Source organism: Rhinopithecus roxellana, chromosome 16 (assembly GCF_007565055.1).
Source record: "Rhinopithecus roxellana isolate Shanxi Qingling chromosome 16, ASM756505v1, whole genome shotgun sequence".
Lineage (NCBI taxonomy): Eukaryota > Metazoa > Chordata > Mammalia > Primates > Cercopithecidae > Rhinopithecus > Rhinopithecus roxellana.
This window is the reverse complement of record NC_044564.1, coordinates 85745524-85810193: the sequence shown is the minus strand read 5'-3', so window position 1 is coordinate 85810193 and position 64670 is coordinate 85745524. Positions and strand designations below refer to the sequence as shown.

At 50.1% G+C, this 64670-nt stretch overlaps 1 protein-coding gene across 1 annotated transcript; it reads right to left on the bottom strand.

Annotated features, from left to right (window-relative positions):
• Positions 1-7562: 7562 nt before the first annotated feature.
• On the bottom strand, positions 7563-40873 carry FBP1 (fructose-bisphosphatase 1). Its single transcript, XM_010372001.2, has 7 exons — positions 40403-40873; positions 20654-20816; positions 18159-18251; positions 14273-14413; positions 11207-11344; positions 9852-9971; positions 7563-7994 (listed from the first exon to the last, which is right to left on the bottom strand). The coding sequence occupies exons 1-7, from the start codon at positions 40570-40572 to the stop codon at positions 7803-7805; spliced, it is 1017 nt and encodes a 338-aa protein (XP_010370303.2). The 5' UTR covers positions 40573-40873; the 3' UTR covers positions 7563-7802.
• Between the last annotated feature and the right edge of the window lie 23797 nt (positions 40874-64670).

Below are 64670 nucleotides of genomic sequence, written 5' to 3'. Positions count from 1 at the left end.
ATCCGCCCACCTCGGCCTCCCACAGTGCTGGGATGACAGGCGTGAGCCCCCGCGCCCGGCCCCCTTAGGTGATCCTTTCTCCCATTCTGGGACGCTCCTCCCCCAGATGACTGAGCACCACACATGGCGATGCACGTGTGCCCGTTAACACAATTAGAACGTAGAATAAGACAGGAGCTTAGAATCGAGTTCTGACAAGAGAGATCACTATGTATAATAAAAAAGAAAGTCTGCCTGGGTCAGACCAGAGTGTTGCTCAATCTGTGCCCGAAGGAAAGAAGGCTGGGCTGGAATCACAGCCCCCTGGGACTCAGATGCCTCAGTTTAAAAATGAGATCCAGCCGGGCGCGGAGGCTCACGCCTGTCATCCCAGCACTTTGGGAGGCGGAGGCCAGGGATCGCTTGCACCCAAGACTTCAAGACCAGCCTGGCCAACATGGCGAAACCCCATCTCCATAAAACATACAAAAATTAGCCGGTGCGGTGGCGTGCACCTGTGGTCCCAGCTACTCAGGAGGCTGAGGTGGCAGGATCACTTGAACCTGGGAGGCGGAGGTTGGGGTGAGCCGAGATGGCACCACTGCACTGAAGCCTGGGTGACACTGAGAGTCTGTCTCAAAAAAAAAAAAAAATGGGATTAGACTTCGTGATCCCTAACTGTATTATTTTCACTTAGTTTTAAAAACACACATTATTGGCCGTGCGCAGTGGCTCACGCCTGTCATCCCAGCACTTTGGGAGGCCGAGGTGGGCAGATCACGAGGTCAGGAGATCGAGACCATCCTGGCGAACACGGTGAAACCCCGTCTCTACTAAAAATACAAAAACCTAGCTGGGCGAGGTGTTGTGCGCCTGTAGTCCTAGCTGCTTGGGAGGCTGAGGCAGGAGATTCACTTGAACCTGGGAGGTGGAGGTTGCAGTGAGCCGAGATCACGCCCCTGCACTCCAGCCTGGGCGACAGAGCGAGACTCCGTCTCAAAAAAAAAGAAGAAGAAGAAAAGAAAACACACATTATCACTGCTTCCAAGTGTTTCTGAATCCAAATGAAAAGTGGTTGTCTTAATCATTCCGAACAACGCCGTCACATTGAGAAATACGCTAGAAAAAAGTTATTAGCAAGACAGCTTTCTGCAGTGGCTTCTTCTGTCAGTTGCTAAGGGTAAGGTAAAGACATGGGTGTCGTTTCTAGATCGTTTCTTCTGGCAGGTGCTACACTGCTGACATAATAATCAATCCAGCTTCCCTAATGGAAGCTGGAGAAAGGGCCATTCCAGTGTGTTTTACTCTGTTTGTTCCTGTTTAATGAAAGACTCATCTAAATAGAGATGCCACTTTGTATTAATCTGTTCACCCCTGACACTCAGTATCAGTTTAATAATAATAATAATAAGCTAATAACGGGAGCTATCATCTTTTGGGTAAGAACATTTTAATTTTGATATCATGAGAATCAAACTTGGAAAACTCCTCCTTTCCCAAGAGCTCTGGGAATTGGGAAAACTGCAGAATGAACCTTTCCTTGATCCTAACACGTCATGTTGCCATTAACAAACAAGCTTTGCCTTTCACATGGGGAGACCAATGATAATTCCTCTGACATTATTACAGAAACAGAGTGGCTGGAGCTCCCAAGTTCTGGTCATTCCTGGAAATGACTGCAGGGTGAAGACGGAGGCCTGGTTGGTTGGTTTTCAGGTTTCCTTTGGAGCTAACTTTGTTGTCTGATTAAGGAGGTTTCCCCTCTGATGGTGCAAAACAATGCTGAAAATGTATATTCACACAAAACCCACGCACAGGTATTTATAGCAGCTCCAGTTAAATAGAAACTGCAAACACCCAAAAGCTCCTCAACAGTGAATGGGTCCACACACTGGGAGAGCCACGCCATGGAATACTACTTTTTTTTTTTTTTTTTTTTTGAGACGGAGTCTGGCTCTGTCGCCCAGGCTGGAGTGCAGTGGCACGATCTGGGCTCACTGCAAGCTCTGCCTCCCGGGTTCACGCCATTCTCCTGCCTCAGCCTCCCGAGTAGCTGGAACTACAGATGCCTGCCACCAGGCCGGGCTAATTTTGTTTTTGTATTTTTAGTAGAGACGGGGTTTCACCATGTTAACCAGGATGGTCTCGATCTCCTGACCTCATGATGTGCCTGCCTCAGCCTCCCAAAGTGCTGGGATTACAGGCGTGAGCCACCACGCCCGGCCACAATGGAATACTATTACCCAACAACACAAATACTAGTGTTCTGTGTGGCACTTAGGCAAGTCTCAGAGGCACCGCGCTGAGTGACAGCAGCAGTCTCCAGCGAGTATCTACATTCCATTTGTACGGCACTCTCCAGAATGTAAACCTGTGGGGACAGAGAACTCTCATGGCTGCCAGGGGTAGGGGTGTGGAGAGGGGACAGAACAAGGGGGTTTCGCATGATAGAACAGTCCTAGACTCCAATTATGGTCATAATCCCAATCTCAAATTGTGCGAACCGAAACTCTGTACCCATGAAACAAGAAATCCGCCTTCCCCTCCCAACACCTGGTCCCTGGCATCCACCATTTCTGCTTTCTGCCTCTATGAATCTGGCTACTGTAGGTCCCTCGTAGAAATGAACCATAGGGATCTGTCCTGCTGCGACGGGCTTATTTCACTCCGCACGATGTCCTCGGCATCCCCGCATGCTGTGGCGTGGGTCAGAGTCCCCTCCACTCTGAAGCTCAATGGCGTTCCCTGGTATGGATGCACCACAATCTGCTTACCCATTCACCCTCCATGGCCGCTTGGGGTGCCTCCACCTCTGGGCTAGCGTGGGTAGTGCTGCCACGAACACGGCGTGCCAACATCTGTTCAAGGCCCTGCTTTTGGTTCTCTTGGGGATGTGCCCAGAAGGGGACCTGCAGTATCATATGGTAATTCTATGTCTAATTTCTGGAGGAACTGCTCTCCATTTTCCACAGTGGCTGCCCCATTTCGCATTCCCCAGCAGTGAGCAAGGGTCCCAGGGTCTCCACCTTATTGCCAGCACTTGTTATTTTCTGTTTGTTTTTTTTCACAGTGGCCATCCTAATGGGTGTGAGGAGGTATCTCACTGTGGCTTAGAGTAGTTGCATCTTCCTAATGATTAGTGATGTTGAACAGGTGCTTACTGGCCATTCTTGTAATTCTTTTTGTTATGTTTTTGTTTGGTTTGGTTTTTTGAGACAGAGTCTCGCTGTGTTGCCCAGACTGGAGTGCAGTGGCACGATCTCGCCTCATTGCAAGCTCCATCCTCCAGGTTCAAGTGATTCTCCCGCCTCAGCCTCCCGAGTAGCTGGGACTACAGGCACCCACCACCACACCCGGCTACCTTTTGTATTTTCAGTAGGGACGGGATTTCACCATATTGGCCAGGCTGGTCTCGAACTCCTGACCCCAGGTGATCCACCCGTCTCAGCCTCCCAAAGTGCTGGGATTACAGGCGTGAGCCACTGTGCATGGCTTATTATGTTTTATTAACGTATCTGTTCACAACAGATTGGAAGTGAAACCAAAAAGCCAGTGCTTTGCGCAGACCTCTGGAGAGGCGCCGGTTGTCCGGCACTGTGGGTGTCAAGACTGAGCAGAAGCCTGGATAATTTGGGGATCAGGAGGGAGGCGGATTGGCCAGTGCCGTTTATAAGTCAGTTCACCCCGTAAAGGCATCCAAGGGAGGGCCTGCTATTTCTGCCACCCTCCAGCCCAGCCTGGCACCTGTGCAGCTGTCATGCCCCTTTCAGCTACATTTAAATGTTGGAAGTTCGAGTTACCTACATGATCTGAAATTGCAGCTGGTGACCTTTCAGCAAATGCCAAAGTTCTTTCAGGGCACACAACAGCGTGGACACGCGGGGCGTCTGGAAGGCAAGGCCCAGAGGAAGCGGGGGTGCAGCGTCCAGCTCACAGCTCTTTCAGCACCACTGATGCCTCGGTGACCACAAAGCTATTTATGGGCTTGCTCTGCTTGGCGAAAGGTTCTCACAGTCCTGGGTGGGAGTAGTAAGGACAGACAGAGTCTCTGAACAGTGAGGCAGTCTTAGGGCAGTTCACAGGGCGGGGCCCCCAGAAAGGCAAGGATCTGGGCTGCGGCTCTAGAGCACTGGCTGAGGGCATATTCTCTGTTAGCCAAACTCTGCTGGAATGCTTTCTGTGCCTTCTCTCCAGTGATCCCAACAAAGGCTCTTTGATGAAACCTCACCATTTCTGCTTCCAGCACGGCAGACCCTTTGGGGTATCTGCTCAGCCCATGATCCCCATCTTAGAGAGAAGTGTGCCCTGCGCATAAAAAGAAAACCCAGGCCAAGTTTGTCTTATGTGACCCGGGTCTATGTCTGCAGCTAACTGGACACCAGCTATGACAGTCAGGTTTTTTTCTCCGGGGAACTTGGTGTGAGACATGGAGACACAGTGGATTGGCTGACAATGCCGGGACAAAGGGTGTGTCCTCGGGGTTAGGAAGGCAGTGGGTGCTGGGTTTCATGAGAGTCCCCTGAAGCTTTCCAACAAATTGCCTTTCTGCTTTAGCAGAGTAAGTGGGTTTCTGTTACCTGTGATGAAAATGGCCTTGACTACAATAGATACTACAATTAACATTTTGCAAATGAAGAAAGGGAGACTCAGAGAGGTTAAAAATGTTGTCAGCCTATGTTATGGTGCAGCAACGAATAAACCTGAAATCCCCACGGCTTAGCACAGCAAAGTTTGTTTCTCCTTCCGGTCGCAGGCTGACATGGGCAGGGCAGTGGCTCAGGCTTCCAGGCTCCTGCCATGTCATGCACCTGTACAAAAACGCATGGCTTCAGAGGGGACCCACCCTAATGTAGGTAATCTAGGCTCATCTCATCTTAATCCTTACTTTAATTAGATCTGCAAAGACCCTCATTCTTTTTTTTTTTTTTCCTGAGACAGAGTCTCGCTCTGTCGCCCAGGCTGGAGTGCAGTGGCGCAATCTTGGCTCACTGCAAGCTCCGCCTCCCAGGTTCACGCCATTCTCCTGCCTCAGCCTCCCAAGTAGCTGGGACTGCAGGCGCCGCCACCACACCCGGCTCATTTTTTGTATTTTTAGTAGAGACGGGGTTTCACCGTGTTAGCCAGGATGGTCTCGATCTCCTGACCTCGTGATCCGCCCGCCTCCGCCTCCTGAAGTGCCGGGATTACAGGCGTGACCCACTGCACCCGGCCTGCAAAGACCCTCATTCTAAATCGGGTCACTTTCACAGGTCCCAGGGCTTTCACATGAACGTGTGTTTTTGGGGGACACCATTCCGCCCACCACAGGCATCATGAAACTCTTTCCGATTCTGGACACGCGGACCGGGCCACAGTCACTCCAGGAAACAGTGACGCTCAGGTGGAGCTTCCACCTCCCTCCTGGCCACAGGGAGTTCCATCAAATGCCTGGTGGCACACGCTGTTGCCAGCCTGCCGTGGTGGTGAGGCCAGAGGTCAGGCACCTCCAGTCAAGCTGGATGCTTGCTTTCCTAGCCTTTGGCAAGGGACGCCAAGAGCAGCTCCTCTGCAGATTTGCTTAGAAGACTTAGAATGTGGCTTTCAGGTCGAGTATGGCCCTAACTGGGAAGCGAGGCTATGGAACCTCTAAGAGGGCTGTAAGGAAACAGCACTGGGGTGTGGGGTGCCATATCAACAGCAGAAAAAGGGTCGGGCACAGTGGCTCAGGCTGTAATCCCAGCACTGTGGGAGGCCGAGGCAGGTGGATCACTTGAGGTCAGGAGTTTGAGACCAGCCTGGCCAACATGGTGGTTTAATCTCTATTAAAAATATAAAAATTGGCCGGGCGCGGTGGCTCAAGCCTGTAATCCCAGCACTTTGGGAGGCCGAGACGGGCGGATCACGAGGTCAGGAGATCGAGACCGTCCTGGCTAACCCGGTGAAACCCCGTCTCTACTAAAAAATACAAAAAGCTAGCCAGGTGAGGTGGCGGGTGCCTGTAATCCCAGCACTTTGGGAGGCCGAGACGGGTGGATCGCGAGGTCAGGAGATCGAGACCGTCCTGGCTAATACGGTGAAACCCCGTCTCTACTAAAAAATACAAAAAGCTAGCCAGGTAAGGTGGCAGGCGCCTGTAGTCCCAGCTACTCGGGAGGCTGAGGCAGGAGAATGGCGGGAACCCGGGAGGCGGAGCTTGCAGTGAGCCGAGATTGCGCCACTGTACTCCAGCCTGGGCGACAGAGCGAGACTCCGTCTCAAAAAAAAAAAAAAAAAAAACGAAAAAATATAAAAATTTTTTATATTTTTATAAAATATAAAATATAAAATTTTATAATTTATACCTGGTTTAGGCATGGTGGTGCATGCCTGTAATCCCAGCTACTCTGGAGGCTGGGCCAGGAGAATCACTTGAACCTGGGAGGTAGAGGTTGCAGCCATTGCATTCTAGCCTGGGCGACAGAGCGAGACTCTGTCTCAAAAATATATCTATATCTATATCTCTTATATATATATATATGATATATATATATTTCAGGAAAAATATACATATTTTTTCCTGATATATATCAGGAAAAGGCTCCCAGACCACACGTCTCTCCCTTCATCCTTTGAGAACCAGATGCCAGCTGAGCTACAAGAAGTTTAGAACTCAGAAGGTGCTCTGTGCGTCAGGGACCCTCCCCAGAGGCAGCCCCAGCTGGAGTGGGAAGCACCAGCTTTGGGTCTGGCCAGTGGACAGAAGTAGATCCAGTGCTCAAGATCAGTTTCCTGTTGGGAAAATGTGAAATGAACGGGGAGTGTTTGGAGGGGAAGAAACAGGATTCACGCAGACACCTGTTTTCAGTTCCCAAGTGGAATTATATGGATAGATCCATTTTATATCTAGAGCTCAAGGAGGGCCACAGGTGTTACTGAGCGCCTGACAGAGCTTGCCACGATCTGGGACTCTGATCCACTAAGACCAGGGTTAGTGGAGGGAGAAACTGTTTGTGTAGAGTTTAGTGAGAAGCCTGCTTGCTTGGGACAAATTGCATTTCCTTTAACTCAGTTCTTGTAGTGAATAATTTTTCTTATGGTAACTAGACTGTAGGAACTATTAGGCTTTGTGAGTTGAGTAAAGTGCTGGGCTTTTATAGAAAAATCGCCACTGGGTAACAAGTAAACCTTCACGTGCGATTCAGATGGTTACATCCGTGCTCCGGAGGCCAGGGGTCACACGCAGGTACCACCATTAAGCCACTAGCTCCCCCATTTCCAGGAGGGCGTGGGCCGCCATGTTCAGGCTGCCTGGTTCCTCGGCTGCAATCCTGAACAAGGCTGAGGAACGATGGGCCAGGCCGGAATGGGACGACCTGTAGGAGAAGCCGTATGCTGGCCAGGCTGCCTGCATTCAGGTCCCCGCTCTGCCACGCATCGGCTGGAAGCCTTGAGCCAATTACTTCACCTCTCCTCGTCCATTGTGTCAGCTATAAAACAGATTATTCAGAGTATCTGCTTCATTGGGTTCCTGTGAAGATTAAATGAGGTATCTAATGTTATATGCATCAGCAGTTATTATTGTCATCATCATTATTATTTGACACAAAGCAACAGAGGCTTTTTTTTAGGGAGGAATAAGTTTATTTCTCCTCCATCCACTCAAACTGCATCTTGCCACCAGTGGCGTTATGGAGACAGCACTTGGTTAGGGAGTGCCAGGCATTCTACAGCGTTGGACGGTGGAAACAGCCATGCGTTCTATTTCCGCTCTCTAGGAATGTAAGGGGCACAGCAGGTCGGGGGGCTGCTGTGGGAGGCAACAGGCCCAGGCAGAGGCAGTTCTCCGGGACAGGCAGGGTAGGTGCTCACTGGGCAGAGTGCTTCTTAGACACCTCCAGGAACTCCAGCACATCGTCGGGGGACCCCAAGATCACCGGCGCCCTCTGGTGAATGTCTGTGGGAACGACGTCTAACACGGCCTCCTTCCCGGTGGTGGCTATCCCCCCAGCCTTCTCCATGACGTAGGCCATGGGGTTGCATTCGTACAGCAGTCTCAGCTGGAAAACAAGGCCGGGCAGCGGCCTCCTCGCATCGGAAAGTATTGCATGAAAAGAGACTTTTCTGCAGCCAAACTGTGCAGAGCTGGTGGGAGTTTCCAGGGGAAAAACAAATACTGTATTTTTCCTTCCTGTGAGGCTGTGAAAGTGTCCTCCCACCCCAGGTTGCATCTGAGACAAAACGGTTATAACCGTTTGGTTAAACGCAACCGTTCGTCAAGCCAGTGCCAGGAACAGATTACCTGATGCATAGGCGAGACAGACCACCTGCACACTGGACAGAATGACATTTTGGCAGAAGTGATCATTACCTTCTCTTTATAGCATGGAAACGGGACTTAATGAGTGATTCTGTGTGTGTTGGATGAAGCTTCGCCTATTCTAAAAGCATTTAAAAAATCCGCGGTGGTGTCTGGCCGCAGACATCTGGAGAGCAGACCGGCCCCTCCAAACAGTGTGATATTGTTTGCAGCTCTGTGTGCATTCCTTTTACGATTCTCCGAAGGCTACTGGGTTGGAATTCAGTGTATTATACGTCTCGGCATTGACTTTTAAATATTAACTTTTTTATCGTATGCCTTTTCATGCAGTCTGCCTACTGAGCGACAGCTTTCTGCAGGTGTTTCCTGACTCTATTTCCACATAGGTGTCATGGCTAGTTTTGAAAAACCAAAAAAAAGGAGCCTCAGTATTTGTGTTCAGGAACAATTCGGGGGGACTTTAGAGAAAAGTGCTGGAAAGCAGGCTAACCACACAGGTTGAGATGCCCGAGGCAGCTACGGCTGGATGATGGTTTCAGGAAAGAGAAATGCCTTCATTCTGGATGCCACACGCTACAAACAGACCCAAAGACATCCAAATACAGAGGTTTCCAACTAGTTTAAGGGGACTGTTGTTCCTGTTCTCCTCTTGCATTAAAAAAAAAAAAAAAAAAGGCACGGTGGCTCATGCCTGTAATCCCAGCACTTTGGGAGGCCGAGGTGGGTGGATCGCTAGAGGTCAGAAGTTCAGGACCAGCCTGGCCAACATGGTGAAACCCCATCTCTACTAAAAATATAAAAATTAGTCGGGCGTGGTGGCAGGCACCTGTAATCTCAGCTACTCAGAACGCTGAGTCAGGACAATCACTTGAACCCAGGAGGCAGAAGTTGCAGTGGACCGAGATTACGCCACTGTACTCCAGCCTGGGTGACGAGTAAGACTCTGTCTAAAAAGCCATCTGTCCACTGGGAAAACGTAAGAAGGACACAATACTTGGGAAGGAAGCACACTGTCGCCCTGGCAGAAGGAAAGCAGGGAGGCTCCGAGTGAGCACGAGGGAGCACAGCCACCCTGCAGCCTGCTGGGAACGCCGTGGGCTTGGGCGAGTGAGTCCGTGGCGACGGCTCACCTGAATGCTCCAGGCTTCCCCAGAGATTCTTTCCCTAAAAGGTATCATTTTCCCAGTAGCGGATGCTGACTCACTAGTCACCTGTTTTACACCTTTTACACCTTCTACTGGGGATACATATTTGATCCGCTGCCTCGGAAGTGAGGCTGGTCCATTTCACTTTATGAATGGAATGCATTTTGCCCCAGCCAAGCCATGTATCCACTGGAAGCCTAAGGACCTTCAGTCCTCGTCCCGACTATTCATTCTCTTTTGCCATAGCACTAGAAGGGCTCTCAAGAGACTATTTTTATCTTTAGTTGCTATCATCTGGCTTTACCTTTAATCCACAAAAGAATATGCCGCAGACACACATAGCAACGTAGCATGGAGCATAACAGCTCGCAGAGCCTTCTTCTTCCTAAACCAAATCGTGTGGGCTGCAAGTGAAATCTGCTCCTCACTCCCACTCCAGAGGACACCCTTACCTTTCCACTGGGGCTCTTCTTGTTAGCGGGGTACAGAAATATCCCTCCGTAGACCAGAGTGCGGTGAACATCGGCCACCATGGAGCCCACGTACCGGGCCCCATAGGGGGCTGAATTATCCTGCAAGTTAAGACCAGCAAGAATTAGGGTTGCAGAAAACAAGACAGAGAGTTTTCTTTGTGTCCGTGAGTTTCTTTGATTCCACATCCGTTCACCAAGCACCTACGAGGTATGTATTTGGGGCTGTGCTAAAAAGTGGATTAGAACCCTGTTCCCAGTAAATAGAAAATGGAAAAATGGAGACAGCGTCTCACCATCTCCCAGTAGGTCAGATAACCCACCGAAGCCCCAAGGAGGGTCTGGTTGGTTCTGGCTATGGGGCTGAGGCAGGCATTACAAAAACTGTACCATTTAGTAACACCTCAAAGGCTGAGGAAGTTTGTTACCAAGCTAAGGAACTGGGCAGGGGTGGGAGGCAGTGTGTAATTTACAGGAGAGGAAACTGCACCAGAGTCTTCTTAGTAATGTAGAGAGGGAAATGGGCCTGGAGGAGGGGCCTGTGGGACTCGGGGGTGCCTGTGTGGAGGTTGAGGGCAGGAGAGGAATCCAGGGTAAGGTGAAAGGAGAGATGAGTAAGCTGGAGAGAGAGCCTGGAGCAGATCTGAGGCTCCTTAAATGCCCTGCAAACATTTGAGCTTCATCTCTAGCAAATAGCAGCCACCAATGGCTTTTAAACAAAGAAAGGACAAAATCAGATATTCGACATAGAGCAAGCTCCACACTCAGCCATTTCTTCTCTTCATATTCACTAGCTTGTAACCTCTTTAGGGAGATGCCATGATGAGCACTCTCGGTTTCGAGATGACTGATAGATGCGCCTCGGGCCGGCCTGGCGGGGCACAGATACCACTCGGCGGACATTTGAGTGGGAACCACATTTCATACCATCTGGGACCATGGACCCCAGAAGGGAAACTGTTTTACTGCCATGAATTCATTCATTTGGTTAACTTTATTATCCTAATTTTCTTCTGCCAAGAGAAAGTAGCAAAGGCTGAAATGGAGACTGACTTTTGATGTCACAGGGTGAGAATTCCAGTCCCCAGTACTGAGGTGAGACCTTCATCGTGGGCTCAGTGTAGATGGAAGCCCGATCCACTCCATCCCTGCTTCCTTTCCCCTTTAAGGTAAGTCATCAACCAACAGATTTCCACACCGCTCAGGAGCCCCACATGAGGACCAAGGTCCTCGATCCCAAGGATCCCTTTCATCTCTGGGGGATGCCCCTGCCTCCGTAACAGCCCCTGGTGCCACATGCCCAGACCCTGCACCACCCTCCCCGGGCCCTCACTTACTGGGGGGAACTTCTTCCTCTGGATGTACTCAGTGACAGCAGGGTCAAAGTCCTTGGCGTAGCCCTCGTTAAGGCTGTAGATTTTACCTTTCTTTTTGATCTTCACATCTTTGTCCACCAAAATGAACTCCCCGATGGCCTTTTGAGACAAGGAAGGAATGGTGGAGAGATGACGAGCACATCGTGTCCCCCAGGCCTGGATGAGGCGAGCGATGGGCTGGGCTATGCTGGGCTACGCTGGGCTGGGGTCGTGGCCCACGGGCACCGCTCATCCTGGGGCCCCACGACACCTGCCAGACTCTCTGGGAGCTGTGAATGGGGTAGGGGAGGCAAGAGGATGCTGCAGAAGCCGCCAGGGTGATAACGGAGACTTTCAACTTTGTTTGCAAATAATTTCAGTAAAACAAGGAAAGAAACCACATAAAAATAGGGAAAGCAGACTGCTAAAGCCTGCAAGAAAGAAAGAATCGTGTGTCCAAAGCAATATAAAATGTGTATGCCTTTACCAAACAGAAAGAAAGCATTGGTTCAGGTGGGAGGTGGGCTCTCAGGAGAGACGGCAACTGCAGGATCAGTCCCTGCATAACACCCAAGTGCTCAGCGCTGTTCTCGGCTTTACATTACTATCCTGATGGGAGTTCTCCTTTCTGGGCGTTGTTATAGAACAAAGCGGAACCCTGAGTTTGAGTCTGGCACACGTAACTTCCGATGCCTTTGCTCACTGGCGTGCGAAGTTTTTCTCAGACTGCCTCCTCCCACGTAGCCCAGGGTGAAGCTTATGCCTTTAAGCTTTAGGCTTTTCAGAGGAGATTTGAATTTGGGGGAAAGTGTTGCAGAAGTCCTATTGCTCCAGATGGAGGATTTGTATGGGTTCCTGTGTGTTTTTGGCAAGAGGGTGATAGAGGCTCTACCCATTTAAAAGGGGCTTGACATTGACACAAGAGTTGAAAAAGAAAAAAGCCCCACCAACACCTCTCTGCCGAGCCATTTATTCCCACAGCAGAAACTGGTTCCTACCCACATGGAGTACACTGAAACCAGACAGACAGGGAGGGAGGGAGGGGAGAATTCACAGTGGTCATTGAAAGGAGTCATTGGAAGTGATTCTTCCTTCTTACTTTTATGCCTTTTTTAATATTTTCAAAACTTTTGGCCACGAATATACCAGAATATTCTTTTATCATTGGTAGAAAAATAAATGTCCTTCAAAAAACCGTATAGAAAAGAAAACCATCTCACAACAGAGGCTGGGTGCAGCGTGCAGGGCCCAGCCAGACTGTCCACGGTGCAAAGGAGGGAAGTCTTGTGTATGGAGACGAAGCATAAAAGCTCCCAGAAAGTTAAAGCCACTAGAAACCCAGGTACAGCTGTGGGAGTGGTTTCAGCAGAACCATCAGCCTGGCTTTGCAGCAAGCCTAAACAAAAAGGAAGCACTTAGCATCTCCCTGGTGGGAGGCTCAGCCCCGTCAGGCGCAGCAGGCAGAAGGGATAGAATCAAATCCCAGCAGGTCTGCATTGCGCTTCCAGACATTTAGGACTGAGGAGGGCAAAAGACCGTCAAACACACAGAAACTTCCCTACAGAGATGCTGGCCTGCAATCTGGAAACAAGAAGAGATTTAATGTTTTCTCTGCTTCCACCAACTCAAAGGTAACAAGAGAAGGCAGCAGAAGAATGGGAAGCAGAGTCAGGGCCTGGCAAGTCACAGCCAGCAAACATCAGTGAGGCCCGAAATTGCTTCCTGGGCTCAGGTGGAACTTTGCTCTGGTTCTGCCACTAACCCCCCCACCCCACCCCTACCCAGGTCACCACATTTGGAGACTTGAACTAGTGCTATTACCCTACCCTCGTTTATTTGGTAAGTGCCCATGCTGCCAAGGAGGTGAAAGTCCACTTTCCTGACAGCCTGGGACAAAGGCAGCCTGTGTTGAGTTAGCCTTCCCGCCACACACAGACCCGGCCTCACCTCCAGCAGCCTGTCTCCCACAGAGGGTTCCCGCTCCCTGTCTGTTCCTGGGGTTCAGTTTGCCAGCAAAAAGCACTTTATACACAGTTCACTAATGTCATAGGAGGATATCTCCAAAAGTTAAAAAAGTTGGCCAGGCATAGTGGCTCACACCTGTAATCCCAGCACTTTGGGAGGCTGAGGTGGGTGGATCACCTGAGGTTAGGAGTTTGAGACCAGCCTGACCAACATGGCAAAACCCCGTCTCTACTAAGAATACAAGTGTGTTGGCGGGCACCTGTAGTCCCAGCTACTCAGGAGGCTGAGGCAGGAGAATTGCTTGAACCCAGGAGGCGGAGCTTGCAGTGAGCTGAGATCGCACCACTGCACTCCAGCCTGGGCAACAGGGCAAGACTCCGTATTAAAAAAAAAAAAGAAAGAAAGAAAGACCGCACCAGTTAACTAAAGGTTTGTGTAAATGTACACAAATAAATGTGGAAGCTATTTTTGAAGAAACAATGCCGTCCACTGCTTCAGTTGGCACACCCATTCATCTCAGGAAAACAGCCTTTTGGTGACTAAAGTAGAAAAGCTAGAAATGGAATATCTGCAGCCCCATCCGGTCCATAAATGCATTTTAGTTGGCAGCATAGTGCTGCACACATGTAGAAACATTATGTTTTTTACAATCCAGTGTTTCTTGAACCATTAGAAGCCTTGGCAAGGCGGGCCCCCTCTTCCCAATTGTAATTGCTGGAAATCTTCAGTTCACCCTGGTTCCACCCTTGGCTCCCGGCCCTCCTTCCCCAGCACACTTCATCATTCCTATGGGCTGCCTGGACTCAAGGCATTTGGGCCATTTGAGTAACAGCTGCTCTGAGGAATCCACATTGGAACAAAGGCCCCTCTTGTGCTCTGAGATGCCATTTCTCACCTCCACAGTCTCCTGAGGAGGCATACACTGTCTCTCCGTCTCCTGCCCCCTTCCCACCACACATCAGCATCTCTGTCCCTAAGTGGGCGTCATCTCCCACCTCCACATACCCTGCCAATCCCCCACGCATAGCATTCATTTGCTCACAGACACCAGCCAAGCCCCCAGCCTCCTGTGAGGCCTCTCACCGGGTCCAGCATGAAGCAGTTGACCCCACAGTCCATGGCAAGGACCAGCATGGTGGCACTGCCATACAGCGCGTAGCCGGCCGCCACCAGGTTCCGGCCTGGCTGCAGAGCATCCTTTTCGGAAGGCTCATCAGTTGATTTCTAGAGCAAGAAAGAAATCAAGGAATGTTTTTGTTTTGTTTTGTGATTCTTTTTTACAGTTCAACCACTAACAGGAGGCATTCTCAAGGTGCTCTTCTAATGAGATAGGGCACCTTCCCTGAGTGGCCTTCCCCTACACATCAGCAATGTCCTGATTAGATTACCACGGCAGCCCTCCCCGCAGAACCCAGACTTCCTGCATCTGGATCCCTCTTTCCATCAGGGCCCTCCTCCAGTCTTTCTAATGTGATATTCCCCCATCTTTCCACTATCAGTTCCAAAAAAGAGCACGCTTCCTTGCCAGCTCCCACTAATTTAATCTTATTACGGGCATCCATCTCCTTCACCTGCCGACTCCATCTTTATTTAAACAAATTAACACTGGGCTGCAGGGCAGCCAGTCTGGAGAGGAAATCGGTTTTGTGAGCTCTTGCCGCTGCAGCCCATACCCTGATGAGCGTGTGGTCTATATCACTCACACGTCAGGGGAATTCTCAGAAATGCAGGAACTCAGAATATCTCCCCAGAGTCATTACGGGGTAGAGCAGATGCTGTCCAATGTTTTAACCGTGATGCACAGGAAGAAGCACATTTTACATCACAAACCAGTGCCCCCCTCCCCTGCCACACACACCAAAAAGTTACCAAAATAATACCTACTCTTAGAACATGACATATGTTGTAATCTATTTTTTCATTAAAAACACAGCCGACTGGGTCATGTGGTCCAGAGTTTTTCTAACACTAGGGAAGGGAGCCCCTTAAGGACATAGCTCCTAACCACTGATTTCTTACTATTAATCATTTTCTTCTTTTTTTTTGACAGGGAGTCTCGCTCTGTTGCCCAGGCTGGAGTGCAGTGGCTCCATCTCGGCTCACTGCAAGCTCCGCCTCTCAAGTTCACGCCATTCTCCTGCCTCAGCCTCCTGAGTAGCTGGGACTACAGGCGCCCGCCACCATGCCCGCCTAATTTTTGTATTTTTAGTAAAGACAGGGTTTCACCGTGTTAGCCAGGATGGTCTCTATCTCCTGACCTCATGATCCCCCATAACAGAAAATACAAAAATTAGCCAGGCGTGGTGGTGTACACCTGTAGTCCCAGTCACTCAGGAGGCTGAGTAGGAGGATGGCTTCAGCCAGGGAAGATGAGGCTGCAGTGAGCCATGATGGCACCACTGCTCTCAGCCTGGGCAACAGAGTGAGACCTTGTCTCAAAAAAAAAGAGAGAGAGAAAATAAAGGGCCGGGCGCAGTGGCTCACGCCTATAATCCCAGCACTTTGGGAGGCCAAGGCGGGCGAATCATGAGGTCAGGAAATCGAGACCATCCTGGCTAACACAGTGAAACCTCATCTGTACTAAAAAATACAAAAAATTAGCCAGGCGTGGTGGTGGGCGCCTGTAGTCCCAGCTACTCGGGAGGCTGAGGCAGGAGAATGCTGTGAACCCGGGAGGCAGAGCTTGCAGTGAGCCAAGATCGCGCCACTGCACTCCAGCCTGGGTGACAGAGCAAGACTCTGTCTCAAAAAAAAAAAAAAATAGTAGTAGTCGGTAGGCCCTGGAAAGATGCTGTGGCAGGAGCAGGAGCTGCATGCAGCATGACCACACATCCTTCCACGTGCCTTTCCAGGAATCGTGTGGCAAGGCCTGGTCACCACGGCAGGGTCACAGTTACTGATGCTGCCCCACTGGGCATGGGCACCACAGTGCAATTCTAGCCAACAGTCATCTCTGCAGAAAGCAGGAAAAATCCCCTTCATCATCACTTTCTGTCTTTTTATTGATGGACTGATTGACTGATTGAGACGGAGTCTCGCTCTGTCGCCCAGGCTGGAGTGCAGTGGTTCGATCTCAGCTCACTGCAAGCTCCGCCTCCCGGGTTCCCGCCATTCTCCTGCCTCAGCCTCCCGAGTAGCTGGGACTACAGGTGCCCGCTACCACGCCTGGCTAATTTTTTGTATTTTTTAGTAGAGACGGGGTTTCACCGTGTTAGCCAGGATGGTCTCGATCTCCTGACCTCGTGATCCGCCAGCCTCTGCCTCCCAAAGTGCTGGGATTATAGGCGTGAGCCACCACGCCCGGCCCCGCTGTCTTTTAATAAAGTCACTTCTGGTTTATTGAGAAGAGAGTTGAGACTTATTGTTGAGAATTCTGTCATTCATAATTCAAGCTGCTGTTGCAAGCTAGCTTGATTTTTTTTTTTTTTTTTTTAGTTAATAGCCAATGTCTCTCAATTTCCCAGGTTTTGTGTGTGTGTGTGTGTGTGTGTGTGTTTCTCCCCTTAAAAGTATTATTTATGGGGACTGAGATGGAGAATGGGCTTAGCAAACATCAACACTGCTTTAGTTGTGGTTAACACATTAACCAGAAGTCTTCCTCTGCAAGGAAAAATTCTGCTACAAACCTCTCTTGCTATTCTGTGGATTTGATACTTTGCAAGGATACATATACCTTTTTTTTGAGATGGAGTCTGGTTCTGTCGCCCAGGCTGGAGTGCAGTGGCGCTATCTCCACTCACTGAAACCTCCACCTCCCAGGTTCAAGCGATTCTCCTGCCTCAGCCTCCGGAGTAGCTGGGACTACAGGTACCCGCCACTACACGTGGCTAAGTATTTTTGTATTTTTAGTAGAGACGGGGTTTCACAGTGTTAGCCAGAGCGGTCTCAATCTCCTGACCTTGTGATCCACCCACCTCGGCCTCCCAAAGTGCTGGGATTACAGGCATGAGCCACCGCGCCCGGCCCAAAATATTTAAAAAAAAAAAAAAAAAAACAAGAGCTAAAGCTAAGAGGATGTACCTTGGATTTTATCATGTTTCCTGATGGATGGATGGGTTTCCATTCTAATTTTCACTTATTTGTATAATTGTGCACCTCTCCCTCTCCTCCCTCTCCTCCTTTGCCTCCCCTCCCCTCCCCTCTCCTCTCCTCTCCCCTCTCTCAGAAAAAGCAGCTCTGGAGGAGGATTGACTGCCCGAGTCAGGTGTTAGGAGACCTGGGGCAGGGCTGGGTTCTCATCCTGTGCAGTGTGCTTTCTACGACTTAGAGCAAGGCTCAGGAAACCTTTTCTACAGACAGACAGATAGTAAATGTTTTCAGTTTTATGGGCCATACAGTCTCTATCATAACTACACAACTTTGACAGTATAGCGGAGAATCAGCCAAAGGCAGCAACGTGAACAAATGAATGTGACCAAATGCCAATTAAAGCTTCATTTGTGGAGAGTAAAACTTAAAATGGATCATGAAACATTGTTCTTTAGTTTTTTTCAACTATTTAAAAATCAAAATGGTTATTCTTTGTTCACAGGCTGTACACATTAGGCCACAGTCTGGACTCAGCCCGGGACCGTTGACTGGGGGACTTAAAGGACACTTTTGACCTAAATAATCTCTATGGTTGTCACACGCTCTCAACTCTCAGTTCACACCGTGTCATCACTATACTCACCCTCTACCGCCTCCTTTTTTAAAATTTCATTTTCTATCGTAAAAAGTAAGATATAGTAAAAAGAGTGAAATATCCTTCTCTTCCCACCCATATTTTACCCTATATTTTCTTTCAACAACCTAGTGGGTCTTCGTCATGCAATTAGTGCTGAAAAGCTCAGAACTTGAGACACAATCTACTTCAGCCTCACAGAGTCTCATGATCTCCACTCCAGCTGCTCTGCCACAGGGAAATAGGACTGGATGCTCAATCTTAACTTTTGTCCCCAAACCAAGTGCTGAAGATATCACGTTTTACCTTTCTATAGATGCCAAAAATGGTTCCAATGGACACAAGGCAATCGATGTTGGAAGATCCATCAAGGGGGTCAAAACAGACCACGTATTTACCCTGAGCACAGAAAAAAGAAACACAACCTTAAAATGTTGTAGCAAGATACACTAAGGAGTATACATTAGGGAGTAAGAATGGGAATTCAGAGAAAGTTCAAAAAATGTGGGTCTTACTTATACTCTGTCATGGAAGGTATGAAATGGCATAGAGAATGCACGGATACATACACACACGATGATTAAACAGAGAAAACACCACTTAGGAGGTGCGGACGAAGGGAATAGAATACAGGTAGGTCATGACTTCCCACATTGTTGATATAGTCAAATCATAACTTTGCATTGAGTTTCCTGGCAGCCAAAGGAAAAAGAAAAGCTAGGTTAGTCACTCATTTTCCTTTATTCGTAAAGGAAAAAGCAATTCCTGAGGTGAAGCGGACACTTCGCTGGAGTTGAGATCTGCAAGAAGCTTCTCATGGAGGTCTTACAGATGCCCCTTGCGGTTGGGATGCATAGAGTTTTCAAAACTATCCTGGCTGGGCACGGTGGCCCATGCCTAATCCTAGCACTTCGGGAGGCTAAGACGGGAGGATTACTTGAGCCCAGGAGTTTGAGACCAGCCTGGGCAACACAGACTCCTTCTGTTAAAAGAAAAAAAAAAAAAGCTCAATTAGCTGGGCATGATGCTGAACATCTGTAGTCCCAGCTACTCAGGAGGCTGAGGCAGGAGGTATCACATGAGCCCAGGAGCTTGAGGCTGCAGTGAGCCACAACTGTGCACTCCAGTCTGGGTGACAGAGTGAGGCCCTGTCTCTAAAAACAAAACTAAACAAAACGAATTTCTAGTGTAATTCCCAAAGGAGATAACTGGCAGTGGTAGTGGGACTACTGTAGATTCCTGCTTCGAGTGGGGTTTTCAGTGCTGTGCAGGAGCTGGCTGGTATCGGCTCTCAGGAGCTAACCGGGCACATCTCTTCCCAGCTCTGCTTCAGTGACGTCACATTGGTAGCTTAAAATCGACGATGGGAGGGTATTCACACCATTGACAGAGGCAAGGGGACGTATCAGAGACTTGTTTGCTTTGAGACCCAGTTTACCAGCACACCACTGGGAGTTTTCCATCTCCAAATTAGCCACTTTCCAATGTGGTTTTTAAATGTCTGTAGCAGATTCACATGATTCCCTGCCCTCTTGCTCTCCACAGACCTCCCTCACGAATGCAGGGGGAACTGAAACCGGAACATAGGAACCTGCCTGTCACCAAGGCCCATGGTAGACAGAGAAGTCCAGCGTGAGTGATGGAGAATATTAAACAACAAATCTAAGCTATATGCCTGAAGCTGCCAAAGACCTTGAAAGGCCCAGCTAAGAAAAACATGAACTTCAAGTCTAGCACGTAGGGCTATTTTAGGAATGATGAGAAATAACTTCATCAGATGTGGTTCCTGCCCTCTCAGCAGGGTGAGGACGGGCAGCCTCTTCATCTTCTCATTGTTTTTCCTAGTTCTACTCCTTCATGTTCCCAGTTCCTCTCAAACTGAGAAAGTTAGTAAGCCCATATAACTGTGCTTCTAATCTCAGAAGTTTTGTTTTTTAATGACAATTGCTGTTTTGTAAAAGCTGGGAACTCTTTCATTTAACACCTTTTTCAACAGTCATTTGTTGTGGAGGCCCTCCAATGTGCCAGGCATTGCACTAGACTGTGGGACACAGAGACAAATAAGATTCATTTTCTGCTCTCACAAAGCAGAGACAAGGCCGGGTGCGGTGGTTCACACCTGTAATCCCAGCACTTTGGGAGGCCGAGGTGAGGTCAGAAGTTCAAGACTAGCCTGGCCAACATGGTGAAACCTCGTCTCTACTAAAAATACAAAAATTAGGCAGGTGTGGTGGCGGGAACCTGTAATCCCAGCTACTCAGGAGGCTGAGGCAGGAGAATCGCTTGAACCCAGGAGGCAGAGGTTGCAGTGAGCTGAGATCACGCCACTGTACTCCAGCCTGGGCAACAAGAGCAAAACACTGTCTCAAAAAAAAAGAAGAAGAAGCCGAGACCGACCACCAGGGACTCCAATGCATGCATCAGGGGTGGAAGTTTCAGGCAGTCCAGGTCAACAGGAGGCTCAGTGTGACCGTCGGGAATTTGGTGGATGTAGTAAAAGAGATGACCAACAGAAGCTAGGGTTTGAAAAGCATTAAACATGGCAATAAAAAGTTAGAAATGGAGATGAGTTCATGGGAGTCCACTGGAGAGAGGGCAGCGTGAGCCACGGCGCTTATCTGCACAGTGGCGCAGGGAGGGTTCGAGAGACGGCCGCAATGAGGTGGAAGCTGTGGAAAGACTGCAGGAGGGATCTAGAGGGACTCCCAGAACCCAACTCAGCTAAACAAGTGGAGTCAGTTATGAAGCTGGGAAGAAAACCAGCTGCCTTAAAACCCTCAACGGTGGAAGTTCGGACCCACCCTTTTCTCTGGCTCCACTATGATGGCGTGTTTATCTTCTTCTGACACGAGAACACACGTGGCAAAGGATGACTTTAACATGTTCATAACCAGGTCGTTGGAGAGGACGTCCAGCTTCTTAACTTGATCACCTGTCACGTTGGTAGAACCAGCAATGCCATAGCTTCGGGGAACAAAAGCCACAAAAAAATAAGCCATGACCACCAGAGTATGTAGACGTGTCCATAAACCCACCAAAAGTGAGTGTTCGGTAAGATTTAGAAGAAAGGGCTCATGTCCTCTGCAGGGACATGGATGAAGCTGGAAACCATCATTCTCAGCAAACTAACACAGGAACAGAAAACCAAACACCGCCTGTTCTCACTCATAAGCGGGAGTTGAACAATGGGAACACACAGACACAGGGAGGGGAACATCACACACCAGGGCCTGTCAGGGGGTTGGGGACTAGGGGAGGGAGAGCATTAGGAGAAATACCTAATGTAGACGACAGGTTGATCGGTGCAGCAAACCACCGTGGCACGTGTATACCTGTGTAACAGACCTGCACATTCTGCACATGTATCCAGGAACTTAAAGTATAATAAAAATTTTTTAAAAAGATTTAGAAGAAAGGAAGGAGGACATACAGCTTGGGAGAACGAGGCAGGAAGGGCGGTGGTGCCTCTGGACAGACCCTAGAGAGGAGGAGATGCTATCATCCGCCTCTTCACCTCGAACTGGTCATGGTGCCCTGCACGCTTTTGTGGTTAAATCGGTGTTTCTTAACTTTGTTTTCACTGTGGTTCCCCTAGGGAGCTTTTTAGAACATTTTTTCCTCAACCATACTCCCCCAAGAAAATTTTTAATACTACAGATATAGTGGATATCTGTTTATTGCAGTATGTGTGTCAGCGCTTTTTACATAAAACGTTTGGGGGGTTTTCGGTTTTGCCCAGAAAGAACCAGTGTTGGCCCCCAAACACATGGGTTAAACAACTCAATACAGAGACCCAGCAAGCAAGGAAGCCTGGGTCGGGGGGAGCCTGAGTTTCAAGCCAAGCCAAGGGGTTTATGGTTTATAACTAAAAAGACCCTAAAACAAACAAGGCATCATTTCATAGAGGAGAAAACTCAGACCCCAAGACTCCTGTGGGCTTCTCCACAAGGCAGGGTGGAGGCGAGATGCTGCCTATGACTCCCAGGCCAGGGCTCTCTTCGTGACACCCTGGGCCCCTGGCAGGAGTCCTAGGGCATGGAAGTTGCAGGGATCCTGGAGTTTCACTATTTTTAAGCTACCCGCAAGTCAGTAAGTGTAGAATTCCCAGAATCCAGTGGCTTGTCCAAATGCAGCCTAGCTTGTTAGACTTAGAGAAGCGGCAGGTTGTCAGAGCCTGGGGTTGCCCTGAACACAGAAAGGAGGGAGACGTCTCACAGGAAGGATGCACAGGGCAAGGAGAGAGCCTTGATGTGGGAAGGGAAAAGATAGGTCTTTGAAGACACCAACAAGCCACTGAAAGTGGGTGTTAAGGGCACACCCGCGCCCTCGGCCAGGATGGCGACGTGCACTCGCCTGGGAACTGACACTCCCTGTTCCAGCGGCCGTGGCTGCTTCAGCTCCTGCAAGTACATTTGCCCAAAACATAACTTGCCCTGTCTGGCTGGGCAAAACTGAGCGCCTTCTAGAAACCGTCCAAACCCACGTGCCTGGTCCAGCCTGACTGTCTCAGGAGCTAACTCCAGCTGTCTTCTCGTGCCCACCTGTCAGCGTCTTTTGGCCACTCTTGGCATCATTCCCTTTCCAGCCTGCAAAGCGCGTCTCATCCCACTAGCCCTCCTCCTGCCGCTTCTCTTTTCACGCATTACTCCTATTTCATGAGTAAAAGACCAAGAGGTCTGTGGAGCTTTGAGCTGAACCCCGTGTCCCTGGGCTTTCGATTCTATTTCCACATAATCTTTTTCTCACCCCAATTGTGAGGCTGGGGCTTATGGAGGAAGAAGGCAGCCAAAATCTGGGAGGCCAGAGGGACTTGGCAGGACCCACCAGCTCAAATGCAGCTCCCTCGGTGACCCCACTAGCGGCAGTGCTCTCTCCTTCCCAGCCTGAGAGTTGCACTGTCAAAGTCACTTTATGATTATTGTTATTATTATTTTTTATTTTTTGGAGACAGTGTCCTTGTGTCGTCCAGGCTGATGTGCACTTGCGTGATCTCAGCTCACTGCAACCTCCACCTCCCAGGTTCGGGCCTCACCCTCCTGAGTAGCTGGGATTATAGCCGTATGCCACCACATCCAGCTGATTTTTATATTTTTAGTACAGACAGGGTTTCACCACTTTGGCCAGGCCGGTCTCGAACTCCCAACCTCAAGTGATTCACCCACCTCAGCCTCCCAAAGTGCTGGGATTTACAGGCATGAGCCACCATGCCCAGCCCACTGTCAAAGTCACTTCTGATTCTGGAGGGCAAATAGCACCGATGGACCAGAAGGAGGGCTTCAAGGCAGAGACCAGGTCCAGGTCTCAGCTCCCAGGCTCCCCTGCCCTCTCTGAGGCTCCCTCCCTTTCTCATGTGTCCAAAGAGGGAAGTGAGGTCCACCCCGACGCGGCTGTCAGAGGATCGCATGAGATGACGTACACAAAAGGCTTAGCACTAATAGGCGTAGCCCGACAGGGACAGCTCAGGGGCCGGGAGGGCTGGGCAGAGGGCCCAAAGTCACTGGACACAGATGAGGCACTGAGGCAGGTGCGGAAGGAAAGACCTATATTACGCTTTGGTCCAAGTCTCATCTGCTCAGGCACTTCCCTCAGGAACACTCAGGCCATGGTCTCTTTTACTCAAAAGCTTCCTAGACAGCTGTCTGAGCGCTCACTTATTCCCCAAATATTCACTGGGGACCTGCTGTGCACTGGGAACCGTTCTAGATGCTGGGGTTACAGTGCTGAACATGGTAGATAAGATCCCGCCCTTATGGAGGGTATATTCTATTGGGGTGAGACAAACAAGAAATAAGTAAGTGTTTTGGAATGAAAACGATACGTCAGATAGTGACAGGTGCTCGCTGACATAAAACAAATCAAGGTGACAGGTGAGGGCGATGAGAGGGTACATGGGTAATTTAGAGGGTCAGGAAGATCTCACTGCAAAGGCGGCATTCAAGCTGAATGGCATTTTGAATGTTTTTCATAAGAATGAGAGGAAATAGGGCGGGCACAGTGGCTCACGCCTGTAATCCCAGCACTTTGGAAGGCCAAGGTGGGTGGATCACGAGGTCAGGAGATGGAGACCATCCTGGCTGACACGGTGAAACCCCGTCTCTACTAAAAATACAAAAAATTAGCTGGGCCTATAGTCCCAGCTACTCGGGAGGCTGAGGCAGGAGAATGGCGTGAACCCAGGAGGCGGAGCTTGCAGTGAGCCGAGATGCCGCCTACTGCACTCCAGCCTGGGCGACAGAGCGAGACTCTGTCTCAAAAAAAAAAGAAAAGAAAAGAAAAGAAAAAAAAAAAAGGAATGGGAGAGGAAATGGGCCAGGCGTGGTGGCTCACACCTGTAATCCCAGCACTTCAGGAGGCCAAGGCGGGTGGATCACCTGAGGTCAGGAATTCAAGACCAGCTTGACCAACATGGTGAAGCCCTATCTCTACTAAATATATAAAAATTAGCTGGGTGTGGTGGCGCATGCTTGTAATCCCAGCTACTTGGGAGGCTGAGACAGGAGAATCCCTTGAACCCAGGAGGCGGAGGTTGTGGTGAGCCGAGATCGCGCCATTGCACTCCAGCCTGGGCAACAAGAGCAAAACTCCGTCTCAAAAAACCAAAAAAAAGAATGGGAGGAAATGAAAAAGCCCTAAAGGAGCCCCAATAAGTCAGCGAGTAACGACTCCAGAGAAGAGCGGCGTGTTAGCAATTGAGCCAAAGCAAACAGTAAGTTCATTTTTCACATATTTCCAGATGGAAGGGAGTGGGTCCTATGTGCACATTTATACAAGTGATTTTGTAAAGCCTGACTTTTTCCTGTGATGCCTGGATCCAGGAAGCATCTAAATTCAGAGAGGAGACCCGGGAGAAAGTCCTGTGAGGCTGGCTCCGATTTGCAGCACTCCCGGGCCAGGCCCACCAGCCAGGGAGAGACAAGTCATCCTGTAACTGTGTCCTAAACACAGGGGCACCGTGACTTGTTTTGTGGGATTAAATGAAAGTAGGCTATTTCCTGATGCGCTGGACTGCATTTTCTGAGCTTGCAGACTCAGCAGTTGGCCAGATTAAAGTGAGAAGTAACTTCTGTTGCCCCAGATCATGCCCAGGCCTACGAGAGGTGACAGTCGGTGTCAGAGTGGGGGAGACTTGGCAAATCATGACCACCAGCCAGGCCTCCCCACTGCCATTCCAAGAGTCTCAGATGGCTCCTATCCTTGGCACACAGAGGAACCAACACAGAGAAGCCAAGGGCCACAGAAGGGATGGTACACCCTGTTCACGATGGGAGGCTTACGGGGCCGCACAGCACTCTGGAAGGATGCATGGCACAGGGTCCTCAGCACCTGCATGGTCAGGGCCGCTCACATCCACCAAGCAATGCAGGGCCCTCACCACAGCACTGACGGGGCCACCCACGTCCACCAAACCATGCCAGACCCTCACCACGTGCACGGATGGGGCCTCCCGCATCCACCAAGCGATGCAGGACCCTCATCACAGCACTGACGGGGCCACCCGCATCCACTAAACCATGCAGGGCCCTCAGCACCTGCGTGGACAGGGCTGTCTGCGTCCACCAAACCACACAGGACCTTCGGCACCTGCACCCATTGGGTGATCTACATCCACCAAACCACACAGGACCCTCAGCACCTGCATGGACAGGGCTGCCTGCAGCCACCAAACCACGCATGGCCCTCAGCATCTGCACTGACGGGGTGATCTGCATCCACCAAACCACGCAGGGCCTCAGCACCTGCAGAGATGGGGCCACCTGCGTCCATCAAACCATGCAGGGCCCTCAGCACCTTCACAGATGGGGCTGCCTGCATCCACCAAACCACACAGGGCCTCTAGCACCTGCATGGATGGGGCCACCTGTGTCCAGCTCAGCACCTGCACAGACGGAGCCACCTGCATCCACCAAAGTACACAGGCCCCTCAGCACCTGCACGGACAGGGCCACCTGCGTCCACCAAACCATGGCAGGAAATGGGCTCCACCTGCTTCAGGTTTCCATGATGCCACTGGGTGGCGACAGATGTGTTAACTGGTTCCTGCCCCTTTCTTTACCCCCAGTAAGGGTCCCTCCCCTCTTCCAGCAGAAGGACGCTTCACCAGCTGTCCTCCAGTTGTCTTTGAAGTGTAAAAGAACACACGAAGACTGATGACTCTGGGCCCCTCCAACTCAATGTTCACATACTTCATAACTTTGCTAAGATATCTTGGGGGGAAAGGCTTCTCCTGGTTAACCCTGGCATTATGAAAACCTTCCAGAAAAGCACAGGAAAAGGATCCTAAGGTAGAAACAGTGAGAGGATCAAGAGAACAGATTCCCCCGGCTGCCAGCCAACTATGCTGCCATGTTGATAGCAACAATGTCGGGGTGTCCACCATGTCTCCGGGTCTCCTCTGAGCTGCAGTGCGTTAAGCTGGCCGCACCCTGTGCTGGTCACACCACCCTGGCTTGGTACTGTCGGGGCTGCACAGCCATGATGGGCAGTCAGGACCAGACGCAGGCTCCATCAAGCCTCCCCCATCACACCTCAGGGACCCTAAGAAGGGCTTGAGATGTCCCCGAGTAACACATTGACACCGGTCAATGAAGTCGCGAGCAGGCAAGGCTTCTGTGATTCTGACAGGGGGAAAAAGTCCTCAGAAACATGCTCAAGGAGTTGATTAGCTGAAGATCACATGCACTTTATTTTCTCCATAAGTTTTCAGAAGCCCCCTTAGAAATAATAAATGTCTGGCCAGGCGCAGTGGCTCTCGCCTGTAATCCGAGCACTTTGGGAGGCCAAGGTGGGCGGATCACCTGAGGTCAGGAGTTCGACACCAGCCTGGCCAACATGGTGAAATCCCATCTCTACTAAAAATACAAAACTTGGCCGGTGGCAGTGGCTCATGCCTGTAATCCCAGTAATTTGGGAGGCTGAGGTGGGTGGATCACCTGAGGTTGGGAGTTCGAGACCAGCCTAACCAACATGGAAAAACCCTGTCTCTAATAAAAATACAAAATCAGCTGGGTATGGTGGCGTGTGCCTGTAATCCCAGCTATTCAGGAGGCTGAGGCAGGAGACTCGCTTGAACCCGGGAGGCGGAGGTTGCAGTGAGCTGAGATCGCACCGCTGCACTCCAGCCTGGGCAACAAGAGTGAAACTCCATCAAAAAAAAAAAAAAAAAAAATTAGCAGGGAGTGGTGGCAGACGCCTGTAATCCCAGCTGCTCGGGAGGCTGAGACAGGAGAGTCACCTGAACCCAGGAGGCAGAGGTTGCAGTGAGCCGAGATCACACCACTGCACTCCAGCCTGGGCAACAAAGAGTTAAATTCCACCTCAGAAAGAAAAAGAAATAATAAACGTCTGCCTGCTGATCAGTCATCATGTCTCAAAGGCCCTGAAGGACAGAAACAAGAGCATTCGCTCTGTATTCCAATCACCACCTAGAGAGAGCAGGCTCTGCTGCCTGGAGTCAAAAACAGGTGTGGGCCTCGGCTCCTGGTGAGACGGCCCTGAGCCCTAGCGAATGCAGCAGCTGCCATCCCCCGCCTCAAGTTCTAGGAGGACTTCAGGAGAGCCTAGGGGAGCCAGAAGCCCATCCTGCCTTGGAAGCTGTTTCCAGGAGGCAGCTGTGAACCAGAGGTGATGACACCAACTACCCTCTGCGGAACTCGACTGGAGCCTTTGCACACACCACTGGCTCCTTCCAGATCACCCAATCTGCCATTCTCTGGGGATGCGATAAGGCAGCGAATGAGGCTGCAGGGATATGAGAAACCGTCACACGACCCTGTCCAAAACGGCTTCCCCAGGCCAACTGGGCCTCACGATTAAAGGAGAGAGAGGAACAAGTGAAATGGCTAAGACATGGGCTGAACTGAGCGAGCTGTAAACCTCCAGGCCTAGCTCCCTTCCCCCACCTCCCTCCCCTGCTCTGTCCCCCAGCCCCACTGCCAGAAAAGGAGCCAGCAGCAGCAGTCGGGGGCTGATCATGCAGCGGCAGGGAGGGCAATTTTGATTGAGCCAGTGACTTGATCTGCCAAGGAAATGTTTTCCGAATGAAAGTTATCACAGAGGTGGCCAGACACAGTGGCTCACGTCTGTGATCCCAACATTTTGGGAGGCCAAGGTAGGTGGATCACCTGAGGCCAGGAGTTCGAGACCAGCTGGCCAACATGGTCAAATCCCACCTCTACTAAAAATACAAAAATTAGCCAGGTGTGGTGGCACATGCCTGTAATCCCAGCTACTTGGAAGGCCGAAGCGCAGTAATTGCCTGAACCCAGGAGGCAAAGGTTGGTGAGCCGAGATCACATCACTGCACTCTAGCCTGGGCCATGGAGACTCTGCCTCAAAAAAAAAAAAAAAAATTATCACAGAGGGGAAAGGCAACATTGTGACGTTTTCTCCACCTTTTCTGTCTTGGGCCTAAGAGGAGAAATGTCAGAGCATAAGGAGCAGATTGGCTTGAGGCCTTCCTTGAGAAGGAGCAGAGAGCAAGCAAGAGAACAGGGCACCTGCTGAGGCCAGAGCACCACTGGCCGCCACTGCTGGCAATGGAATTTAAATGCCCCGCACCTCACAGCAAGGAGGCCAGACCAGCTGCATAGAACCCCAGGGCACCGCCCGAACCAGGGCACAGTGTTGCACAAATGTCAGCTACTTCCAGGCATGTGTGAATCAACAGGTGCTTTCAAACTACCGCCGAAAATTCCAGGACATGCTTTTAAATTGCAATCTTCCAGAGACACGGATATTTGATTTCCATATATCTAAGTTGAAGCTGAGATTTTCTTCACAGTAGCAAAGAGAACAATGATGAGGAAGCACTAATCATGATTTATACTATATTTATATATATTTTAAAATCTCGTTCTATGTTGTATCTTAAGTTTATAAAACAAGTATATATCACATGCAATCTATTAGGTAACTTTAATTAAAGGTTGTTTGTCGTTGTTTTTTGTTTGTTTTGAGACGGAATCTCCGTCACCCAGGCTGGAGTGCAGTGGTGCCATCTCGGCTCACTGCAACCTCCCCCTCCAGGGTTCAAGCGATTCTTCTGCCTCAGCCTCCTGAGTAGCTGGGATTACAGGCGCACACCACCATGTCCGGCTAATTTTTGTATTTTTAGTAGAGACAGGGTTTCACCATGTTGACCAGGCTGGTCTCAAACTCCTGACCCCATGATCCGCCCACCTTGGCCTCCCAAAGTGCTGCGATTACAGGCGTGAGCCACTGCACCGGGCCAAAAGTTTTTTAATACAGAAAAAGCAGAGCTGATTAGCATGGGTCCTGCTTATGCCCTTCACAGACCCATGGTCACTGAATTGGCACAGCTATCGGTCTGGGGGCCGCTTCTGGAAATAAAACCACAGCTGCTTGGAGGAACTAATTCACCTCTCAAGCCTTGGCCTAGAAAATGGCAGCCCTGTTAACTAGGAAGGCTGTTAATTGATTTGGGTGGTTAAGATGGATAATTAAAGAAACAAGGAAGGATCAGAGCTTGAAGCTGAAGGCACTGGCCTCCGGGAGATCCTCCATGGTGCCAGGAGTCTGGAAACTGTGTGCAAGAGTGAGACACCAGCATTAGTGACATCACATAACCCCCACTCCTGGGGAGGTAGCAGGGAGGGTCTAGTCTCTCAATCCCCACCAAGAGAGGACCGGGAGAGCCCACAGGCATGGAAGCATGACCTTTATGGGGCATTGTCCTTTATGGGGCAATGGCCTTAGGAATGGCCCACTCTTTTCTAGGAGCCACTGGGAGGGAGAGCGCAGACAGGGCTGCCACCCCTGGAAACGCCATCTAAAACCCTGATCTTAGAGGCCTGGGCCCAACCTGCTTTGTATAAGAATGCCAAGAGTGGAGGGCCTCTGAGCTCCCCTCACCTGATGGGCCGTCCTGAGGATGGCCACTTCCCACGCACAACCCTCTACCTGGGACATTCGCAATTAGAACTTTACAGGCAGCCAGAGGTTTTTCTAGTGAGGTCTGAAGCAAAAGCGCAGGACATCAGGGAAACGCTGAGTGTGTTATCCTAGGGGCCTGAAACTCTTGCATAAACATGTGCCTCTGGAGGAGGAAAGACCTACCAGTTCTTGATCCTGGAAAAGAAAGTATTTTGTTAACCATGTATCCTTAGCACCTAGAACAATGTCTGCACATAGTGAGTCCTCAATGTAAACGGATGAACACATTTAGAGAGTAATAAAAGGATCCAAGAATTCCTAAGATCATCAACTCCATTAGACCCAGCAGTATTGGTAATGCCTGCCTGCATAACCTCTACCATCCAAGACTCCAACCTCTGAAAAACACCCTTAGATTAGCATAGCTTCTTGGTAAAAGTGTGTTTGCTGTGCAAACACAGCGTTAGACAAATGTAGTGGCCTTTCACCTGGTTCCTCAGGAAACTAGAGTGTCATGGTCAAGGCCCCAGGCTGGCACTCTACACCACCAGGGTTCCAATCCCAGCTCTGCTCCATGCTCAGCAGCCAGGGAAAGTCACTTTGCATCTGTGACCTCTGGTTCATCTGCAATATGGGAATGTAGTGTGTCTGCTTCGTAGTCTATAGAGAGGGGGGATAACTGGGTTGATACAGGTAAAGTGGTCAGAAAAGTGCCTGATGCATAAGCAAGTGTGCAAGAAATGTTACCATTCCCACCCCTAGCTCACTTGGCGTAACACAACCATGTGGAGAAGCAAGAACTCAGCACCAGAAAGACCTGGGTTCAAATTCTGCTTCTTACCGATGATGTGGCCTCCATCAAGTTGTGCAAAGCCCCTGAGTGGCTGTTTCTGGCCATGTTGGTGGGGATGGTGGATAATGCACCTGGTTCACAGCACTCCCCGCCAAGGCAGCCACATGGCTCTTCATAGAGCCCGGCAGGCATCCACTAAGTAAGTGTGGGTTGATCTGGGGATTGGGGGAAGGGGAGGCATCTCTAAACCAGTTTTTTTTTTTTTTTTTTTTTTGAGACGGAGTCTCGCTCTGTCGCCCAGGCTGGAGTGCAGTGGCCGGATCTCAGCTCACTGCAAGCTCCGCCTCCCGGGTTCACGCCATTCTCCTGCCTCAGCCTCCCGAGTAGCTGGGACTACAGGCGCCCGCCACCTCGCCCAGCTAGTTTTTTGTATTTTTTTAGTAGAGACGGGGTTTCACCGTGTTCGCCAGGATGGTCTCGATCTCCTGACCTTGTGATCAGCCCGTCTCGGCCTCCCAAAGTGCTGGGATTACAGGATTGAGCCACCGCGCCCGGCCTCTAAACCAGTTTTGCGGCAACTTCTTGGAGGACAGCCAATAAGGAACTGGCAAAAGAAAAAAAAAAAGAGCTCCAAGTTTACATTTGATAAAATCTCACTGGGAATATTATTTATTTGAGATGTTCTTGACATTTCACTTCAATTTTATTCAAATTAGTTGGCCCTGCAGCCCAAGTAAAGTGGAATAGCACCAGGCAGGGTTGAAGCCTCTGCATCCTTTCCCTTTCCAACCCCAGAGACACGAAGCAGCTCTTCCTGGAGTCTGGGGAGCAGAACTCAACCGGAGAAACTGCCTATCATGTCTTGTCTTTACTTTTACTGTAAACCCCACTGAAAAGTTTAAAGAGCTGTAAGTCATTTTAATTCATATCATGGGGAACACCTTAGAAGCATAGATTAAAGTGGCCAGTGTTTTGAAATCCTTGGAGATAATATTAAATTTTAGCATTATTTTCCAAGTTTGCAAACGGTTTCTAAAACAGAATGAACCATTTCACAGCCATGGACTTTGAACCTGCAGATTTGTGATGATTGCGGGAGGCTGCCTTTCACAGCATCTCGAAAGCACTGAAGGACACAAGGATTGGAACCAGAGGCTGACAGAGCTAGAGCCCTCCAGGGCTGCCTGGGTCTGCTGACTTAGGACCATCTCCTCCCGAAGTCACCGTGACTGAGCAACACGACTGCGGCAGCAACACTTCACACAGCACACAAAAGCACCAGACTCGGGCTCCGAACACCCGGCTCAGCCAAAAGGGAGGGAGATCATTACTTAATCCTTATCACTAAAGTCAAAGGTAAGACGGGCTTGTTACTGCTTGATTCCACGGTAATCAACCGTTTGCCCAGCCGGGAACATCCAAGGGTTCAGAAATACATTGAAGAAGAGGCGCTTGCAGTGAGAGCTGCTTTCAAAGGGCACAAACACCTGCCTCTGCTTGCATTCATGTGGGCCTAAACTGGTAAACAGGATGGCATGTGGCTGGCAGAGCTTTTATGGAAACGAAGCTGCAATTTCACTCTTTGGTCATGTGGAGAAGATAATTCAAGAAACATAAAATAAATCTGGTGAAGTTTCTAAAAGCTTAATGTCAAAAACTGCAAATTGGAAGATAAGCCTAAACATGTATTAGCTGACCTGTCATTCTAAAATGAAATCTGAATCTCTTTATTATTTCTTCTGTCAAACAACTGAGAGGACCCCATATATAAAAGTAACTCTTCAGAACACTGTGTAAGTCTGACGGGAGGACAGTTCCTGCAGCCACTTTTAGGTGCAACATTGTTCTAATATGTAACATGCCTGGACTCTGTCCCTGCTGATAAGGCACACAGGATACTGCTAAGGAATGAAGAACAAAACGTTCAAATAAAAGTTTACAAAAAATAAATATAAAACAGGCCAGGCGCAGTGGCTCACACTTGTAAGCCCAGCACTTTGGGAGGCTGAGGCGGGTGGATCATGAAGTGAGGAGTTCAAGACCAGACTGGCCAACAAAGTGAAACCCCGTCTCTACTAAAAATACAAAAATTAGTTGAGTGTGGTGGCAGGCGCCTACAATCCCGGCTACTTGGAAGGCTGAGGCAGGAGAATCACTTGAACCTTGGAGGTGGAGGTTGCAGTGAACAGAGATCATACCACTGCACTCCAGCCTGGGCGACACAGCCGACTCTGTCTCAAAAATAAATAAATAAATAGCCTTCAGGAAAACAATGATATTAATAACATTGGTACCCAATTAGTAAACTTAATTCATCCTCCTACGATTCTCTGAGGTTGAAAACACAGCTGTCTCCATCTTACAGCTGGAGAAACAGGTTCAGTGATGTCACATCAACAGCCCAGTCCTCACAGACATCGAATGGCAGGGCCAGGAATCTAAGCTTGGCTCCATCTCTCTCCAAAACGTGCTCTGAATCCCTGCACACTCCTGTCTGCTAAACCGCTCCAGATCTCTTCCTCCTTTCTCTGCCTCAGGGCAAGTGTGCCAAAACAGACGGGCAAGTCCAGCTGCAGGCTGCACAGCATCGCCCAACAGATCACCCTGTAACATCTCAAGTTCAGCCTTTCCAAAATGTTGAGATCACCTTCCCTCCTTCCCAAAACTCTAAAAGCCAGCTCCTCCTTGTTTTGTGTTTCTGTTGTTTTGTTTTGTGGGGGCACGGCTCTGCTTTCAATTGCTAGGACCAGCGATTTCAGAACCTCCCTCACAGCCCTTCTCATCTAATCCATGCTCAGACTTCGTCCAAATGCTTCCTCTCCCCTTCAAGGCTGCAGCTCTGCCGGCTACTCAACTCAGCCTCCCGCTTCCCACTGGTTTTCCCAGGTCCTGTCTTTCCCTCTTCCAGCCACACCTTCTCCAGATTTGTCTCCAGTCACGCGACTGCCTCACTCAAAAACCTTTCAAAATCCTTCATCTCTGCCTTTCTATACCCGCAAAAGTGTAACGTGTTCACTTGCCATCTGATGCTTCCCCAGCGTACCCACAATTTCACATCCACGAACCCACCATGAGTACTCCATGCTTTGGTCAAAGTGAGTGGGCAACTTTTCCAGAAACACGTTCCCACCTCAGGACTCCTCCCCCGGGGCCACCAGCCTGAACCGCGGTCCAGCCGCCGGGCCTTTCGCTTCCCCTGCACCTGCCCATTCTTGGCGCTCCGCAGTCCTTCACCATGAATCGCATTTTTGGCGCCTCTATGAAAGCAAATTTTTTTTTTGTTTTTTTTTGAGGCGGAGTCTCGCTCTGTCGCCCAGGCTGGAGTGCAGTGGCCGGATCTCAGCTCACTGCAAGCTCCGCCTCCCGGGTTCACGCCATTCTCCTGCCTCAGCCTCCCGAGTAGCTGGGACTACAGGCACCGCCACCTCGCCCGGCTAGTTTTTTGTATTTTTTTAGTAGAGACGGGGTTTCACCGTGTTAGCCAGGATGGTCTCGATCTCCTGACCTCGTGATCCGCCCGCCTCCGCCTCCCAAAGCGCTGGGATTCCAGGCTGAGCCACCGCGAAAGCATCTTTCAGGCCGGGCACAGTGGCTCACACCTGCAATCCCAGCACTTTGGGAGGCCAAGGCGGGCGGATCACCGGAGTCAGGAAGTCGAGACCTGCCCGACCAACATGGAGAAACCCCGTCTCTACTAAAAATACAAAAACTAGCCGGGCGAGGTGGCGGCGCCTGTAGTCCCAGCTGCTCGGGAGGCTGAGGCAGGAGAATGGCGTGAATCCGGGAGGCGGAGCTTGCGGTGAGCCGAGATCGCACCACTGCACTCCAGCCTGGGCGACAGAGGGAGGCTCTGCCTCAAAAAAATTAAAAAAAAAAAAAAAAAGAAAAGAAAAACGAAAGAAAGCATCTTTCAAAACCTCTATTGCGTGTTATAACTATACAAATATTTTTTTCTACAGAGTAAACTCTGTTGTTCTCATCTTCTGGAACTTTGTACGTGGTGGATGTTCAGTAATATTTAGTGAAATTGAATGAAATCAGTGAATTCTTCAGTCAGTAATTTGGACATGGATGCAAAGGGAGGTCAACTCCACCACTGGAGGACCACTTTCTTCCAAAGGAATGCAAACAAAGTAGACAACATTCGAATTTGACATTTGAACCACAACTTCATCAGCTTGACTCAGGTTTGCAGAGCATTCTCCTGACCTGCACAGCTTCTCTCCCAAGAGGGGATGGAGGGAGCCAGATGCCCAGAGGGCAGTCTCCCAGGGCACGTGTGCCCAAAGCAATGGCTCCTTGGGACCTAAGCCTGAATTCACATCAAAAATGTAGCCTGGCTAACATGGCTAAACCCTGTCTCTGCTATAAATACAAAAATTAGACCAGGCGCAGTGGCTTACACTTCTAATCCCAGCACTTTGGGAGGCCAAGGCGGGTGGATCACTTGAGGCCAGGAGTTCAACCCTGGCCAACTTGGCAAAACCCCATCTCTACTAAAAATACAAAAAATTATCCAGGTATGGTGGGGTGCGCCTGTAATCTCAGCTACTCGGGAAATTGAGGCAGGAGAATCACTTGAACCCGGGAGGCAGATGTTGCAGTGAGCTGAAATTGCACCGCTGCACTCCAGTCTTGGCAATGGAGTGAGACTCTGTCTGTAACTAAATAAATAAATAAAATACAAATACAAAACTTAGCCAGGTGTGATGGTGCACTTCTGTGGCCCCAGCTGCTTTGGAGGCTGAGATGGGAGGATCGCTTAAGCCCAGGAGGCAGAGGTTGCAGTAAGCTGAGATTGCACCACTGCACTCCAGCCTGAGTGACAGAGAGTGAGGCCCTGTCTCAAAAAAAAAAAAAAAAAAAAAAAGAATAACTAATGGATGAGATTTAGAGTTTGGTGAATTTTAATTGATTTCTAAATATAAAGGAAGAGATGTGTAGTGTGGCCAAAAGAGCTCCAAGCCGGAGTTCCTGAGGCCCCAGCCACAGGCCAAGTCATCTCATCTTCCTCAGTCTCAGGGTCCTCTTCTGTATGAGGAGGTGATAGACTATAGACTAGGTGACTGTTGAGTGCCTTTCAGTTTAAAACTCAACGATTCCATGAACGTTTTAATAGGAGCAATAAAAGTGACTACAATAGCAACTTTAGGTTACACCAGGCTCTGTGCTTCAACTCCTGATGTTTCCATCGTGATCCCGGGTGAGCTCCGTCAACCGGCTCCAGTGAGGTTCCTGCAAACCTGCAATCACCCCATCCCTCTGGGTGCATGCTGTTCTAGGTCTGCTCTTCAACACTAACAAGATCTTTGCAGGAATGCTGGTTGTTCGTTCTGGATTTCAACGCCTGGAATGAATGGAAGTTGGGGGCCTGGTTTGAGAATCATGCTACCTGCCCGATGACATGTGATAGTGAAAACGGCCAAACGCTGAACTTCCCGCAAGATCACCTGTGTCCAGCATCTAGCCCTCCCTCTCAGCTACCCCAAGAACCAGGCATCAACACCAGTTCCAAGGGTACAGCACTGTCATACCCAAAGACTAGTAAAAACCGAAGTGCCCCAAAATAGAGAACAACTTCAATACCTCATGATGTGTGCAGGGGAGCAGCACACAGCCGTGAATGTAGAGGAGGTAGATGTAGATGTCCTGACATTGAAGGATGTTCCTTGAATAATGCTAAATAAAAAAGCAAACTACAGAAGCGTGTGTTGAGTGTGATCCCATTTTGTCTGCTGTTTACTTATAGACATATGTAAATATGTGTTCATGTGTAAACTCATATGAGTGTAAAGAAGTATCTGGAAAAAAAAGCAGTAAGTCATTTACAGTGGATACCCCATGGGATACATATGGGGTGGGTTTCACTCTTTCCTTGGATTATTCTGAATGGTTCAAATTTTGTCAATGAATGCAACACGATACTTCTTTAAAGCCTGGTATTCACAACTATCTAGTATAAAAGTACACATGGCCGGGCGCGGTGGCTCACGCCTGTAATCCCAGCATTTCGGGAGGCCGAGGCAGGCGGATCACGAGGTCAGGAGATCGAGACCATCCTGGCTAATACGGTGAAACCCCGTCTCTACTAAAAATACAAAAATTAGCCGGGCGAGGTGGCGGGCGCCTGTAGTCCCAGCTACTGGGGAGGCTGAGGCAGGAGAATGTCATGAACCCAGGAGGCAGAGCTTGCAGTGAGTGGAGATCCCACCACTGCACTCCAGCCTGGGGGAGAGAGCAAAAATCTGTCTCAAAAAATAAAACAAAAAGTACACATATTGACCAGGCACAGTGGCTCATAACTGTAATCCCAGCATTTTGGGAGGCCAAGGTGGGTAGATCACTTGAATCCAAGAATTTGAGACCAGCCTGGGCAACACAACAAAACCCTATCTGTACAAAAATACAAAAGTTATCTGGCTTGGTGGCACATGCCTGTAGTCCCAGCTACAGGGAAGGCTGAGGTGGGAGCACCAATTCAGCTGGGGAGGTTGAGGCTGCAGTGAGCCATTATCACACCACTACACTCCAGCCTGGGCAACAGAGTGTGACCCTATCTCAAAATAAATAAATAAATAATACACACATCTTCTGTAGCCAAAATTACCATGCTTCATCCAGGCCCCACTATCAAAATCTCACTATCCGAGGTCCCGCTATCTAAGGTTACTTAGAAAGTGGGACACCTCAAAACACATCTTACATTTCTAAGTCTCTCTAGCAGTGTGAAAGGTACTGACAATTTTTTAAACGATCAGACATGACAAGCCCTTTTTTTTCTTTTTTGAGACTCACTTTTTTGAGACAGAGTTTCACTCTGAAGCGAGGTTGGAGTAGAGTGGCACAATCTCGGCTCACTGCAACCTCCGCCTCCCGGGTTCAAGCAATTTTCCTGCCTCAGCCTCCCAAGTAGATGGGATTGCAGGAGGCCGCCACCACACCTGGCTAATTTTTGTATTTTTCGTAGAGACGGGGTTTCACCTTGTTGGCCAGGCTGGGCTTGATCTCCTGACCTCGTGATCCACCCGCCTCAGCCTCCCAAAGTGCTGAGATTACAGGTGTGAGCCACCGCGCCCAGTTGACAAGCCCTCTTTTTAAAATATATCCCTGGTCCTCAAAGGCAGTTAAAGCTGTGAGCCACCTATAATAGCTGTAAATTAAAGCTTAAATAAGATTTCACCTGGGTGTGTTTCTAAAGTAAGAATCCTTAGGAATGTATTATTAAGAAGGGCCAGAGGCGACAGCAATGGAGTCATCGCCTTCCTTAACACGTCTGCTTAATATTCAAAAATAAATGTGATCATACAACTCCTTTACATGAATGATCTCCGCCAATCCATACTGTGGGACCAAAGCCAGACAGCCTCCCAGTAAGAAAAGGAATCTAGATTGCAGGATGGGGGGCGGAGAAGAAATTTTAAAAATGGAGACATGCATTCCAAACCAAAGTAGTGGGATTATATTTGTTCAGGTCAGCTCTGAGCATCATGTGTCTTTTTTTTTTTTTTTTTGAGACGAAGTCTCACTGTTGTCGCCCAGGCTGGAGTGCAATAGTGCAATCTTGGCTCACTGCAACCTCTGCCTCCAGGGTTCAAGCAATTCTCCTTCCTCAGCCTCCTGAGTAGCTGGGATTACAGGCACACACCACCACACCCAGCTAATTTTTTTTTTTTTTTTTTTTGAGACGGAGTCTCGCTCTGTCGCCCAGGCTGGAGTGCAGTGGCCTGATCTCAGCTCACTGCAAGCTCCGCCTCCTGGGTTTACGCCATTCTCCTGCCTCAGCCTCCCGAGTAGCTGGGACTACAGGCGCCCGCCACCTTGCCCGGCTAGTTTTTTGTATTTTTTAGTAGAGACGGGGTTTCACCGTGTTAGCCAGGATCGTCTCGATCTCCTGACCTCGTGAACCGCCCGTCTCGGCCTCCCAAAGTGCTGGGATTACAGGCTTGAGCCACCGCGCCCGGCCAATTTTTATATTTTTAATAGAGACGGGGTTTCACCATGTTGGTCAGGCTGGTCTTGAACTCCTGACCTCAGGCAATCCACCCGCCTTGGCCTCCCAAAGTGCTGGGATTACAGACGTGAGCCTCCGCGCCCGGTCCACCATGTGTCATTTTTATAGCGTACGTAAGTGCAGGGAATGTTAGGAAGGTGTATGGACAATCTGAAAACCCAGTTACCCTTTAGTTAAAAGTGTGGATCTGTTAGCTAGAAAACACCTGTGCACGGCTGCGCATGGTGGCTCACGCCTGTAATCCCAGCGCTTTGGGAGGCCGAGGCAGGTGGATCAGCTGAGGTCGGGAGTTCGAGACCAGCCTGACCAACATGGAGAAACCCCGTCTCTACTAAAAAAAATTACAAAATTAGCTGGGCGTGGTGGCGCATGCCTGTAATCCCAGCTACTCAGGAGACTGAGGCAGGAGAATCGCTTGAACCCGGAGGCAGTGGTTACCGTGAGCCAAGATCGTAGCATTGCACTCCAGCCTGGGCACCAAGAGCAAAATTCCGTCTCAAAAAAAAAAGAAAAGAAAAGAAAGCAAAGAAAAAGAAAATACCTGTGCACACCAACACAAACGAAAGAATGTTGTGTGACTTACAAAAAACCTCACAAGAAGGGGTCCTTTGAGTCTCCACTCGCCTTGACCCCTTGTTACTCACAATGGGATCAGTAGACAAACAGTATCTGACAGGCAGCATCCACCGCAGGGAAACTTCTTAGAAATGCGGAATCGCAGGACTTGGCCCAGAGCTATGGAAACGGGCACACGTCTTACCACGATCCCCAAATGATTCCGGTGCCCAGTGACGTTCGAGATGCACTCCACAGAGCATTCAAAACCATCCTACAGGCCGGGCGCGGTGGCTCAAGCCTGTAATCCCAGCACTTTGGGAGGCCGAGACGGGCGGATCACGAGGTCAGGAGATCGAGACGATCCTGGCTAACACGGTGAAACCCCGTCTCTACTAAAAAATACAAAAAACTAGCCGGGCGAGGTGGCGGCGCCTGTAGTCCCAGCTACTCGGGAGGCTGAGGCAGGAGAATGGCGTGAACCCGGGAGGCGGAGCTTGCAGTGAGCTGAGATCCGGCCACTGCACTCCAGCCTGGGTGGCAGAGAGAGACTCCGTCTCAAAAAAAAAAAAAAAAAAAAGAAAGAAAAACCATTCTACAACTTTTGAGCTTTCCACTAATTGGGTGGGGGCTGCACACACCGTTATTGCAAATGGATAAGGGTTTTGAAGCCCTGGGTGTTCCCTCTTTCTGGCACAGCACCTGTCCCAGCAAGGGGCAGCCCACGGGAGCTCCTTTGCACACGAGGCCTGCTGCTCCTAAAGGCTCCGGACACACAGGAGACCTCCCAGCCTGCTTGGGAGGGGAACACTCGCTCCTAACAAGTCTTGTTTCGGGTCAGAGATACTGGATTAGAAACCTGACTTGGGTGCCTAATTGCAGAAAGAGTGAAGGAAGGCAAAGAAGAGATGGGGAAGGAAGGCACCTGAGCTAGCACTTTCCTGTGTGAGGCCAGGGCGGGTATGACGGGCAGGCCAGGTGCCGGCACTTGGCCGGCTGAGCGGGGTACGAGGCAGGCTGCTCAGGGCAGAGGAGAGGAATGCAGGATGGACTCAGGCTGCACCTGCGAGACGGACCCCCAGGTGGGCCCCTCCAAGGTCAAGGGAGGGGATGAGAACTTGAGTGCGGCTGAGCCAGCTTCTGGAGAGAGGGGCTACCAGACGGAGAGCGAGAGAGGCGCTCAGACATCAGACGGACAGACAGAGGCAGGAGGACCAGAGGGCCCAGCGTCAGCGCGCCGGACAGGCTCCCCAGGCAGACGGACAGACAGACGGGGTCCCCGCCCGAGGCCCGACTCACAGGTGCGCGATGCCGGCCTTGCGCACCGCGGAGGAGATGGCTTTGACGGCTGTGCAGAGCGAGTTGAGCAGCTGGGTCAGCTCGCCCGTGCCGCCGGCCTTCCTGCCCTCCTCCATGACGAAGCGGGTCAGGGTGTTGACGTCCGTGTCGAAGGGCGCCTGGTCAGCCATGCTCGAGCCGGGCCGCGCGGGCGGCAGGTGCGGGCGGCAGGTGCGGGCGGCAGGTGCGGGCGGCAGGTGCGGGCCGCGGGACCTGGCGGGAGGACGGACAGACCGACTGCCGCCCCGAGTATCTGCAGCGCTCGCGGTGCAACTGGGCGGGGCAGGGCGCGGGCGGGTGAATCGGGGAACCTTTGGCCGCGGTCGGGCCCCGCCCCGGGAACACCCCGCGCCGCCCGGCCCGCGGCTCCGCCCCCCGGATCTGCAGAGCGGTCGGGATCCTCCCCGCGGCCTCCCCCCAGCCGCCCCCCACGCCCCCGCCGCCCTCCATCCGCGCCGCGGGCGGGACTCGGGCCGTCGGACCCGCCAGAGAGAAAGCTCTTTCTTGGCAGGACTGTTTCCTCCAAAATCATAAAGCGGAAGCTCAGAGAGGTTAAGGAACTTGCTCAACGCCCCAGTGAAGCAGCGAAACCCGCAGCCCCAGCGCCGCAGCCCCCGCCCGAGCCCCGTCCACCTGCCTGTCCTGTCACTGGCCCCTCTGACCCGCCCGGAGACGCGGACTCCCCGGTTCTCGCCCATCTGAGGGCCCACCACGGATCCTTCGTCCAGGCCTCTTCTCAAGATTCCTAGAATTCAAGAGCTGTTGAGGATCTGAGTTTCCAAGATGCGAACGACCCACGGCAGACACAGGGTCCCCGGCGGCCACGCAGAGGCCGGGGCTCCCCCGCCCGCGTGCCGCCCCCCGGTAGCCACGACGCTGCAGTTCATGCGCTGATTCACGGGGCAACATCTACTGAACACCCGCCGTGCTGAACACCGCCCTGCCTTCCGGGGTGCAACGTGACCAACACAGACAAAACTCCTGCCTTCTTCGAGTGTACGTTTTCTCAGAGAAGCAGCAAAAATAAATACATTAACAACAGATTAGGTTGTTCCATGAGCCATAAGTCCCGTAGAGAAGAACGAAACAGGAAAGGAAGACAGGGAATGTGGGGGGGAGAAGGGGGTGAGCAGAGGCCTCCGCAGAAGCTTCTCTGAGAAAGGGACGTGTGAGCAAAGCGGTGAAGGATGCGACACACGGCGGAGATGGGGGGGAGAGCATGTGTCAGGGTCAGGAAATGGCCAGGAGACCGGTGGAGCTGAAATGCTAGCAAGGGGCCGGGGTGGGGGAGATAAGGTCCAGCAGGAGGATGCAGGGGTGAGGTCTGGAGGGCCAAGTAAGGTTTGACTTTGACCAGAAGGACCCCACTGGAGACTTTGGAGGAGAAGAGAGGCATCGTCTACCCTGTGTCTTCATACTCCAGCTACTGTGTCAAGATCAGATTAAAGACAGTGCTCGCCAGGTTACTAGGAGATAGTGAGCCAGGTGTTAGCAGCGGAGGTGGTGGATTCTGGACATATTTTGAAGGTAGAGCTGATGGGATTCGTTGACAGATGAGATATGTGAGAGATAGGAGTTTGGGATGATTCTAAGGTTTGAGGCCTGAGAAACTAGAAGAATGCAGTTGTCCTCAACTGCAGTGGGGAACACCAAGAGGGGCATGTGCTGGAGGCAGGACTGACAATTAGGAGCTAAGTGTGGGACCTGCTAAGTTTGAAATGCCTTCTAGACATCCAAGGCAATGTTAGGTAGACAGATTTCTGCATCTGGAGTTCAGAGGAGAGATCCATGCTGCAGGTATAAATTGGAAAAGCCAACTGGAAAAACCAACCAAAAACCAAGAGATGGCGACGTCCAGGAAGCCAAATGAAGACGGTTCGTCAAGCCGGGCTGGCCCACGTGCCAGGCGGTGCGGATGGGGCAGGCAGGACAAGATCTGAACATTGACTGCTGGATTAATCGTGGAGACCTGGAGTGCAGATTGCTGTGCCCAGGGTTGTCAGATGCGGCAGCGCGGAATGAGGAAAGGTGGTGGTATCACCAGAAAAGACAGCGACTGTCTCCTCAAAGCCCCAGAGGGGACTCAGATGCCTGGCAGAGAGAGCTGATCCTTTAACGTCTTATTTAACTCTTTGTTCCTCAGGCAACTTTTCAGGAAAAACCCTGTGTTAAAAACAAAAACAAAACAAAAAAAAGTGTAATGACTAGTATTTTTGGTGTAGTAAGTAGTTACTAGGGGAGAGCTGGAGCCAGTAACAGGGGAGTGTGCCCCTTTACCTGTCAGACTCTCAGTCCCTCGGGATCTTAGATTGACTAGGACTGCAAAAGTTATCTAGTCCAGCCAACCCTCACTGATTGGACCCCATCCCTGATAAGAGGTGAAGAGCTCGGGATCTGCATTAAGCAAACTTGTTTGAGTCCCAGCTCCAGCCCTCAGCAGCCAGAGATCTCGGGCCAGCTACCTAATCTCTCTAAACCCAGTTTGTTTATCCATACAGTGGAATGATGGTTCCGTCTGGCATTGTGTCATCGGGCTGAAATGAGATGGCATTGGCAGAGTGCTCAGCTCAGAGCTCCACACAGAGGACACACTGAATACATGGAGGAGACCGCTGTCTAGCTCAGTCACTTCTGCTGTCGCCCACGATGATGGGCAGCTCATCGCCTACAAGGCAAGCCGTTCCCCTTGGGACTAGGCCACGTCACATGGCGGTGAAGGGCATAGACTCTGGGGCTGCATGACCTGGGTCCAAATCCTGGCCTGGCCACTTACTGGCTGTGCAAGCCTGTGCAATTCCTAAACCTCGCCAAGTGACCATTGGCTCATCTGTAAACTGGGGCTAATGATTGTAGCCAGCTCGCAGGGTGCTGGGAGAATTACACAGGCAGTGCTGGTCGTGTTTAAGAACAGTGCTCAGCATGGAGTGAGCACACAGTACGCGAGTGCTTGCTTCGTAACATGCGTAGGGCCAACTGTTGTTTTCGTGTGAACAGAAGCAAGAAAGTTCCCTGCCCATCAAAACGGGCTGGAGGGATGTGGGAATTGGCAGCTGAGCCTGTATTTGCCTGGTGTGCGATGATATCCCCTCCATCATATTGGTCGATTGTGACTCGCTCTTTTCTGGGTCAAGATGCGTAAAGCCCATCACCCAGATGTTAGCCAGAGACAGAGGAAGGTGCAGGGTGGGAGGAAGGCGGCCACCTTGCATGGGTTCCTGGCCTGTGAGATGGGCCCCTCCCTCCTCCGCCCACCACCCTCACAGAGTTGCTTCTTGCCACACACTCCAACTTCACATGGTATTGCAGATTCAAGCGATGTGAGTAATATTACCACGTGTGTAACACTGGAAATCCTGTGAAGAATCAGTGCGCATGCATTTCCTCACCTGGCTCCCACAATGGGGTTATGTTGGAGGCAGGTAGTGGAGAAGTAACAGTCTGGACAGTCCCTGCCCCTATGCCAGCCGCCCTCAACCCAGGGCTCTGCTGCTTACTTTCCCCTCTGTGGGGGCGGTTAGTGCCACAGGAAAGAAAAACAGGCCAGACCCAGTGCACATGCCTGTAATCCCAGTGCTCTGGGGGGCTGAGGCAGAGGGACCACTTGAGCCCAGGAATTTTAAAAGCAGACTGGACAACATCAGGAAAACACTGTCTCAAAAAATTTTAAAAATTACCCAGGGGTGGTGGCGCATGCCTGTAGTCTCAACTACTGGAGAGGCTTAGGGAGGAGGATCACTTGAGCCCAGCAGGTCGGGGCTGCGGTAAGCCACTGAGCCGTGATCACAGCACTGCACACCAGCTTAGGCAATAGTGTGAGAGTGTGTCTAACACAAAGGAAAAAGAAAAACAAAACCAAGTGGTGCGTGTGAGCGGGACTGCAGTAGCATGGTCCTTCCTTGAGCACCTCCCCCAGCTCCTGTGGCCTCGGCGGCCTGGTGCAGAAACTGAATAGCACACGTCTATTTAGCACTTGGTCAGGGTGTGGCACTTGCCCAGGGCTTCAGAAGCAGCCTTCAGTCAACCCAGAATCACTCTGGGGTGGCTTCTAATCAAACCCCTGTCTACAGGTGAAGGGACTGAGGCTTTTCTTCTTCTTTCTTTCTTTCTTTTTTTTTTTTTTTTTTTTTTTTGAGATGCTGTCTCACTCTGTCATCCAGGCTGGAGCGCAGTGGCATGATCTTGACTCACTGCAAGCTCCGCCTCCCGGGTTCCTGCCATTCTCCCGCCTCAGCCTCCCGAGTAGCTGGGACCACAGGCGCCGCCACCTCACCAGCTAATTTTTGTTTTTTTGTTTTTTGGGGGTTTTTTGTTGTTGTTGTTTGTTTGTTTTTGAGACAGAGTCTTGCTCTGTCTGCCCAGGGCTGGAGGGAGGGCAGTGGCGCCATCTCAGCTCACTGCAACCTCCGCCTCCTGGGTTCACGCCATTCTCCTGCCTCAGCCTCCCGAGTAGCTGGGAGTATAGGTGCCGCCACCACGCCTGGCTAATGTTTGTATTTTTAGTAGAGATGGGGTTTCACCGGGTTAGCCAGGATGGTCTCGATCTCCTGACCTCATGATCCGCCTGCCTCAGCCTCCCAAAGTGCTGGGATTACAGGCATGAGCCACCGCGGCTGGCCCAATTTTTAAATTTTTAGTAGAGATGGGGTTTCACCATGTTGGTCAGGCTGGTCTCTAACTCCCCACCTCAGGTGATCCGCCCACCTCGGCCTCCCAAAGTGCTGGGATTACAGATGTGAGCTACCATGCCGGGCCAACAAGGTCAAATAACTTGTCCAAGGCCTGCAGCCAGGCAGGAAGTGACAGAACCAAGACTCAAACCCTCATCTGTCTGATTCCAAACCCCATATTCCCACCAACTTGCTGGTTCTCTCCTAAGTGGCAGTTTCCCACCACATCGCACCTCCAGGGACAGGTGAGGCTCTGAGCCTGCCTACGGCAGCTCTCTGGACTTTAGAGCTATTTCTGGGCTCATGTTCATTAATTATTTCACTCGACAAACGGTTTTTGAACACCTACTATATGCCAAAACCATACCACACCCTGAGGTTGCAGTGGTGAACAGGACAGACACAGCTCAGTCCACTTGAGGTTTATATGCTTTGTGGGGGAGATAAGAAACAAAATTATTTACCCAACAAAGACACAAAACTGTTTCAGGGAGCAGAGTGCTGTGAAGACCATAAAGCAGGATAATGTGGTAAAAACTCGAGACCTTTCTCAGGAAATGACTTTTGATCAGAGACTGAACAACAGAAAGGAATGCGGCAAATGAAGAGCTCATAGAAGAACATATAGGAGAACAAGCAAAGCTACAGCAGGTGCAAAGGCCCTGGGGTTGGATGTGCTGGTGCATTCAAGGATCAGCAGAGAGAAGGTCGGTGTGGCCTGAAGGGCGAGTGAGGGAAGAACCACAGGAGATAAGGTTGCAAAGGGAGGCGAGGGCAGATTATGAAAGGCCTTGCAGCAAGTCGCTTGGGTTCTATTCATGCAGCAAGAAGCCAGGGAAGACCAGGCACGGTGGCTCAAGCCTGTAATCCCAGCACTTTGGGAGGTTGAGGCGGGTGGATCACAAGGTCAGGAGATCAAGACCATCCTGGCTAACCCGGTGAAACCCCCATCTCTACTAAAAATATAAAAACTTAGTCGGTTGAGGTGGCGGGTGCCTGTAGTCCCAGCTACTCAGGAGGCTGAGGCAGGAGAATAGCGTGAATCCGGGAGGTGGAGGTCGCGCCACTGCACTCCAGCCAGAGCGAGACTCTGTCTCAAAAAAAAAAAAAAAAAAAGACGGGGAGTGTTTTAAGCTGGGGAGCAACATGACTTACTAAACGGTGTGAGAATGGACCGTAGGTGGTCACGAGCAGAAGCCAGGAGACCCAGCAGAAGGAGTCTGACCCAACCTTTACTTGATTGGCAGTCAAATGCGTGAAGCCCGCTGTCCTACTCCCCATACATCTTTACTTCTCCAGTTAAATATTTTCAGCTCCTCCAGCTGCTCCTCATGTGACAAGATTTTGAAGTTCTTCCCTTCCCGCTCTGGACCTAGTGGCCCCTTGAAGCTCGCAACAACCTCATGCTCTGTTTCCACGACTCCACCCATCTGCTCCAGCTCATGTTCCAGGAGTCCTCTCTCCTAGGAAACTCGCTGTTTTATCCTCCTGCTGATAATATTAGGAACAGGCTGATAACTGCAGCAGCAGGAGGAGGCAGAGGGCAGCTGAACCATGATGCAGTTGTGGTAAAGAGCTCAGCCAGCCCTGCGGGGAGCTCTGAAGCTAAGATGACTCTGCAGAGCTGTCCTGAGTTGAGGCAAAGAGGCCTGGAAGTTAGACCTCCAGGCCAACATGTCATGGGCTATCGGCTGTCCTGAGAAGGGGCATGACGTGGGAGAGAGCTGTCATCAGCAGAGGCAGTTCCAAAGAGGCCGACAGCTGAGCACCGCCTGCCGGCAGCAGTCCCGAGAGCTGGGAGCTGCTTCTTTGTCCTTAATGAGGAGCTGCATGGCGTCCACAGCACCCACTGTCATCAGCAAGGAAGGCCAAAACTGGGGGGAAGCAGGGCCTGTCTCTGCATCTCTCGGCTTTCGTTTCCTCTGTGTGGCATTGCTCCAGACACTCTCCCCTTGTATGGCCTCCCATGGACGGCCACAGGGATTCCCAGAACTGCTCAGTCAGCCCAGCTTCCCTCTAGTTCCAGCAAAAATCCCGTGTGGAACATTCCTGGTCCAGGGAGGTGACCGTTCCCTGGCCAAGAATTGTTACAGGGATAGCACACACCGGCTCCGATGTGTAAAATGTGTACGTAATTACACACGAGTGCTCTGTGACCCAGATTCACTGAAATCGGGGCAGTTAGGATACGTCCAATACATAGTGGCCGCAGCAGGCCTGGAGGGATGGTAGGTAGCCAGAGTGGAGCCTTCTGGAGCTGAGGGAGCGTAACATAGCACGAGAAAGCTGAAGTTGAGTGTGGAACACGGAGCAGCGAAGTGGAGAGCGTTGGTGAGGGAGGAGTCAGTGCACCCCAAGAGCCGTGGGCGAGGCCACGGAGGGAGGGCGCCCGTGCGGGTGGGAGGCGTGCTCTGCCCTCTTGGCCACCGCTCCCCTGGGGGCTCCAGACTGCGAATAGTTACTTGTCCACAATACACACAGAAACGGAGGCTAAAAAGTTAAACAGCCATATGACACAGTAAATGCACGTCTATGGAATCTAATAATAAAAAACCGGGAGGTATATTCTACATGTCTTTTTCATTCTATTTTTCTAGAAATTCATTCTTTGGTATATTTTACAAAAGCAGTGACCTGTGATGGGTTGGGAATGTTTCAGAAACTGCTCCTTCACTGAGACGGTTTGAGACGCACTCCTCAGGATGCCAGGGGCCCATCCAGGTTTTCTAACAGATGTCATCTCAGGCATCTGCTTCCCCCAGAGGAGCACATAGAGGAGGCTGCAGAGCACAGAAACAGAGGGCCTCCATCTGGGTGGGAGCCAGCTGAGGTCTGACCTGCGCTGAGGCTGGTGGGAGCGGAGACCCCTGGAAGGAGGGCCCAGGGCAGGGTTTATTTTTCCGCCAGCGCCTTGACCACAAGGCCTTCCGCGCGAAAGTTACAGTGAATTGGGCTTGTAGGCTCTGGCCTACTCAGAGGCAGCTCCTCCAACCTCAGACTCACATATGGAATAGATCTTGGATTCCAAGGACGGTATGTGGGCCGGACGGCATTGCCACTCCTGATATAACCTCAGCATAAACCTGCTGCCTTCCTGAACCTCCACGTCCCATCAGGACACTTTCCTTCTGCCTTCGAAACAGCTCTCCCACCTCCCTCCTCCTTGCCAGTCCCCTTCTCCTCCCTCCCATCGCTGCCCTCATGCCGAATGACTCCTGAAGGCCAGAGGGTAATTCCAAAGTAACTCAGATCTCATCACTCCCTCACTCCCAAATGCCTCAGGACTCCCCATTGTCTGGGAACACACAGCCCTGGAGCAGGGCGCTTAAGGCCCAGTGCATGTCACCCCGCCCCACATTTCACCCTGAACACCACCCACCACTCCCCTGCCCCAGCTGTCCTGCGGAGTGTTCCGGAGTCCCGCCCCTACACTTTTGTTTGCCTTCCCTGCACAGCTCACTCTGTGACTATGAATTTGTACCTGCTGAGTTGGGCAAATTCCGCAAGAACCCGAGGCAGGGTAGGGAAATCTTCCCCACTCACTCACTCTACGGCTGGGTCCCCGCCTCCAGCCTAGTTTCCACGCAATGCTTCATTTTGGGGTTCAGTCTTAGCAAAGGAAAGGAAAGGTCAGAAAATGGCACGAAGAAGCTTCCGTCTGCTGGGTTTCTTGCCTGTGTCCTCAGTGCCTTTTGTCTGATTTAAACCCTGTGACAACCTACTGAGGAGGGTTTAGCCACCTTTGCAGTGGAGGAAACAAAAGCTTAAACAGCTTTACTCTTGTGCCCGAAGTCACACAGTAGGAAGTGGCAGAGCCAGGATTTGAACCTAGGCCTCTCTGATTCCAAAACCTCCTTGTAGGTACTAAACATACTGCTTCTTTTTCATGGGATGAGACTGAAAAAGAGAACACTCAGATTCCAGGACCGGCTCTGCTAGAAACCAGCTCACCTCAGGAAGGTCACTGCATCTTGCTGGCCAAGCTTCCTTATCTGTAAAATAAGGAGGCAAAGGTTTTTGCCAAATTCCTTCCTTCTCTTGCATTCTTTGGCTCTGAGGAATAATAACAGCTCATGTTTGTTAAGCGCGTATTGCACGCCTAGCATCAAGCTAAGTGCACTTGTATATGAATTCTCTCATTTGGCCCCAGCACACCCTTGTTTCAGTGCAGTTAACCTCCCCTTTGACATATGAGGAACCTGTGGTTTGGAGGAGCTCAGTAGCATTTCCAAGGTCACACAGTTGAGAAGCAGGGGAAGGACATTCTAGTTCAGACACACTGGCTCTGGGGTCCACACTCTCATTAGCCTGCCTGGCTTCCACCACCTCAGAGTGCAGGCCTGGTGCTTCCTCCACCTGGGGGAAACAGTTCAGCCCGCCCTGAGCTCGCTTGTCCAGGGTAATTCCTGGCCCCCACGCAGGTCTCTGAAGGCCGGGTTCCCCAGGGCTGGGTCAGCTACCCTCCTGTGGGCTCTCACTGTCCACAGACTCTTACGACAGGAACCACCGTGTGTCTCCAGGGCGTGGACAGCACACTGTGTTGCAGAAGGAACAGGCTTTCTCTGAGAGCAGCCCTTGCTGGGGAAACATTAAAGGGAGGGCTGCTGTGTTTCGCCTCTACTGGTTCCAACCGCCTGAGGGGGCCCAGACCCATGCTGCATCTCACTAATGACTTCTGTGACCGGCGAACAATGAGGTTTTTCTTTTCCTTTTTTTGTTTTTGAGACGGAGTCTCGCTGTCACCCAGGCTGGAGTGCAGTGGCGCCATCTCAGCTCACTGCAACCTCCGCCTCCCGGATTCAAGCAACTCTCCTGCCTCAGCCTCCCGAATAGCTGGGATTACAGGCGTGTGCCACCACCACTAGCTCGGCGAATTTTTTGTATTTTTAGTAGAGATGGGTTTTCACCGTGTTAGCCAGGATGGTCTTGATCTCCTGACCTTGTGATCCGCCGGCCTCGGCCTCCCAAAGTGCTGGGATTACAGGCGTGAGCCACCGCGCCCGGCATATGTGGCTTTTCTTAACCAAGCTTATTGAGACTTAAAGGCTTCATTCTGTCCTGCCCAGGTTGTGTGTTGCCAATCCTTAATTGGCATAACCGCTGAGAAAAAACATTTTTTTCTAATTATTTAAAATAATAATAAAGAAAACAAGCAACACCAAAATCAAAACCCTAAGTTTTCTCCTCCCAGAAAACATGTCAGTGAATTTCTTCACTGGTATATTCCCTTGTCTGGCCAGTAAATCAACTCAGCATTGTTATTATCACTGTTATTACCGCTATAATATGTATTTACGTATGGTTCTGATGGTATTTGTTTTACTCTTTGGCAACACATAATAAGTTTAATAAATATTTGTCTGGCCAGGCAAGGTGGCACACTCCTGTCATCCCAGCACTTTGGGAGGGCCAACGTGAGAAATGTCAGGCCTCTGGGCCCAAGCTAAGCCATCCTATCCCCTGTGACCTGTACGTAGACATCCAGGGGGCCTGAAGCCACTGAAGATCCACAAAAGAAGTGAAAATAGCTTAACTGATGACATTCCACCATTGTGATTTCTTTCTGCCCCAGCCTAACTGATCAATGGACTTTGTAATCTCCCCCACCGTTGAGAAGGTTCTTTGTAATTCTCCCCAACCTTGAGAATGTACTTTGTGAGATCCACCCCCTGCCCACAAAACATTGCTCCTAACTCCACCGCCTATCCCAAAACCTGTAAGAACTAATGATAATCCACCACCCTTTGCTGACTCCTTTTTAGGACTCAGCCCGCCTGCACCCAGGTGAAATAAACAGCCATGTTGCTCACACAAAGCCTGCTTGGTGGTTCTTCACATGGACACGCGTGACAAGAAACTCAGTTGAAGCCGGCCGGGCGCGGTGGCTCAAGCCTGGAATCCCAGCACTTTGGGAGGCCGAGGCGGGCGGATCACAAGATCAGGAGATGGAAACCACCCTGATTAACACGGTGAAACCCCGTCTCTACTAAAAATACAAAAAAAATAGCTGGGTGTGGTGGCGGCGCCTGTAGTTCCAGCTACTCAAGAGGCTGAGGCAGGAGAATGGCGTGAACCCGGGAGGTGTAGCTTGCAGTGAGCCAAGATCACGCCACTGCACTCCAGCCTGGGCGACAGAGCGAGACTCCATCTCACAAAAAAAAAAAGAAAGAAAAAAAAGAATAAGTCAGTGAGTACAAAAACTCCCTCTGTTTTCTCCTGCCACTCCCAGGCAGCTTTGACCTCTGTGGCCCATTGAAAGGATGCTTGTCAGGGTCACTGATGACTTCCACGTTGCTAAATGCAACAGACACTTTCTGCTTCCCCTCTGACTTCTCAGGGCGTCAGACACTGTGGGCTACTCCCTTTTTCTTGCCACACTCCTTTGGTTTTTTGTCCCACACTCTCCTGCGCTGCCTTTAGCTGTCTGGGGTTCTTCGTGGACTCTCTGGCTGGGCCTTCTCCAGGGGCCAGCCCATGGCTGTAATTACCATTTGTTTTCTAATGGCTGTGAAATTCACATCGCCAGCTCAGCTCTCCCCTTGGAGCTCCAAATCCCTATATCCAGCCGCTTCTTGATTTCTGTATCTCGATGTCTCAAAGACCACGTCAAACATAAGACTGAATTCATGGTCTTCCTTGACCTTCCACACCAAGCCAGATCTTTGTGCAATATTTTATTTCTTGGGTGATGACGTTACCAATCAGCCAGAAGTCTAGGATTTTTCTTTGACGGCCCTCCTCACCCTCCATATCCAGCCCACCCCCAAGTTTCTCCTTCATTCCCTGCCCCCCGCTCCATATTCAGCCCACCTCACCCTCTGTCATTTGTGTTTTCCTGATGTCTTTGAACAGGTCCAGTTCTACCTTCTCCTCTGGCACCATTTCGGCCCAAGCTATCGGTCATCCTCCTCCCAGACGATAGCACAGGCCTCCTCGTGGCTCTTTCATATCTACCCTACACTCTCCAGTCCATTCTCTTTGCTGCAGCCAAAGCAACATTTTGAAATAGCTGAGAACGAACACACACACACACACACACACACACACATTTAAAACACCTCAATGACTTTGGTTGTGTGTGTTTTGAGTAAGGGCTAAAATATTAACCCTGGCCTACAGACCCTGCGCCATCTGGCCCCCCAGCCTCTCCAGTGTCATCTTCCATGTCCCACCAGCAGCCCCTGCTCCCTGTTTCTGCTCCAGCCACATGGCGCCCTCCCTGTGCAGGGCCTTTGCATGGTGTTCTGAGAGCATCGCCCTGGCCACCGCCCTTTGCTTGGCTTGGGCTGTGTCTACGGTCATGTTTTCAGCAAAGCGTCCCCTGACCCCCATGCAGGCCAGGTCTCATTCCTTACAGAAGCCAGTTTTCTTCCTTTAGAGCCCTGATGACAGTTTGTGAGACACACTCGCTAATGTAGGGATCCGAGCGATGGACTGATGTCTCTCTCCTTCCAGGAGGCTGTTCACTCTCTGAGAGTGGGGGTGTCTATTCTGCTCACTCTGTTATCCCAAGGTGTTCTTAGCATGGCATCCAGAAGAGTGTAGGCCCTCAGGAAATATTTGTCAAATGGTGACTGAGGTGGAGAGAGAGAGCGAGGGCAGTGAGGCCGCCACTTGTGAGGGCTGTAAGAGCTCGGAGGGAGTGGATTATGTCGAATCAGTCATGCACTTTTGTCCCCTGGGAAATGGCTGGCTCTGGCCTTGCACCTAGTGGGGGCTTCATAAATACTGGCAGGATTGAATTGAGCTGAGTCCATGCACCCACCAGCTCCACTGGGAAATGTGTCTTGAACTAGCACATACTGAGCACGTCACTATGTCATCACGCCGAATGCTTCTCCTGTGTTCGCCCATTTAATCCTGAAGATGCCATGAGATGGGCATTACTGTTCAATTTTTATAAACAAAGGAACCAGTCAAGGGCCCTGTGGAAGACAGATGGCACACTCGGGATGATTTCAGGAGAATTTCACAAAGGAACCCTTGACAGAGCTGTGGACAGGGGATGGTGGGAGGAATGGTGTGAGGGGCTGCGATGCCTCAGGGCTCATAGGGACTGCTGGGGCTTCACTGCTACCCCCAGACTTGAAGTTTTGTCAGAACCCCACATAGAGAAGGCAGGGTGGAGGGGCTGCCTGTCAGGAGCCAAGATGGCCGGCTGTAGCCAGCCCAAGGCACCCCTGAGAGCAGCAGAATGAAGTGTCCAGACTCACTTTCCTCCATCCCTCTGAGGCTGTGCATTGGCTGAACCCAGCTGGCAGCCCTGGGGCAGGGAAACCCTTGATGCCATCCTGTGGTCAGCCTCCCAGGGCCTTGAGCAGGGGGAGAAGGACGGAAAATGGAGCTGGAGGTGCAAACAACCAGCACAAGTCCCAGAGCACAGTCCCCAGAGCCAGAGCCCCTCTCCAAGGCCCGTCAAGAGCCACCTCCACAGTCCTCCAAGAGGACTGCTGTCCACGTACCGCCTTCTTGAAACAGAAATCAGAGAAGTCAGAGTTCTTCTCCATGCGAGTACTGATGAGTGGGTGTGCTGAGACTGAGTCATTGGCTGGAGCAGGAATGGGCGGGCAGTGATGCTGGGGAAGGAAGTACAGAGAGGACATGTTGGGTGGTCACCAGCCCAGCAACTGCCCATCACATGTGCCTCAGCACATCCAGTCTAAGGGCGGGAGGGACAGTTGACCCGGACCTTGTCAGTCCACAGGCTGGAGGTGATTGAAATCCAGCCACTTCGATGGCAACTGCTATGGCCCTCGCCCCATACTGTAAAGCAGATCATCTGAGAACAAGAGAACTCACCCAATGTCCATTTCACCTCGAATAAAATCTGGAGGCTGTGGCTGTGCTTACCCTCAACAGTCAGCTAGGGGCACTTCTCCAGTGACACACCCCACGTCCTTCGACTTCCTCAGTGGCTCAGTGTCTAAAGTGAGGAAGAGAGAACATGGACATCCCAACGCGTGTGCAATTGTAATGACTGTCTGCCAAGCACTTCAGTGTTCCCAAATGGAAAGAAGCCCCGGAACGGAAAGACGCCCCGGAACGGAAAGACGCCCCGGAACGGAAAGACGCCCCGGAATGGAAAGAAGCCCCGGAACGGAAAGAAGCCCCGGAATGGAAAGACGCCCCGGAACGGAAAGACGCCCCGGAAGCAGAAGGGGCTATTATTGTCCACTCCGAGCATTCTTTCTAGCATCTTCTTCTTTCTACCCTCAACTGTGGCTTTTTAGACAAGCAGACATCCGCCAAAAACCACGAACCCAGAGACACCGATTCTGTCAAGCGGCACAGTGGGGCAGTCACTCCTCCAACTTTCTCTTTTTCTTTTATTTTTTTTGAGACAGAGTTTCGCTCTTGTTGCCCAGGCTGGAGTGCAGTGGCGCGAGCTCAGTTCACCACAACCTCCACCTCCTGGGTTCAAGCAATTCTCCTGCCTCAGCCTCCCGAGTAGCTGGGATTACAGGCGTGCGCCACCATATCCAGCTAATTTTTGTATTTTGGGTAGAGACAAGGTTTCTCCTTATTGGTCAGGCTTGTCTCAAACTCCCGACCTCAGGTGATCCACCTGCCTCAGCCTCCCAAAGTGCTGGGATTACTGTCATAAGCCACCATGCCTGGCCCCTGACTTTCTTAATAATTAAATCCAACTTCTTGCTGGACAGACTTTTTTGTTGTAGTGCCACAGGCTGCTTGAAATTCTCATTTTGCTGTCTAATTTGCATAAACTTGACATCAGTAAGTTTTTGCCCTGTACTTGGCCCCTACTCCCACTGTGGTAAAATATTTGATGACTATTTTTCATGGAAATATTGAAGAAACATATATCCTCAGACAAGAAACATCAAATGTGGCTATAGCTTATTACCACTCAATACGCAGCTCAGACTGGTTGAAATTTAGACCAAATGGTAACATCCAGAAGATAGGACCACAGAGTTAAGGAGGAATGTAGTGGGCTGAATATGGTGCCACCGCCCACAGTGTCCACCCAGAATCCCGGATGGGGGCCTTATTCGGGAAATGGGGTCTTTGCAGATGTAATCAAGTGAAGGCTGTGGCCAGGCGCGGTGGCTCACACCTGTAATCTCAGCACTTTGGAAGGCCGAGGCGGGTGGATCACAAGGTCAGGAAATTGAGACCATCCTGGTTCAGGATGGTTTCACCGTGAAACCCCGTCTCTACTAAAAATACAAAAAATTAGCCGGGCATGGTGGCGGCGCCTATAGTCCCAGCTACTCAGGAGGCTGAGGCAGGAGAATGGTGTGAACCCGGGAGGTGGAGCTTGCAGTGAGCCGAGATCGCGCCACTCACTCCAGCCTGGGCTACCTAGTGAGACTCCATCTCAAAAAATAAATAAATAAATAAAAAGTGAAGGCTGTTACCATGTGATCATCCTGAATTACCCAGGTGAGCCCTAAACCCAATTACAAGTGTCCTCACGAGAGAAAGGCAGAGAGAGACACACAGAGCAGAAGGCGATGTGGGGGTGGGACAGAGACCCAGCGAAGCAGCCACATGCTGAGGAGCGATGTGGGGGTGGGACAGAGACCCAGCGAAGCAGCCACATGCTGAGGAGCGATGTGGGGGTGGGACAGAGACCCAGCGAAGCAGCCACATGCTGAGGAGCGATGTGGGGGTGGGACAGAGACCCAGCGAAGCAGCCACATGCTGAGGAGCGATGTGGGGGTGGGACAGAGACCCAGTGAAGCAGCCACATGCTGAGGAGCGCCTGGAGCTGGAGGAGGCAGGAGAGGGCTCACCCCGAGCCGTCAGAGGAAGGACAGCCCGGCTGCCACCACCCTCATTTCAGACTCGGCTTCCACAACCACAGCAGGACACAGTTTTGTGGCTGTGAACCACCCGATTTGTGGTGCTTGCTTACGGCAGCCACAGGAAATGACGACAGGAACTATTCAAACCCCCTGGTTGAATTCCTTTATTTTACAGATGAGAAAAATAATAGCATTCGCAAGGGACACACAGTTTATGAAATGTTGTCACAGAGTGATCATGTTCAGTCTTCACGGCAATTCTGCGAGGTGGCAGTTTCTGCCTGTTATAAAGGAAAACTGAGGCCAACTATATTTAACAGAGTTAAACTAAGCAAAGAATGATTTGGGAATCGGGCAGCCCCCTGACCAGAATAGGTTCAGAGCATCTCTAGTGCTGCCGTGTGGTGAGAGAGGCTTTACGGGCAGAGAACGGAAAGTGAAGCACAGAAAACAGAAGTGAGGCAGACAAACAGCCAAACTGGTTACAGCTCTGCGTTGGCCGTACTCGGACACAGTTTGAAGAGTCGGCCACCTGTGAGTGGCTGAAGTACGGCTGCTTGCCACAGGAGTAGGTTACAGCCCCTTTCACATCCAGTTAGGGGACAATTCCGTTTGTGCAGAGAAACCTTCAGCCACACAGGTCCCAAATGTAACATAACATTTGTTACTCTTTTTTTTTTTTTTTTTTTTTTTTTTTTGAGACGGAGTCTCGCTCTGTCGCCCAGGCTGGAGTGCAGTGGCCGGATCTCAGCTCACTGCAAGCTCCGCCTCCCGGGTTCACGCCATTCTCCTGCCTCAGCCTCCCAAGTAGCTGGGACTACAGGCGCCGCCACCACGCCCAGCTAATTTTTTGTATTTTTAGTTTTCACTGTGTCAGCCAGGATGGTCTCGATCTCCTGACCTCGTGATCCGCCCGTCTCGGCCTCCCAAAGTGCTGGGATTACAGGCTTGAGCCACCGCGCCCGGTCAACATTTGTTACTCTTAAAATGAGTAAGGAGGCAGCTGTAGGCTGAATTTAACATGCCCAGGAGGAGGGAACTGAAGCTCAGACCAGAAGCAGCAGATAGATGGGTCTGCAGATTTCATGCTTTTTCCACCAGATCTCTGCCTGTGGCTCAGAGAGGTGCGGCGGCCAGCTACCTCACGCAGCTGCTGAGAAACAGGTTTGGATACGGGTCTTTTTTTTCTCCCCACTTTTGCTCCAGATCTCTACCCAGGTATAACGGGCTGCATCTCAAGGTCAGAACCATTGAACGATAAAGAGGTTGGTTCAGCACATGACCTCAAAACTCAAAACCTACATCCCGAAGCTAAAGAAAAACTTATGTCTCCAGAAAGAGGTGTAGTTAGCTGCAGGTTATTTGAGTGAGCAGCACATGCTGTGCGTTCGCTTTAAGATTCTCCAAACACTCAGAAAGCCAAGCTAATCCTCAGTGCTCCATGCCAACCTGGGGTGGGGATCCTCCACTCCAGGCTGCCTTATTGATGTGTGGCAAGGGGCACCCCACAAAAGTCCAAACAGCTCTAAAGGTAATGAGCAAATAATCCAGTTGAGCAAGTAATCAAAGAACAATAACAATTGTTCTTGTGACAGAACCCCCAGTTTGTAATTAGTTAGCTTAAATTAGTTTAAATTCACTTCATTTGGAAGATTTTTGCCTCTGAGGCAGGCCAGGGCTCTCTTTCAGGGGCCAATTAGATTAAATTAGAAGGGGCACATTAGCTGGGGAGACTTCATTCATTTTGGGGTTTTGCAGCCTTAATTATGATGCAGACGCAGCTGGAGTCAGCCTTTGGCACGTTTTCTTGCTTCAGCAGGCACTAGAGGCGACTGGATTCCTGGGAGAGGAGCTTTCAGTGGCGTGTGTGGCCAACCAAGCCACCCAAGGCTACTTTGTTACCAGATTCTGCTCTTGGCCCATTCCCCCAGCTGCTGTGGGAGAGTCACAGAAAGTGACGGATCCTAACAAGATCTTGCTTTTTCACAGCAGCTTCATCATTAACAGACAAGAAACTGCACACACTGAAAATACACACTTTGGTACGTTTTCACATGTCTATACCCGTGGAACTACCACCACAATCAGAATAATAAGTATATTGAAGGAAGTCAAAATGTTTCACTCCAAAATATACTGTTTGGCATATCTTAAGATGGCTATATCCCAAAGGGCTAGAAATCTGAGACTAGCCGAAAAGCTGTCTTGTTGGGGGAGGTTTGTACGTACAGAGACCACCTTTGTGAGCCAGGCCTCCTCTTCTGCCCCCGCCAGTAAGCTGATTTGCCATCTTTTTTATTCTTTCCTTTTTTTTGAGATGGAGTCTTGCTCTGTTGCCCATGCTGAAGTGCAGTGGCGTGACCTTGGCTCACCGCAACCTCCGCCTCCTGGGTTCAAGCCATTCTCCTGTCTCAAGCCTCCCAAGTAGCTAGAACTAGAGGTGTGTACCGCCACGCCCAGCTATTTTTTTTTTTTTTTTTTTTGTATTTTTGTATTTTTAGTAGAGACGAGGTTTCACCATGTGGGCCAGGCTGCTCTCAAACTCCTGGCCGCAGGTGATCCACACTCCTCAGCCTCCCAAAGTGCCGGGATTACAGGTGTGAGCCACCGCACCTGGCCGCCGCTGATTTGCCATCTTAACTCACTGTGGGCCGCCCTCAGATCCCCGTTCTCTCTGTATCCTCGAGGAGATGTGCAAGCTTCTGCACCCATGGGGGTTGAGGTCATCATTCCGTGATTTTCCCTCCATGCACGTTGATAAATTTGTATGCTGTTTCTAGTATTAGTCTGCCTTTTGTAAACTGAGTTTTCAGCCAGTTTTTAGAGGATGCAGAGTGAGCTTTTCCTTGGTCCCTGCAATATCCATTGCCCCAGAAATTTCCTCGTGTCATTTTGTCATCTCTGCCTCCACCCCTTCCCTCTCACGCAGACTCAGGCAACAACTGGTCTGCTTTTGTCATCATAGACTAGTTTGTATTTTCTAGGCTTTTATATAAATGGAATCATACTACACGTACTCTTTTTTGGCCCTTTCGCAAAGCATAATTGAGATTTATCTATGTTGTTCTGAGTTATCAATAACTATTTCCTTTTTATTGCTAAGTAGCATTCTATCATCCAGATATACTACAGTCTGTTTATGTTTATTTTGAGAACTTTGGACCTTTTCTAGGTTGGGGTTATTTCAAATAAAGCTGCAGCAGACATTTGTATACAAGTTTTTGTATGGACATAGGCTTTCATTTCTTTTGGGAAAATCCTGAGTAGTGGAATGGCTCACCATAGGCTGCTATATGGCGAACGTTTTCAGAAACTGCCAAACTTTTCCAAAGCCATGAGAGCATTTTACATTCCCATTAGCCTGGGACCATTGTTACAGGTTCCCAGGTGATCTCTATCCTCCCAACACCTAGTATGATTAGTCATTTAATTTTAGCCATTCTACGTGAACCCAGGAGGCGGAGCTTGCAGTGAGCTGAGATCCGGCCACTGCACTCCAGCCTGGGCGACAGAGCGAGACTCCGTCTCAAAAAAAAAAATTTTAGCCATTCTAATAGGTATTAACTAAGGTTACCCTAAAGCTGCCTCCATACATAGTTAAGTTGGGCCTTAATGTTCCTCTGTACATAGTGAACTATAACTTAACTGGCTGTGTAAACAGACTATAACCTACTCTTGTGCCAATCATCAAATTGCACTCAATTTTCTTTTTCTATAATTCCTCTCCAATCATGTGGCAGCCACCAACATTATTCTGACCTATTCTGGCTCAGGAGGCCACCCAGTTCATGAATCATTCTTTGCTCAATTAAACTCTGTTAAATTCAATGTCTTAAGTTTTTCTTTTAACCGTTCATAGTGGTTTCTCCTTTTTTTTTTTTTTTTTTTTTTTGAGACGGAGTCTGGCTCTGTCGCCCAGGCTGGAGTGCAGTGGTGGGATCTCAGCTCACTGCAAGCACCGCCTCCCGGGTTCACGCCATTCTCCTGCCTCAGTCTCCCGAGCAGCTGGGACTACAGGCGTCCACAACCACGCCTGGCTAATTTTTTGTATTTTTAGTAGAGACAGGGTTTCACCGTGTTAGCTAGGATGGTCTCGATCGCCTGACCTCGTGATCCACCCACCTTGGCCTCCCAAAGTGCTGGGATTACAGGTGTGAGCCACTGCGCCTGGCCAGTGGTTTCTCATTATGATTTGTGTGTGTGTGTGTGAGATAGTGTCTCACTCTGTCACCCAGGGTGGAGTGTCGCGGTGCAATCATGGGCTCGACCTCTTGGGCTCAAGTGATCCTCCCACCTCGACTTCCCAAAGTGTTGGGATTACAGGCAAGAGCCACTGTATCCAGCCTCTCATTGTGATTTTAATTTGCATTTCTATAATGACAACTGATGTTAAGCCTATTTTCCTGTGCTTGTTTGCCAGCTATGTAGCTTCCTTGGTGAAGGGTTCATTCAAATATTTTGCCCATTTAAAAAAATTGGGTTGGCTGTTTTCTTACTGAGTTTTGAAAGTTCTTTACATATTCTGCATACAAGTCTTTTATCAAATATATGGTTTATAAATATTTCCTCTCATTCTGTGGCTTGTCCTTTTATTCTCTTAACAGTGTCTTTTGAAGAGATGAAGTTTTTAATCTTTTTTTTTTTTTTTTTTGAGACAGGGTCTCTCCCTGTGGCCCGGGCTGGAGTGCAGTGATGTGACCTCATCTCACTGCAGCCTCTACTTCCCAGGCTCAATCATTCCTCCCACCTCAGCCTCCTGGTAGCTGGGACTACAGGTGTGTGCCACCACACCCAGCTAATTTTTAAAAATTTTTGTAGAGAGATGGTCTCACTATGTTGCCCAGGCTCGTCTCAAACTCCTGGCCTCAAACAGCCCTCCCAGTTCAGCCTCCCAAAGTGCTAGGATTACAGATGTGAGACACCTCACCTGACCCAAAGTTCTTAATCCTGATGAAGTCAAATTTGTCAATTTTTTTTCTTTTATGTACTGTGTTTTGGTGTTGGATCTAAACAAAAACACTTTGCCTAGCCCAGGGTCATAAAACATTTTCCTGTGTTTTTTTGGGAGCCAAGGGAAAGATTCCCCTTCACTCTGTGAAGATGTACTAGAAAAATCAACTGACAAAAGGCAGACTAATTGGAGAAAAGGCATAAAAATGTATTAATGTGGGCCAGGCGCGGTGGCTCATGCCTGTAATTCCAGCACTATGGCAGGCCAAGGCGGGCGAATCACGAGGTCAGAAGAATAGAGACCATCCTGGCTAACACGGTGGAACCCCGTCTCTACTAAAAATACCAAAAAAAAAATTAGCCGAGCATGGTGGCGGCACCCGTAGTCCCAGCGACTCGGGAGGCTGAGGCAGGAGAATGGCACGAACCCCAGAGGCGGAGCTTGTAGTGAGCCGAGATCGCGCCACTGCACTCCGGCCTGGGCGATAGAGCGAGACTCCGCCTCAAAAACAAAACAAGAAAGTATTAATGTGCACACGGGAGAATCAGAAAGTGATCGTCCCGTGTCTCACTGGGGCCCACGTATTTATACAGCCTTATTTCAGAGGAGTGAGGGCAGACAGGGAATACAGGTGGTTCTGTTGAGGGGCAATAAATGATTACTAGGGAGAATGAATGGAATGGGGAGCAGAGATTAACTTGTGAATGGGTTCTGTTCAGGTGTGGTTGGGTCCTATTCAGGTGTGGTTACATTCTTGGTTGTTTTTGGTCTTGCTTTGTCACCTCCGCTAGAGTGCTGTGGCACAATCTTGGCCTTGACCTCCTGTGCTCAACCGATCCTCTTACCTCAGCCTCCCGAGTAGCTGGGCCTACAGATGCATGCCACCATGTCCTGCTAATTTTTTAATTTTGTGTAGAGAGGGGTCTCACTACATTGCCCAGGCTAGTCTTGAATTCCTGGGCTCAAGCGTTCTGCCCACCTCGGCCTCCTGAAGTGCTGGGATTACAGGCGTGAGTTACTGCCTTGGTCTTGTTTTCTGCAACGGATAATAAGATAATAGGGAGGCGGAGGGAAAAACGATTGTTCTCCTGGTGGGTCCATCTGGTCTTTATGAAGGTAGGAGAAAGTCTCTTCCAGATCAAACGTCTGTTGACCTCTAAGGGCCTTTAATTCAAGATACTCATATACTAGGAAGCCATATTTCAGGGTGAAGTTATCTACACTCCTTCATTCTAGACATTTTACAGGTTGAGACTTACCTGTAGGTCTAGTATATATTTTGAGTTAATTTGCATATATTGCACAAGGTGTGGGTCCGAGTTCAATTGTTTGCACATGTAGATTCAGTTGCTCCAACACCGAAGAGCGTCTGCACCTTTGTCAAAAGTTAATTCTCATGTATGTGTGGATCTACTTCTGATTTCCGGACTCCCTGTTCCGTTCCATTTTCTATTTGTCTCTCTGTACACCAACACCATATATTTTCACTATTGTACCTTTAAATAACTCTTGAAATCAGGTAGTGTTAATCCCCCAACTTTTTCCCAAAAGCCATTTGAGTATTTTAGGTTCTTAAGTTTTCCTGTGAATTTTAGAGTCAGTTTGTCAATTCCCACAAAATCTTGCAAGAATATTGACTGGCAATTTGACGCCTGAATATGTTTAACTTTTCATTTATTTAGGTATTACTTCACTTCTCTCAGTGATGTTTTGTTCGTGTTTGTTTTTGTTTTTAAAGACTAATTGGAGAAAAGGCATAAAAATGTATTAACGTGCACATGGGGGGAAATCACAGAGTGATCGTCCCGTGTCTCACTGGGGCCCACGTATTTATATAGCCTTATTTCAGAGGGGTGAGGGGAGACAGGGAATACAGGTGATTCTGTTGAGGGGCAATAAATGATTACTAGGGAGAATGAATGGAACAGGGAGCAGAGATTAACTAGTGAATGGGTTCTATTCAGGTGTGGTTGGGTTCTATTCAGGTGTGGTTACATTCTTGGTTGTTTTTGGTCTTGTCACTCTGACTAGGATCTTGCTCTGTCACCCAGACTGGAGTGCAGTGGTGCAATCATAGCTCACTGCCTCAAACTCCTGGGCTCAAGCGATCTTCCTGCCTTAGCCTTTAAATGCATTTTAACTTCTCTCCTGCTAGAATTACCCCCCCAGAGCCAGGGCAGTAGGCAGCTGAGAAGAAATTTTCTAACTAGGAAAGAGGCTTGATTTTCTATTGTGTTAGTTTTACTTACAGCTCCTATATGGTAGTTTTTCTCAAATTCTAATGTGCATCAGAATAATCAGAGAAGTGTATTCTAAAAACAGAGATTCCCAATACATCCTCTCTTCAACCAATGAATCAGAATCCAGGAAATCTGTAGTGTATTTTTAGGCCATGTTCAGAAGATTCTGATATATACTGATGTCTAGAAGCCTCTATTATAGAGAATGCTTGTGGTTCAGGCACTTGGAAATTCATTATCACATTGTAAAACTTCCTTCCTCAGTATTAATATTATTTCTTCTGGGTTTCTCAGTTCTCTTTTAAAGGAAACCAAAAAAATTTTATCCCAAAATATACTTCTTTGTCATACTCTGGGGTAACTCTTTGGAGGGGCTGCGGACAGGAATAGCCCTGCAAAGCTGCCTTTTGTGGAAGAGATTTGCATCTGTAGGGAAAAGTCTGCACTGGTGAAATAAACAGCCAGGCTTTCTCTGAGGCCCCACCCATTCTTTCTGAGAGCAGCTCCTGATTACCTGAGCAATTTCCACGTGCATAACGTGAGAGCGTGAGAGCGTGGGCGTGAGGAAGAGCTTTCCTCCCTGGGCTCCCTTCGCTCCCCTCAACCTGGGACGCCACCTCCCCTCGAGCCTAGAGAAATGTGGTTCTAGGCCATTGTTCTTTGGGCTCTCCCATCTTCCCTGAAAATCATTTATTTCTACGCCTCCTTCATCTCCCCTCTTTCCAACGAAGAGGATATTTAAGCATCAACCATCTTGCCATTCTTTGAGTTTTCATATTTTGTGTGATGCCTGTGCATGTGCGTGCACGTTAATAAAATTTCCCACCAATCTATTATCAGTGTGTTTTATAGACCCAAATTATCAAAATTTCAGGGGAAAAATTTAAACTTCCCTATACTCCCTAGGAAAGCAGATTTTCAAAATTATTTCCAAGTGTTGTTTTAAGAATACCTTATATGTACTTTCCTTCCAAGAGATACTTACATGGTCAACAGCCACCATGCCTAGGAGGCCCTGTGACCCTGTCCCATCCCACCCCAGCCAAAGTTCATTGACTTCGGGTGCAAATAGCCAAAGTCAGCCTTGAGCTGACTCAAGTACACTGAGCAGTGACAAAGTCACGGAGCTTGGCTTGCTGAGAGCCATGGGGATGACAAGGTCTTGAAGCAATGGAGGTCAGATGTTGGTGCCTACCTGCCACAGGTGGGAGGTGGTAACGGCTAGATCACATACAGCAGGAGGGGGCTTGCTTTTCCTGGAAAAAAAAAAGCCAGACAGCAAATATTTCTGTCTTTGAGCACCACACTGTCTCTGTTGCACCACACTCTAGTGCTGCCATTGTGGTGTGGAAGCAGTAAAAGCACATATTGTCAAGCAAAAGAACACGGCAGTCAGTCAGCTGACCTCACTGTAGAGCCTTATGGGCCCCAATGAGGTGTTTGGATTTATTCTATTGGCAAGGAGAAGGCACTAGAGCATTATACAAGGTGGGGTAATTAGATCTGACTTATACTTCACTGACTTACACTTCGAAAATTATAATCTTTTTTGAGACGGAGTCTCGCTCTGTCGCCCAGGCTGGAGTGCAGTGGCCAGTT

Coding starts and splice junctions, on each gene's coding strand:
- FBP1 (XM_010372001.2), bottom strand. CDS start 40,572: ATGGCTGACCAGGCGCCCTTCGACACGGACGTCAACACCCTGACCCGC. Junction 11,345..14,272: donor ACTGCTTCATGCTGGACCCG/GTGAGAGGCCTC, acceptor TTGTCTCAAAAG/GCCATCGGGGAGTTCATTTT. Junction 7,995..9,851: donor AGAAGAGCCCCAGTGGAAAG/GTAAGGGTGTCC, acceptor CTTGTTTTCCAG/CTGAGACTGCTGTACGAATG.